Source organism: Glycine soja, chromosome 5 (assembly GCF_004193775.1).
Source record: "Glycine soja cultivar W05 chromosome 5, ASM419377v2, whole genome shotgun sequence".
In the NCBI taxonomy this organism is placed as follows: Eukaryota; Viridiplantae; Streptophyta; class Magnoliopsida; order Fabales; family Fabaceae; genus Glycine; species Glycine soja.
The window spans coordinates 27,062,851-27,134,939 of NC_041006.1; the positions used below are offsets into that span (position 1 = coordinate 27,062,851).

Consider the following 72,089-nt stretch of genomic DNA (forward strand, 5'->3'; position numbering starts at 1 on the left):
AACGTCGAATTCATTCGGCTACTAAATGTAGTTATAATAAAATTAGTTATAATACGTATTCATACTGAATGTAAGATTTTGTCAAAAAGAATATATTATGTGTGAGCAAAAACTTTTAGTTAGATTTGGATCCTACAATACAGAACTTAATTAGCAAATGTCACGAATTGCATTGCGAGAAGCAACGGGAAGAAAAACAAGACAGAAGATTGGTAGTATTTTATGTGCATGATTGAGGAGCCACATGTGTGTGTGTGTGAATAATGAAATCGATAATGATGATGAATGAGCCAAGGGGGGACCCTATCCGCGCAACAAAGTTGACGTTAAGGCAAAGGCAAAGTTTGCAAAAGAACAAATTTGCTCTAACAAGGTAGGACCCTTTCTCAGAGCTAGAACTTATCAATTCCACACCCACCCATTTTGACTTTGCCATCGGTTTTCCCACAAGAGCCATTCTAGACCATCCAAAAAAAACCCAATTCCCAACCTACCCTTTTTCCTAGAAGCCAAAGTGTCCAACAAATTTTTTGCATTAAAAACTCCCTCACCCTTTTCCTCTTTCTAACACATCACCCACCTTCATTCATTCATTCATTTGATTCACTCATTTAGCCGTCCCAACTAGCAACTCCCAACCTCTCTCTCTCTCTCTCTCTCTCTCTCTCTTAGTCAACCGTTTTATACACGACATGTCCGTCCTCTTCTGTCCAATTCTTTGACTAGGTCCCTTTCATTGCTTTTTTCTCCACTTTACTCTTTAAGAAAATTCAAAGAAAATCCCGTTGAGCTTTGAAAGTTGAAACCCATCCCCATAACAAAGTTGAGAAATGACGAGTATCCAAGATAAGCACCAAAAATAAAGTAAACCACATTGAGGAAAGCAAAAAAGAACAATAAAAACCAAAACCCACTTGCTTTTTTTTTTTTTAATTCCGAGATTCAAATCCGTTACCAAATCAACCACCACCCTTGACAATTTTTTTTCTAATGATGCAACGGATTCACAATGTTTCATTCAGCCTTGAAGAGAACGAGAAATAGGAAATAAAAGATTTAAAAAAAGAAGAAAAAGAATCCAATATTGTACAGGGAAAGGGAACAGCACCCACTAATAATATCTTTCAAGATTAATGCCCCTGACTGACTAGAGTAAAGTTGCAATTCAATTCAACACGCCATAATTGCTCCCGTTGAAAACTTGTAACGTTGATTAATAATGGTTTGCGTTTCTTCTACTACTTAATTAAAACCTTGTCACGGAAAAAAGATGATTTGGTTACGACTTTCAAGACGATTCTAGAATGAGATTAGTAGCATCAGCAGCAGAGAGAGTGTGATTGTGCTCTCCCTCGTAGGTTACCACCAGCATAGCTGGATCATCCAAAGCTCGTTCCACATGTTTTCGCGCTGGACACCCTCTCACACTACTGCACTTGTAGTAACCCCTGCAATTATCATTCCCAAAGCAAAAAAAACAATTAACACCCATGAATGACCTCTCCTCAGATTCAATAGGTACTCAAAAACAGCATAAAAGGAAACCAAATAAATTGGGTCCACTTTAAATTTTGAAATTGAATAGTCAACTATCAAGTTCATGTTAGCACCTAGCTAGCACATACTATACACATATTATAACCCCGTCAAGAAGTTTTGAATTATTGGACAATATCTTAGTCTTCAATTCTCACGGATCAAAACAAGCACATACTATATCCATTATTTACCAATAGTCCAATCCAACACAAAACAATCTTTGGAGGAAAAAAAATAACTAAAATTTAAATTAGTTATGATACAAATGATGTACCTTGGATGAGGTGATCCTTTAATTGGTTTCTGTCCATACTTTCTCCAAGAATAATCATCTGGTGGAATATCAGCCATCTTCAAGCTTATAGCCGGTACCCTCACTACCCTCTTCAACCTCATTTTCCTACTGTATCACGCGAAAAAAAAAACCCAAATTCATGAGAACAAAATTGCTAAAATAAATTACCTTTGTTTAAAAAAAGAACATGTTACAAGCAAAATTAAAATTAATTACATGTAATCTTTAGCAATTCGACATTTAAATTTTGTTGACTCTAAATTTAGTTATGGAAAAAAAAAAACGAAATTGAGATACCTCTTTTTGGAACAATGACAGCGGCTGGAGGAGCTACCGCATTTTCCAGAGCCTAAATTCTCAGAGCTGCACTTTCTCTTGAAAGAGGAAGTCGAAAGCGGAGGCTTCCCCGCGGACGACACGTGCGAGAGGCTCGTGATCTGAAAGGGCGTCGTCGTCGCCGCCGCCGCGGGCGGCGACGAGGAAGGTTGTTTGTTGTCGGCGGCGCCGTCGCCGGTGAGGGAGGAGATGAAGGAGGTAGCGGCGGAGGGGTATGAGAAATGAATGGTTTTAGAAGAGGAGGAATCGTTAAGGTTCCTTTCAGTTTTGGGAATTTGGTGAAGGGAGGGTGGTGGGATCTGGTGCAGCGGCGTAGCGTGGAACACGGGTGGTTCGGAGGGAGGTTGAGTGTGTTGGTTTTGGTTGGGGAGAGGGGCGCGTCGGAACCTGGCGTGGCCGGTACGGGTTCGGCCGAGGAGGGATATGACCTTCTTGAACTTGGAGACTGCCACGTCAGCGACGACCTTGCAGTCCATGGCGATGGCGATTTCATTAGAGCTATTGTTGTTGATTTGATGGCGGGTTTGGGTTTGGGTTTGCGAGAGGAGTCTGATGAGCTTCTCGATGCTCTCTAAGCCGGAAGCAGCTTCTTGGACGGCATTTTCCTCGGCTTTGGTTGTGAAACTATTGATGTTGTCGTTTCGGCTGCAACCCGTCGTCATGAGGTCCACGGCCATAGTTGGAGCAATTACACCATGGGAGGAAGAGAAGGAGAAAATGGAAGGGTGTAAGAGAGAAAGAGAGAGAGAGAGGAGAATTAAACAAAGAAAGAAGGTGTTGACAAAAGAAAGAATAGGGAGGAGCTATTAGCTAGTAGCTATATGGCTTGGTCAAAATGGTGCTATAGGATTCGGCTGCTTTGGTCCACTAGGTGACTGGACTGTCACGCTACCCTGTTTCCGTCAAATGTGAATAAGATCTAACAGGGTATTATGGTTACTCACTCTTATCATACGGAAAATACGCGTTTTTGTATTATTTCTGTCAACAAATTTTATTCAGGATTTTTTTTTATCACCCAGGACTCAAGGTTAGTTGTTAGTGTTTGTTAATTAAAAAATAAATAAAACTCATGATTTTTCCTTTCTTCTTCTTTTGATCCTTAAATTCTGAAAAAAAATAAACACATTTTTCAAAAGCTTTATAATTTTTTTCTCAAAAACTTGAGTTTTTTTTATACATTTAAACTTAAAATTCTATTTATGAAATTTGATTTGAGTGTAATTCTGATCAATTTAATGTTGATATATATATATAATTACATGTATATTTTACATAAAATAATTTTATTTAAGATATTAATGTAATAACTTATAAGTGATAAATTTTTCTCTGAGTATAAAGAATTATAAATAAAAGTTGAAAGGTGTTGTTGATTCATATGTTTTAAATTAAAAAAAAAAGTCTAAGACAGTTAGTTAACTAAAATGTGAGTTAATATAATTTTTTTATATATCTTCGATTCATACAGATAAAAATAAATATTATGCTATAAAAATAAAATTCACATGTTTTAGTACTTAAATTAAAACTATTATGCAATACAAATAAATATAACTAGTGTTTTAAAGTATAAAAATATTTAATATTTATCTTACAAAATAAATAAAGAGAAGAATTTGATCTTTATATATTGTTATTGTTAAAAAAAATTACATGGTTAATTAATAAAAATAATGATAAATATTATTTTCAAAATAATAATTATTAAAGTTGATAAATTCATCGTTAGTTTTATATAATAAGTTGTGATTGTTATATAAATATTTCATACTTTTATTATATACACTATTTATTCATAGAAAAATGTTATTATAGATATATAGATTATTTCATAAAAAATTTAAATATAATTTTAAAATAATTATTATAAAATTTAATGCATTTATTATATAATTGTGTAATTGTATAGGGAAAAAAAATTAGTATCACCAAAATAAATTAGTATTCAAAAGTTTATCGAGCAAGAATATGCTTGGTAAAATTATCTTATAAGCTAGCAAAAAATTTATAAGTTAAAAAGCTAAAAGTTAGTAGAAAACTTATAAACTAGTTGATTTAATTGAAAGTATTTAGTAAAACAAGTTAATAAGTTAATTAATAAATGTTAAATGACATAAAACTACATATATGTATTTTTAATAATTTATTATCTTAAAAACTAGGATAATAATTTTTAAAATTTTGTATTATAAAAAATGGTAAAATTTAATTTTTATTTTTTTATGGAAAAGTGAAATTAAATTTATAAGAGTTATATTGTTTGAAATTTTTTTTAACATTTAAATCTTTTATTAATAAATTAATTTAAAATACAAAAGTGTTTTTTCTTTATAATTTTTGTTAAATATTCATTTTTTTTTATTTATACAAAAAGAACTTGGATGTGTACCTCCCTTACTTGCATGACTTCAAACATTATACAAATCATATCTTCTAACTATGATTGATTGATTAGTAAAATTTAATATCTTTTCGTTAGAGTTTGATTGCTATACAGTGAAGTATGCGTAATTTTCAATTTTTTTAATTAACTTTGGTAACCAAATATTTTAATTATAAACCAAAATAAACAATGCAATCATTCATTAAAATAAATATTTTTATATCAAACTAACTAATAAAAAAAAGTAGAAATTCAAGTTGCAAAATAATAATAAAAAATAAATATGTCATCTAGTGTTTAATTTCTATAAGAGGGTTTTAAATTAAATAAAATGATAAAATAAAATTTTTAATAAAATAATAAAAATAAAATTAGTAACTTATATGCTAGTTTATTTTTTATAAGTTATTTAAAGTATTTTATTAAAAATAACGTTATGTAACAAATAAATTTATTTTAATAAAAGAAACTTATAAATCAGTGAAAATATCTTATAACTTTAAGGTTTAAAAAATACTTATAAATTAGTACTCCTATTACTAGTAATAAATTTCTTATATTAATAAACTATACGAGCATAATAAATATTGGGTAGACCAATATAAAAGTTATTTATTACTGTGTTGAAAGTTGATTCTAGTTAATACAGTACTATTTTTAATTTTGTTATGTGTGAATTAAGTTATTGGAGGACGTTGCCTTTTCTGTGTGGTGGGGACCACGGGGTTATAATTGATGCGAGGTGATAGTAGTATAATTGTTTGTAGGAGTAGGCGTGTGGTGAATGACGGTATTTGCATTTGCTCAAGTTGACTTGGATTGACACCATACGGATGAGGACGGAGGGAGAGAGAGTTGTTTTTGACATTAGTTCTCTCCTTTGTTACTAGGAGCCGCAAATTGAATTATCAAGAAAATTGTTTATTTTAACTATTTTAATTTTATTAAGATTTAAATACTCATTTAGTTTTTATAACTTTTAATTTTTTTTTAGTTTCTATGGTTAATAAGTGAATTTTTTTAGTTCTTGAAATTTAAATTTTAATTCTTAAGGGATTCTTATTGTTAAAATTCTTTAACTAACCAAATTAAAAAAAATTAACGGGAGATACCTTTTAAGAATTAAAATATAAACTTTAAGAACTAAGAAATTTACTTATTAACTAAAAAAACTAAAAGAGATAAGTTTTGAAAATTATAAAAACTAAATGGGTAATTAAATCGTTTTGTTAATTTATTATGAGAGTTAACATAAAATCTGGATGTCCCCTTGAACAACAAGATTATCTTATTTTCTAACTAAACTCACACCAACCATGTGTTTGGATGGGGGATTTAAAAATTTTTAGAAAATTTAAATACACAACATTTTGATTGTCTTGATTTAAATTCCTTTCATTTTGTAAATATTTTGTTTGGATAAGGCAATTTAAATTCTTATATTTTAATTTCCTTGTTTGGATAAAGTAATTTAATTTCAATAAAATTCAAATTTTCATTTTTAAATATGTATTTAAAAATTAAACTTTCAATATTGAATGACTTACCAGTTCCCGTTCCTCAACTTCCTCGAGGTATTCGTCGATTGTAACAGCCGATTCAACTTCATCGTCAAACGTGTTGTCCATTTCTACAAGCAAACTTCGACTTCTAATTTAGGAGTCTCACAATCTGTTTCTAAAATATAACGCAGAGACGGAAATTAATAAATAAAAAAATAAAGAAAACAAAATCATAAGCATGTGGTTAGGCTACATGTTCCTTTCGCGAAAACCTAGCATTGAACCCTAGGAATAAGAAACCCTAGATTCCATGAAAAAAAAGCTAAATTGAGAACGAAGGGAGGGGGGGGGGGATAAAGAGCGGAATAACCACTGTTTCACCAAGTTTTGTGAGTGAAACACGCTAGCGAAGTGAATGCTGGAATTGCTCGATCAAGTTGCTTTGAGAGAGTGGAACTTTGAGTATGTAGTAGAGCAAAGTGAGAGGGAGAGAGAGAGCTGGTGGTGTGCTGAGAAGGAGAGAGAGAGCGCGCGCTTCATACGAAGGAATTTTAATTCCTTTTCTTTTGGTGAGAATTTAAAATTCTGTGATTTTAGTAGATTAAAATGCTTTATAAAAATGATATCATTTTAATTACTTTTAAAATATCCTATTCAAACAGGTTACATTATAGGAAAACATTTTAATATCCTTGTTAAAATACTTTGTCTTCTTTAATTTCCCCATCCAAACAAATAGTAAGAGTTTTGGATGGAGGAAAGGAAAACCCTACATTTAGCTAATAAGACATGGAAAACATTTTGGTATTTTTTGAGGTTGTCATATTATCTTTTATCATTTTACAATTTGTTTCAAAAACAACATCATGGAGGTTGAGATGCCAAATCCACACGAGAACTTGCTAGAGCGTGAAAGCTTATGCTTCATGCGATTGAGGTGATCTTGGGTAGTGTTCAGTCATGGCTTTGATGAAAGTCCCATTGTCATTGCACAAGAACATACTTAAACCAAACATGTTTTGATCCTTGAAAATAGTCACGTCCAAGTTGAATTTGATGAGACCTACTGAAGGTGGGGACCATGTCTAATGGGAAGAGGAAGGTTGAGGCTGGAGCAAAGATGTTGTTACTTGCTCGGGCAAAAAGCCAATATGAGTAAGATTGAAATGCCAAGGAGACAACTGTAGCACCCTGATATATATATTATATATTATTAGTAATTATGTTTGATGTTTGATTATTTGTTGCGTTATTTTCATCCGTAATTATTTTTAAGGAAGTTAATTTAGTTAATAGAGGGGAGTGGATAGATAAGGATCTAACTTCTCAAAGAAGCCTCTTGAGAAAGCTTCTCAAAGAAGCCACGAGGAAGCTTATGGAGGAAGCCTCTTAATGAAGCTTCTAGAGAAAGCTACATGAAGCTACCTCGGTAAAAATGCTGCCCAGCCTTCGTTAACCGTTGGATCTCCTAGAAATTTGGTCTGCAATTTCAAAAGACAATTATCCATGACCTGACCGTTGGGATCTTTGAGAAGATGTCTGGAATGTGCTAGAAGCCTCTTAATGAAGCTTTTGGACGAAGCCTCTTAATGAAGCTTCTAGAGAAAACTACATGAAGCTGCCTCGGTAAAAACGCTGCCCAGCCTTCGTTAACCGTTGGATCTTCTCGAAATTTGGTTTGCAACTTCACAAGACACTTGTCCATGATCTGACCGTTGGGAGCTTTAAGAATATGTCTGGAGTGTGCTAGAAGCTTTCGTTCCCGAGAGAATCTCTTATTTAAGCATTTCAGCCTTTGCTTTCGTGTAGCTTAGGAAAAACGTCATTTCTTCTTTTTTCTTTCTTCCAAAGACATTTCTAAAGTCCCAAGAACTTTCTCCATCACCCATAGCCACCATTAGCCACCACAAACCATCGTTTTTCTCCATTGAAACCCCACATCGAGAGGAACTCTTCAATCGAAGCGGAATCTTCCAACTTGGCTTGCAGTTCCGGTAGAGAACGAAAACCCTAATCTGACCTTTCATTTTCTTTCGAGGTAACCATGGTTCTACGCTTGTTTCTTGTTAGTTTCATCTTGTCTTTGCATCTTTTCTGACTTTGGAACCGCCATTGCATGTCTTATGCTTCCTTTGAAAAACCTTAGAGAAAGAGACTTTGTAAACGTTATCTTTTCATGAAATCATGTTATTTTCGTAACCTACACTGAACCCCGGTCACATTGGCGTGGTCGGAATTTCCAAATGACCTTCCTTTGTAAAACCCGAAATGCTCTCAGCTCTTTCATATAGTGATGTGGGTGTTTGACCCAGAGCACTGTTACTAGCTTTGTTTTCTGAAATCCATACTAAGTCTCCTTCGTTTTGGCATGGTAGAGGCTTGTGTGGAATCGACGAGCAAGGACAAAAAGGAATCTTCAAGTGACGCGACGAGGAATCCGCGGGGTAGCTCACAATAGGTAAGGGGAGTTTATTATAAAATTTACCGTTTTAACACCATAGGTAGGGTCAGGGAACCTAGCTATGAGGATATCTGCCTGTCCCTGTTGCATGCTGATTTTTCTTCAAAGAAAATTACGTTTTAACTAATGGGATGCGATATATATATGTATTGTGATGAATGATATTGTTTTAGTTGTTTGAAATGTGTTGTTTGAAGACCGTGCGTGTGGAAATGATATTGTTGTGTTTGTTTGAATTGTTGTTGATGTTTCTATTGAGGATTTTAATTGATATGTGATGATAATGATAATTATGATGATATTGATTTGAGATGACGTTGTTAATAAAGACCATGTCAACATGAATTGTTATTATTGATGAATATGTGAATATGAAATGAGGTTGTTGTTGTTGTTGATAACGTCATTGAGATGAGATGATATTTATGTTGTGAATGACATGGAAATACGATTTGTTGATTGATGTTGGAAATGCATTGGCATGTGCATGTTGTGTATGTTTGTGGGGGGCACTGTGCACTGACCTTTCAGGGTCTTTGGCACTAGCTTTTGGCCACGTTCATACGTTGGATGTTGTGTATGATCGTGGGGGGCACTGTGCATTGACCTTCCAGGGTCTTTGGCACTAGCTTTTGGCCACGATCATACGTCATATGAAGTGTATGTCATGGGGGGTAGAGTGCACTGACCTTGTCGGATGGCCCAAACGTGGGTAACTAGCGTGGTTAGAGAATCTAAGCATTCCGGAGGGGATGCTTAGGCGCTTTAATTGGTCCATGGTCTTTGGCACTTACTTTTGGCCGTGATCATTGTAACGACCCGCCTCGTCGCTACGGTATCCACACTCTAATATTAGATAATTTTAATTTTTATAAAAAGAACTCCTTTAATTTTTGCTTATGAAAATAGAAGTGATTTTGTCACAACATAAATTCATCCAACAACATGCCATTACTTAAGTGAATATGCATAATTACATAGAAACAATAATTGGGTACATGTCATACACATAACGAAAATTAAATATGTTCATATATATAATTAAAATTCAAGGTTTACATCCTTAACTCAACAAAATAAAACTTAAAAACCAACTACGGGGGAGTTGATTACAAAACACAACTCTCTCCAAAAATAACGCCAACGTCATTACGTCGGCTCAGCGGCTCCTCACCAGAATCTTACTCCCTACACCCTGCCACTGTCATTCTGCTCTCACGAACAAGGTTCGTGATCATCACAGGTATCAACCACACGATACAAAATTGCAAGGGTGAGTTTATTATAAAAGAACCAATACCAATTCCAAATAACCACGATTAGCAAGGAACATATGCAAACATGATAAGCATACACAACAATCATTATTCAACACTCATATCCAACAAATATTCATCATTCACATCCAACATTTACTCATCATCCATCCATGGACCCAATCAAGACTGCACAAAATGATGCATGCACCTGACTCAACACTCAGATGCAATGTGGTACGTACCAACAACAACCAAATCTCAAGAAATAGCCTAAGCGTGTCCACACGACACTCTCACTTAGGGAATTGTGCTGAGTTTGTCGAGACCACCCGGTTGTGCACGTAACAGCCCCCCTCCCATAGGTGATCAGCCTGGGAGCCCAAAGGTGTTCCCTACCAGGTGACAGCCCCCTAGTACAAAGTACACTTGGCCACAGTTACTCTATTTCCTGTGTCGTATGAGCTATGATCACGGCCAAAAGTAAGTGCCAAAGACCATGGACCAATTAAAGCGCCTAAGCATCCCCTCAGGAATGTTTAGATTCTCTAACCACGCTAGTTACCCACGTCTGGGCCATCCGACAAGGTCAATGCACTCTACCCCCTATGACATACACTTCATACGACGTATGATCGTGGCCAAAAGCTAGTGCCAAAGACCCTGGAAGGTCAGTGCACAGTGCCCCCCACGATCATACACAACATCCAACGTATGAACGTGGCCAAAAGCTAGTACCAAAGACCCTGAAAGGTCAGTGCACAGTGCCCCCCACGAACATACACAACATGCACATGCCAATGCATTTCCAACATCAATCAACAAATCATATTTCCATGTCATTCACAACATAAATATCATCTCATCTCAATGACGTTATCAATAACAACAACAACCTCATTTCATATTCACATATTCATCAATAATAACAATTCATGTTACATGGTCTTTACTAACAACATCATCTCAAATCAATATCATCATAATTATCATTATCATCACATATCAATTAAAATCCTCAATAGCAACATCAACAACAATTCAAACAAACACAACAATATCATTTCCACACGCACGGTCTTCAAACAACCAAAACAATATCATTCATCACAATACATATATATATCGCATCCCATTAGTTAAAACGTAATTTTCTTTGAACAAAAATCAGCATGCAACAGGGACAGGCAGATATCCTCATAGCTAGGTTCCCTGACCCTAACTATGGTGTTAAAATAGTAAATTTTATAATAAACTCCCCTTACCTATCGTGTGCTACCCCGCGGATTCCTCGTCGCGTCACTTGAAGATTCCTTTTTGTCCTTGCTCGTCGATTCCACACAAGCCTCTACCATGCCAAAACGAAGGAGACTTAGTATGGATTTCAGAAAACAAAGCTAGTAACAATGCTTTGGGTCAAACACCCACATCACTACATGAAAGAGCTGAGAGCATTTCAGGTTTTACAAAGGAACGTCATTTGGAAATTCCGACCACGCCAATGTGACCGGGGTTCAGTGTAGGTTACGAAAATAACATGCATTTCATGAAAGGATAACGTTTACAAAGTCTCTTTCTCTAAGGTTTTTCAAAGGAAGCATAAGACATGCAATGGCGGTTCCAAAGTCAGAAAAGATGCAAAGACAATATGAAAATAACAAGAAACAAGCATAGAACCATCGTTACCTCGAAAGAAAACGAAAGGTCAGATTAGGGTTTTCGTTCTCTACCGGAACCGCAAGCCAAGTTGGAAGATTCCGCTTCGGTTAAAGGGTTCCTCTCGGTGTGGGTTTTCAATGGAGAAAAATGATGGTTTGTGGTGGCTAATGGTGGCTGTGGGTGATGGGGAAAGTTCTTGTAACTTTAGAAATGACTTTGGAAGAAAGAAAGAAGAAGAAATGACGTTTTTCCTAAGCTACACGAAAGCAAAGGCTGAAATGCTTAAATAAGAGATGCTCTCGGGAAGGGAAGCTTCTAGCACACTCCAGACATCTTCTCAAAGATCCCAACGGTCAGATCATGGAAAATTGTCTTGTGAAGTTGCAAACCAAATTTCGAGAAGATCCAACGGTTAACGAAGGCTGGGCATCGTTTTTACCGAGGCAGCTTCATGTAGTTTTCTCTAGAAGCTTCATTAAGAGGCTTCTAGCACACTCCATATATCTTCTCAAAGATCCCAACGGTCAGATCATGGACAAGTGTCTTGTAAAGTTGCAAACCCAATTTCGAGAAGATCCAACGGTTAACGAAGGCTGGACAGCGTTTTTACCAAGGCAGCTTCATGTAGTTTTCTCTAGAAGCTTCATTAAGAGGCTTCCTCCAGAAGCTTCCTCGTGGCTTCTTTGCGAAGCTTTCTCAAGTGGATTCTTTGAGAAGTTAGATCCTTATCTATCCACACCCTTCTATTAACTAAATTAACTTCCTTAAAAATAATTACGGATGAAAATAACGCAACAAATAATCAAACATCAAACATAATTACGAATAATATATATATATATATATATATATATATATATATATATATATCAGGGTGTTACAATCATAGCTCATACGACACAGGAAATAGAGTAACTGTGGCCAAGTGTACTTTGTACTAGGGGGCTGTCACCTGGTAGGGAACACCTTTGGGCTCCCAGGCTGATCACCTATGGGAGGGGGGCTGTTACGTGCACAACTGGGTGGTCTCTGTAGATGCAATTGGCTTTGATGTTTTGATGATGATCATGATGATGTGTTGCAATTGATGCAAATGGGCTTTTCAAGATTAAAATTCAAGACAATACTTCAAGATTACAAGGCACAACATCAAGATGATCACTAGAATATTAGGAAGGGAATTCCTAATTGAATTAGCAAAGGTTTGGCCAAGTGATTTAAAATAAAAAGTGTTTTTCAAAGGTTTTACTCTCTGGTAATCGATTACCAGAGGATGTAATCGATTACCAGTGGCCAAATACGTTTTATAACAGCTATAAAAATTTGAATTCGAAATTTTAGACTGTGTAATCGATTACACAATTTTGGTAATCGATTACCAGCAGTTAGTAAACGTTTTAATTCAAATTTTAAAAGCTGTAATCGATTACACAATTACTGTAATCGATTACCAGACAGGAATTTCAGAAAAATAATTTCAAGAGTCACAACTTTTCAAAGGCTTTACTCATGACCACCAATGGTCTATATATATGTGACTTAAACACGAAATTGCTCAGAGATTTTCAGTACAACAAAGTGTTTATCCTCTCAAAGAGCAAATTCATTTTATCCTCTTAAGAATTCCTTGGCCAATTCAATTGCAATTCATTAAGGAATTAATTGAGTGCTCAATCTGTAAAATCCATCTCTTTCTAGAGAGATTTGTTTCTCTTCTTCTTCTCATTCTCTAAGGGATTAAGAGACTGTGAGTCTCTTGTTGTAAAGGATCTCTAAACACAAAGGAAGGATTGTCCTTGTGTGTTTAGATCTTGTAAAAGGAATTTACAAGATAGTGGAACTCTCAAGCGGGTTGCTTGGGGACTGGACGTAGGCACAAGGGTGTGGCCGAACCAGTATAAAACTGAGTTTGCATTTTCTCTTCCCTTAATCTCCTTTATTTATTATTGCTTTATATTCATATTCAAGTTGCTTCGTTTGAATTAATATTTAAGAAGATTGTCATTAAGGGAATTCATAACTTGAGTAAAAAGTGAAATAGATTTTTAATTAGGGGAAACAGTTTGGAATATCTTAATTCAACCCCCCCTTCTTAAGATATCTGAGGCCACTTGTCTAACAAGTGGTATCAGAGCTTCATTCTTGTACAAAGTTTAGAAGCTTCAAGAAAAAGATGGCCTCAGCAAATTCCTTATTTCCAGAAGGGAATTCTATCAATAGACCTCCAATCTTTAATGGAGAGGGTTACCACTACTGGAAAACCCGAATGCAAATTTTTATCGAGGCAATAGATCTAAATATCTGGGAAGCCATTGAAATAGGGCCTTATATACCCACCACAGTAGAAAGAGTTTCAATAGATGGTAGTTCATCAAGTGAAAGCATAACCATAGAAAAACCTAGAGATAGATGGTCTGAAGAGGATAGAAAACGAGTACAATACAACCTAAAAGCCAAAAACATAATAACATCTGCCCTAGGAATGGATGAATATTTCAGAGTTTCAAATTGCAAGAGTGCTAAGGAAATGTGGGACACTCTTCGATTAACACATGAAGGAACTACAGATGTTAAAAGATCTAGGATAAATGCACTAACTCATGAGTATGAATTATTTAGAATGAATACAAATGAAAATATTCAGAGTATGCAAAAGAGATTTACACATATAGTAAATCATCTAGCAGCCTTAGGCAAAGAATTTCAAAATGAAGATCTTATAAACAAGGTGCTAAGATGTTTAAGTAGAGAATGGCAACCCAAAGTAACGGCTATTTCTGAATCAAGAGATTTGTCTAACATGTCTCTTGCCACTTTATTTGGTAAGTTGCAGGAACACGAGATGGAACTATTGAGATTGCACCAAAATGAAGAAAATGACAAGAAAAAGAAAGGAATTGCTCTTAAAGCATCATCCTCAATTCAAGAAGAAAGTGATCAGGATAATGATGCAGATGATGATGATGATCTAAGTTTCTTTGTAAAAAGGTTCAACAAATTTCTTAAAGTAAGAGGAAATCAGAGGCGACCAAATTTTAAATCAAAGAGAAGGACAGAAAATTCATCCTCTACTCTAAAATGCTTTGAATGCAATCAACCTGGACATCTGAGGGTTGATTGTCCCATCTTCAAGAAAAAGATGGAAAAATCTGAAAAGAAAAATCATAGTGAGAAGAAACTAAAGAAAGCATACATCACATGGGATGAAAATGATTTGGAATCCTCTGATGATTCTGAAAATGAAGAGATAAATCTTTGCCTTATGGCAAAAAGTTATGAAAGTGATGAAGAGGTAACATCTTCAAACAACTTATCTATTTCTTTTGATGAATTGCAAGATGCATTTGCTGATTTGCATAAAGAATCAATTAAACTTGCAAAATTAGTTTCATCATCAAAGAAAACAATTTCAAATTTAGAAAATGAAATTTCAAAATTAAACAAAGAATTAGATCTTCTTAGAAATGAGGTTTCAATCTCTAAAACAAATGAAAAAGTTAATATCTCCACTATTAATGACAAGAAAATAACAGATTCTTGTAGCTGTTGTGATAAATATGTAAAAGAAATTAAAGAGTTAAAAAATTCACTTGCAAAATTTTCATATAGTAGAAATAATTTAGATGTTATATTAAGTAAACAAAGATATGTGTCAAATAAAAATGGACTAGGGTATAAATCTGAAAAACTACAAAAGGTTCATAAAAACTTTTCCACTTCCACACAAAAATGCAATTCTAATTCTATCACTTGTTTTTACTGTGGAAGAAGAGGACATGGCATATCAACTTGCTACTTCAAGAAAAATTACAGTAATATTAAAATGATATGGGTCCCAAAAGGATCCTCAGTTTATACTAACATGCAAGGACCCAATAAAATTTGGGTACCTAAGTCAAAAACTTGATTATGCAGGTATCTTTGAGAAAGAAGTGGTACATAGATAGCGGATGTTCAAAACATATGACTGGAGATGCATCAAATTTTACACACATATCTCCAAAGAAAAGCGGGCATGTAACATATGGTGACAACAACAAAGGTAGAATTCTTGGAGTGGGTAAAATAGGTACAAATTCTTCAAACTCCATTGAAAATGTTCTACTTGTTGAAGGCCTTAAGCATAGCCTGCTTAGCGTTAGTCAACTATGTGACAAAGGCTATCTAGTATCATTTGATTCTCAGAAATGTCTTATAGAACATAAGCATGACATTAATATAAAGCATGTAGGACATAGAGTCAATAATGTTTACATGATAGACTTAAGCATAAAACAAGAAAACAATCATTGCTTTCTTAGTAAAGATGATGATCCATGGTTATGGCATAAAAGAATTGCTCACATAAACATGGATCACTTAAATAAATTAATTTCAAAAGATTTAGTAGTTGGTTTGCCTAAATTGAAATTTGAAAAAGATAAATTATGCGATGCATGTCAAAAGGGCAAACAAACAAGAGTCTCATTCAAATCTAAAAATGTTGTTTCAACCACTCAACCATTACAGTTATTGCATATGGATCTATTTGGTCCATCTAGAACCATGAGTTTTGGAGGAAATTACTATGCTTTAGTTATAGTTGATGATTTCTCTAGATATACTTGGACATTATTTATTACACATAAAAGTGATTCATTCCATGCATTTAGGAAACTTGCTAAAGTCATACAAAACAAGAAAAATCTCAAGATTGCATCCATTAGAAGTGATCATGGGGGTGAATTTGAAAATAAAGATTTTGAATTATTTTGTGATGAACATGGTATTGAACATAATTTTTCTGCACCAAGAACTCCTCAACAAAATGGAGTTGTTGAGAGGAAAAATAGGTCATTGGAAGAAATTGCAAGAACTTTATTAAATGATACTTCTCTTCCAAAGTATTTTTGGGCTGAAGCTGTCAATACTGCATGTTACATCATGAATAGAGCCTTGATAAGACCTATTTTAAAGAAAACCCCATATGAGTTATTTAACGGTAGAAAACCTAATATTTCTCATCTACATGTTTTTGGGTGCAAGTGCTTTGTACTTAATAATGGTAAAGATAATCTAGGAAAATTCGATGCAAAATCTGATGAAGGCATTTTTCTTGGATATTCTTTACAAAGCAAAGCATATAGAATATATAATAAGAGAACTATGAATATAGAGGAATCCATTCATGTTACCTTTGATGAATCTAATGCTATATTGTCAACAAAGAATATGCTAGATGACATTGCAGATTCTTTAGAACATATGAACATTCATGAACAAGATTCCAAAGGAAATGACAAAGGAAACAATGAAGATCCTCCAGAAGAAGGCAAATCCAATGATGTACTCCCAAGAGAATGGAAAACTTCAAGAGATCATCCCCTCGATAACATTATTGGTGATATCTCAAAAGGGGTAACAACTAGACATTCTCTTAAAGATTTATGCAATAATATGGCTTTTGTATCTATGATTGAACCTAAAAATATAAAAGAAGCCATAGTAGATGATAATTGGATCATTGCCATGCAAGAAGAACTAAACCAATTTGAAAGAAACAATGTATGGAAATTAGTAGAAAAACCTGAAAATTATCCTGTCATTGGAACAAAATGGGTTTTTAGAAATAAATTAGATGAACATGGTATAATTATTAGAAATAAAGCCAGGTTAGTAGCAAAAGGGTATAATCAAGAAGAGGGGATAGACTATGAAGAAACATATGCTCCTGTTGCAAGATTAGAAGCCATTAGAATGCTTTTGGCATATGCATCCATAATGAACTTTAAACTTTATCAAATGGATGTTAAGAGTGCCTTTCTAAATGGCTTAATTCAAGAAGAGGTATATGTTGAACAACCCCCTGGTTTTGAAATTTCTGATAAACCAAACCATGTTTATAAATTACAAAAGGCTCTTTATGGTTTGAAACAAGCCCCTAGGGCATGGTATGAACGATTAAGTAATTTTCTTCTTGAAAAAGAATTCTCCAGAGGTAAAGTGGATACCACATTATTCATAAAGAGAAGGCATAATGATATTTTGTTGGTTCAAATATATGTTGATGATATAATTTTTGGATCCACTAATGATTCATTGTGCAAGGAGTTTTCCCTTGATATGCAAAGTGAATTTGAAATGTCAATGATGGGAGAACTAAAGTACTTTCTGGGATTACAAATCAAGCAAACTCAAGAAGGTATATTCATCAATCAATCCAAATACTGCAAGGAATTGATCAAAAGATTTGGGATGGATAGTGCAAAACACATGTCTACACCGATGAGCACTAATTGTTACTTAGATAAAGATGAATCTGGTCAGTCTATAGACATAAAACAATATCGAGGTATGATCGGATCTCTTCTTTATTTATCTGCTAGTAGACCTGATATTATGTTTAGTGTATGCATGTGTGCTAGGTTTCAATCCAACCCCAAACAATCACATCTAAGTGCAGTAAAGAGAATCATGAGATATCTATTAGGAACAATCAATTTAGGATTATGGTATCCTAAGAATTCAACATGTAACTTAATAGGATATTCTGATTCTGATTTTGCCGGATCTAAAACTGATAGAAAAAGTACAAGTGGAACTTGTCAATTTATTGGATCGGCTCTTGTCTCATGGCATAGTAAGAAACAAAACAGTGTTGCTTTATCTACTGCTGAAGCGGAGTATATCTCTGCCGGTAGTTGTTGTGCACAAATTTTATGGATGAAGCAACAATTATCTGACTATGGCATCATTCTTGATCGCGTACCTATTAAGTGTGATAATACTAGTGCCATAAATCTATCCAAAAACCCAGTTCAACATTCAAGAACTAAACATATAGAGATTAGACACCACTTTCTTAGAGATCATGTCTTAAAGGGAGATTGTGTTTTAGAATTTGTTGATACTAAGAATCAACTTGCTGATATTTTCACTAAACCTCTCCCCAAGGAAGTGTTTTTCTCTATTAGAAGAGAATTAGGTCTCTTAGATGTAAGAGATTTAGAAAAATAGGAATTGATTGGTTGATTGATTGGTTGATTGATTGATTGATTTACTTTTTACCTTTTGATTGTAGATTATTTTGTTTGATCTTGTTTGAATTCTTGTTTTTTTTATGATAGAATTTATGATTTCTTGTGTATATAGTAATTGAATGATTGAATTTAGTGTATTAGTAGTGAAAATTAGTCATATAGGATGTATTTGAGCCTAAATATAGATATTCTCTTAGAAACTAGCCTAGGATAGGCTCTGGTAATCGATTACCATCCAGTGTAATCGATTACACATGAACAGGCAGCCTGTAATCGATTACAACATCCTGTAATCGATTACCAGAAGGCTTATTGAGCCTGTAATCGATTACCAATACCTGTAATCGATTACAATGCGTCATCTTCTATAAATACTCACGAAATCAGAGCTGATGCGCAGCCAAAGCTTCCTCCACGCTTTCCTCCATACCTAGAACTTCAAACCTTCGATTCTCACTCGATTCTTCACCAAATCACGTCCCGTAAAGCCCAATCTTCCTCTTTTTCACTCCTCTTTCACTTCCACCGATCAAAATCCAGAAAAACTTCATCAAATGGCAGAGCCATCAAAGAAGAGAAAGGGATCATCCTCCACCGCTACCGCTGCTGCCCATCGCCGTCACGGCCCATCCAGAGCACCCACAGCACCTATTCCTCCTTCTTTGTCATCTCCAAGATCATCAACATTGTTTTCATCCGATGATCAACGTCTACGGTACCTTTCTCAGTTTTCTTCTAGAATAATCTTAGACCCTAAGTACCTAGACGTAGAGTTCTTTAATGATGAAACGTTTGATTGCTATCAAGTGTTTCAAAATTCTGGTCTTGTTGATTTCATGTCATTTAAATTGCCATATTATCCTGAACTTGTAAAAGTCTTCTACTGCAATTTAAAAATTCAGGATGGTATTATTATGTCTGAGGTGCATGGTACTTCTATGGTCATTGATCAGTCACTTTTCTTTTCTTTGACTCATTTACCCAGTCAAGGTGCACCTTTTGAGGGCACCATTGTTGATGACTGGAAATTCGATTATTCGAGTCATGATGCTTGTCGCATGGTCTGCAATGATCAAGCTGACATAACCGGTAGATTGTTGGCCGGGTCATTAACTTTTGATAATCGCATCATGCATTATATCATTGTTAGAATTTTGCTTCCTCGGTCTTCAAATTTAGCACAAGCCTCTGAGGAGGATTTGATTCTTATGTGGGCTTTTCTAACCGGTCGTCAGATCGACTGGGCCCATTTGGTTCGGTACCGAATGCATAAGGCATTACGGGCCAATGCACCTCTTCCTTATCCACATTTGATTACTCTGTTTTTGCGTCATTTTCAAATTCCGCTTGATGATGAACCCTTTGTTCAAGTCAAGCGTTCCTTTGCAATTGGTGCTGGAGCAGTGACCTCCTTTGGGTATCGTAAAGATCGGAATGGACAATGGCTGAAGAAGGATGCACTCCCTCCTCAAGATGAACGTACTCCTTCACCTCCTCCTCAACGTGAAGATTCCGCACTCATGAATGAAGTCCTCTCCGAATTACGGGGTCTTCGTTCGTATGTTGGTGACCGCTTTGACTCGTTAGATTCACGCTTTGCCGGTATGGACATTCGTCTTACACAGCTTGAAGAGGATGTCGGATACATTCGTCAGAGTTTCGATCTTCCACCACCTCCTCCGTCTTCTTAGCTTTTAGATTCTGATTATTTATCTTTTATAAGCCGTGTATTTTGGCTTTTAGTTTCTTAGAATTTACATTATTATGCTAAGTACTTTGCTTATTTATCTTGTGTTTTTAAAATTTCAGTCTTGGATATTTTGTGGTTGTTGACATTTTATGTTATTTGAATTCTGGTTTGATTATTTCTTGATTATGAGTTTGACTTATTGTATTTAATACTCTGATACTTATATCTTGCTACTCCATTGTTATAACTATGTTGATTTCCGAGTTCTTTGGCTTTTTGATGTTGCCAAAGGGGGAGAAAAAGGTTGTAGCAAAAGCTTAAGAAAAAGCTTAACAAACTTAGAAATCAAGTGATCATGTATTCCGAAATATAGGGGGAGAAAACGAATGCACATTTTATCTATATACAATTGTTTGTTGCTTGCTTGAATCTTGATTTCAGGTATTGTATTGTCATCATAAAAAAGGGGGAGATTGTAGATGCAATTGGCTTTGATGTTTTGATGATGATCATGATGATGTGTTGCAATTGATGCAAATGGGCTTTTCAAGATTAAAATTCAAGACAATACTTCAAGATTACAAGGCACAACATCAAGATGATCACTAGAATATTAGGAAGGGAATTCCTAATTGAATTAGCAAAGGTTTGGCCAAGTGATTTAAAATAAAAAGTGTTTTTCAAAGGTTTTACTCTCTGGTAATCGATTACCAGAGGATGTAATCGATTACCAGTGGCCAAATACGTTTTATAACAGCTATAAAAATTTGAATTCGAAATTTTAGACTGTGTAATCGATTACACAATTTTGGTAATCGATTACCAGCAGTTAGTAAACGTTTTAATTCAAATTTTAAAAGCTGTAATCGATTACACAATTACTGTAATCGATTACCAGACAGGAATTTCAGAAAAATAATTTCAAGAGTCACAACTTTTCAAAGGCTTTACTCATGACCACCAATGGTCTATATATATGTGACTTAAACACGAAATTGCTCAGAGATTTTCAGTACAACAAAGTGTTTATCCTCTCAAAGAGCAAATTCATTTTATCCTCTTAAGAATTCCTTGGCCAATTCAATTGCAATTCATTAAGGAATTAATTGAGTGCTCAATCTGTAAAATCCATCTCTTTCTAGAGAGATTTGTTTCTCTTCTTCTTCTCATTCTCTAAGGGATTAAGAGACTGTGAGTCTCTTGTTGTAAAGGATCTCTAAACACAAAGGAAGGATTGTCCTTGTGTGTTTAGATCTTGTAAAAGGAATTTACAAGATAGTGGAACTCTCAAGCGGGTTGCTTGGGGACTGGACGTAGGCACAAGGGTGTGGCCGAACCAGTATAAAACTGAGTTTGCATTTTCTCTTCCCTTAATCTCCTTTATTTATTATTGCTTTATATTCATATTCAAGTTGCTTCGTTTGAATTAATATTTAAGAAGATTGTCATTAAGGGAATTCATAACTTGAGTAAAAAGTGAAATAGATTTTTAATTAGGGGAAACAGTTTGGAATATCTTAATTCAACCCCCCCTTCTTAAGATATCTGAGGCCACTTGTCTAACAGTCTCGACAAACTCAGCACAGTTCCCTAAGTGAGAGTGTCGTGTGGACACGCTTTGGCTATTTCTTGAGATTTGGTTGTTGTTGGTACGTACCACATTGCATCTGAGTCTTGAGTCAGGTGCATGCATCATTTTGTGCAGTCTTGATTGGGTCCATGGATGGATGATGAATATTTGTTGGATATGAGTGTTGAATAATGATTGTTGTGTATGCTCATCATGTTTGCCTATGTTCTTTGCTAATTGTGGTTATTTGGAATTGGTATTGGTTCTTTTATAATAAACTCACCCTTGCAATTTTGTATCGTGTGGTTGATACCTGTGATGATCACGAACCTTGTTCGTGGGAGCAGAATGACAGTGGCAGGATGTAGGGAGTAAGATTCTGGTGAGGAGCCGCCGAGCCGACGTGATGACGTTGGCGTTATTTTGGGAGAGAGTTGTGTTTTGTAATCAACTCCTCCGTAGTTGGTTTTTAAGTTTTATTTTGTTGAGTTAAAGATGTAAAATTGGAATTTTAATTATATATATGAACATATTTAATTTTCGTTATGTGTATGACATGTACCGAATTATTGTTTATATGTAATTATGCATATTCACTTAAGTAATGGTGTGTTGTTGGATGAATTTATGTTGTGACAAAATCACTTCTATTTTCATAATAAAAAATTAAGGGAGTTCTTTTTATAAAAATTGAAATTATCGAATATTAGAGTGTGGATACCGTAGCGACGAGGCGGGTCGTTACATTTAGTGGTATCAGAGCAGGTCGAACCTTTCGGCCAGTGAGTTGTGAGTCTGCTATGTTTTTCTGTGCATTCTCTGGTTGTTTTGTTGAATGCTTGGTGTTGGTTGTTTGCTGATGTTTGATGTTCGTTGTTTGCTATTAGCACTTACTCACTAGTTATGTTTTAATGAGCTATAGTGATTTGATTTTTGTAGTCATATTGAATTTGTCTTTTTGATGTCTGCTATACCATGAATTTCAATGCCGGGTCATGGATTATCAGACTGGCCACCTGTATAATTTATGAAGGGCAATGGAATGATATGGCAAGCGATCAGAAAATGAAAATGATGGAAAGTGGGTGTTAATGTCTTGAGTCATCATCTCTCAAGAGTAACTGAGTAGGAATTTTTGATGGTTGTGATTGTTGTGTGGTTCTTTGTTTCTGTGTAGGAAAACTTATGCTTTCTGTGCTTTCTTTAAATAAAGATCTAGTGGTTCTATGTTAACTTCTTATGTGTGTTTTAATTGTTCTGTGGAAATTTCTGGTAGAACATTCTTAATTGATTTAATTTGTTTGTCTTTGAGTCAGATTGATGTTATTCTTGGTATGGACTGGTTATCTTCCAACCATGTCTTGTTGAACTGTTTTGATAAAAGTGTGGTGTTTGATGATTCTGGAGTGAGTAAGGATATGATGTTTATCTCTGCCAACCAAGTTGTGACATCTTTAAAGGAAGATGCTCAAGTATACATGATCTTGTCTAGCCTAGAAGTAGAGACAAAGGTTTCTATGTGTGACCTCCCTATTGTTAGAGAGTTTCCTAAAGTGTTTTCTGAGGATATATCCAGTCTGCCACCTGAGAGAGAGATAGAGTTTTCCATAGACTTAGTGCCTGGTACTGGACCCATATCCATAGCTCCTTATAGGACGTCTCCTATAGAGTTAGCTGAGCTTAAGAAACAGTTAGAGGAGTTGTTGGATAAGCAGTTTGTTAGGCCTAGTGTATCTCTGTGGGGAGCCCTAGTGTTGCTAGTGAAGAAGAAAGATGGAACCATGAGGTTGTGTGTGGATTACCGCCAGTTGAATAAGGTAACAATTAAGAATAAGTACCCTTTGCCTAGAATAGATGACCTTATGGACCAACTGGTAGGAGCTTGTGTGTTTAGTAAGATAGACCTTAGGTCAGGTTATCATCAGATCCGAGTGAAGTCTGAGGATATACCAAAGACTGCTTTTAGGACCCGTTACGGTCACTATGAGTATCTAGTCATGCCCTTTGGTGTGAATAATGCTCCATGAGTGTTTATGGACTACATGAATAAAGTTTTTCACCCTTACCTTGATAGTTTTGTGGTAGTATTTATAGATGATATTTTGGTATACTCCAAGACTAGAGAGGAACATGAAGAACATTTGAGGATTGTGTTGCATACCCTTAAGGACCAACAACTCTATGCTAAGTTGTCCAAGTGTGAGTTCTGGTTAGAGAAAGTTACTTTCCTAGGGCATGTGATATCTCAAGGGGGTATAGCTGTGGATCCCTCTAAGATAGAAGTTGTTCTTAAGTGGGAAAGTCCTAAGTCTATTTTTGAGATTAAGAGTTTTCTAGGCTTAGCAGGATACTACCGGAGATTCATAGAAGGTTTTTCCCAAGTTGGCTCTACCTTTAACTAAACGGACTCGTAAAGGTCAAGCTTTTGTGTGGGATACCCAATGTGAGCATAGTTTCCATACCCTTAAGGAAAGATTGACGACCGCTCCAGTGCTAGTTTTGCCTAACCTGGGGGAACCCTTTGAGGTGTATTGTGATGCATCAAAGATGGGTTTAGGCGGAGTGTTGATGAAAAATGGCCAAGTGGTGGCCTATGCTTCTAGACAACTTAAGACTCATGAGAGGAATTATCCCACCCATGATCTAGAGTTGGCTGCTGTAGTTTTTGCCTTTAAGATTTGGAGACATTATCTGTTTGGCTCTAAGTTCGAGGTGTTTAGTGATCATAAGAGCCTTAAATACTTGTTTAGTCAGAAGGAGCTGAACATGAGAGAAAGGAGATGGTTAGAGTTTCTTAAGGATTATGATTTTGAGCTTAGTTACCATCCCGGTAAAGCCAATGTAGTGGCTGATGCCTTGAGTAGGAAATCTCTACATATGTCTTCCTTGATGGTTAGAGAGATGGATCTCCTGGAACAATTTAGAGATCTTAGTTTTGCATATGAGGTTACTCCTAATAGTGTAAGATTAGGAACTTTGAGGATCACTAGTGAGTTACTAGGTGATATCAGGGAAGGTCAGAAGATCGACCCTTTTCTAAGGACTCAGTTAGAGGCTATAGAGTCAGGAAGTGACAGTAGTTTCAATGTTGGATCAGATGGAGTTTTGAGACTCCAATATAGGATTTGGTTCCCAATGTGCCTGAACTTAGGAAGATGATCTTAGAGGAAGGACATAGGAGTAATTTGAGCATCCATCCTGGTGCTACCAAGATGTATCATGATTTAAAGACGATGTTTTGGTGGCCCAACATGAAGAGAGAGGTTAGTGAGTTTGTGTATGCATGCCTAGTCTGTCAGAAGGCTAAGATAGAACATCAGAGACCTTCAGGGAAGTTACAACCCTTAGAGATACCCCAGTGGAAGTGGGACAGTATTTCCATGGATTTTGTGGTAGGATTACCTAGAACCCCTAGAGGTTTAGTTTCTATATGGGTTATTGTTGACAGATTGACTAAGTCTGCTCACTTCATTCCCATTAATATAAGATTTTCCTTGGAAAAGTTGACTACCTTGTATATAAGTGAGGTTGTCAGGTTACATGGTGTGCCATCTAGCATAGTATTTGATAGAGATCCTAGATTTACCTCTAGGTTTTGGGAGAGCTTGAACAGAGCGTTGGGAACCAAGCTTAGACTGAGTTCATCCTACCATCCTCAGACTGATGGCCAAACTGAACAGACCATTCAGTCGTTGGAGGACCTTTTAAGAGCATGTGTCTTAGAGCAGAAGGGAAGCTGGGAGAGTTTTCTTCCATTGATAGAGTTCACTTATAACAACAGTTTTCATTCTACCATTGGCATGGCTCCCTATGAAGCTTTGTATGGTAGAAGGTGTAGAACATCCCTATGTTGGTTAGAGCCCGGAGAAGGCCTCACCTTAGGACCAGAAGTGGTACAACAAACCACTGAGAAAATTAAGTTAATTCAGGAAAGGATGAGAACTGCTCAGAGTAGGCAGAAAAGTTATCATGATAAGAGGAGGAAAGATCTGGAATTCGAGGTTGGTGATCATGTATTCTTGAGAGTCACTCCATGGATTGGGGTTGGTCGAGCATTGAAATCCTGAAAACTCACACCTCGCTTTATTGGTCCTTTCCAAATTCTTAAGAAAGTTGGCCCTGTGGCATACCAAATTGCACTACCCCCATCTCTTTCTAATATTCACAATGTCTTTCATGTGTCTCAACTCCGTAAGTATATCCGTGATCCATCCCATGTGATTGAATTGGATGATGTACAAGCCAAGGAGAATTTGACATATGAAACATTGCCTTTGAGGATCGAGGATAGGTGAACAAAACACCTAAGAGGGAAAGAGATTCCGTTGGTCAAGGTGATCTGGGGAGGTGCATCAGGAGAAGATGCCACGTGGGAATTAGAAAGTCAGATGCGAGAAGCTCACCCATACTTGTTTGAGTAAGGTAAATTTCGAGGACGAAATTTCTAAAAGGGTGGGAGAGTTGTAACACCCTGATATATATATATATATATATATATATATATATATATATATCTATATATTATTAGTAATTATGTTTGATGTTTGATTATTTGTTGCGTTATTTTCATCCGTAATTATTTTTAAGGAAGTTAATTTAGTTAATAGAGGGGCATGGATAGATAAGGATCTAACTTCTCAAAGAAGCCTCTTGAGAAAGCTTCTCAAAGAAGCCACGAGGAAGCTTATGGAGGAAGCCTCTTAATGAAGCTTCTAGAGAAAGCTACATGAAGCTACCTCGGTAAAAACGCTTCCCAGCCGTTAACCTTGGATCTTCTCGAAATTTGGTCTGCAACTTTAAAAGACACTTATCCATGATCTGACCGTTGGGATCTTGGAGAAGATGTCTAGAGTGTGCTAGAAGCCTCTTAATGAAGCTTTTGGAGGAAGCCTCTTAATGAATCTTCTAGAGAAAACTACATGAAGCTGCCTCGGTAAAAACGCTGCCCAGCCTTCGTTAACCGTTGGATCTTCTCGAACTTTGGTTTGAAACTTCACAAGACAATTTTCCATGATCTGACCGTTGGGATCTTTGAGAATATGTCTGGAGTGTGCTAAAAGCTTCCGTTCCCGAGAGCATCTCTTATTTAAGCATTTCAGCCTTTGCTTTCGTGTAGCTTAGGAAAAACGTCATTTCTTCTTTTTTCTTTCTTCCAAAGACATTTCTAAAGTCCCAAGCACTTTCTCCATCACCCATAGGCACCATTAGCCACCACAAACCATCGTTGTTCTCCATTGAAACCCCACATCGAGAGGAACTCTTCAACCGAAGCGGAATCTTCCAACTTGGCTTGCGGTTCCGGTAGAGAACGAAAACCCTAATCTGACCTTTCGTTTTCTTTCGAGGTAACCATGGTTCTACGCTTGTTTCTTGTTAGTTTCATCTTATCTTTGCATCTTTTCTGACTTTGGAACCGCCATTGCATGTCTTATGCTTCCTTTGAAAAACCTTAGAGAAAGAGACTTTGTAAACGTTATCCTTTCATGAAATCATGTTATTTTCGTAACCTACACTGAACCCCGGTCACATTGGCGTGGTCGGAATTTCCAAATGACGTTCCTTTGTAAAACCCGAAATGCTCTCAGCTCTTTCATATAGTGATGTGGGTGTTTGACCCAGAGCACTGTTACTAGCTTTGTTTTCTGAAATCCATACTAAGTCTCCTTCGTTTTGGCATGGTAGAGGCTTGTGTGGAATCGACGAGCAAGGACAAAAAGGAATCTTCAAGTGACGCGACGAGGAATCCGCGGGGTAGCTCACAATAGGTAAGGGGAGTTTATTATAAAATTTACCGTTTTAACACCATAGTTAGGGTCAGGGAACCTAGCTATGAGGATATCTGCCTGTCCCTGTTGCATGCTGATTTTTCTTCAAAGAAAATTACGTTTTAACTAATGGGATGCGATATATATATGTATTGTGATGAATGATATTGTTTTAGTTGTTTGAAATGTGTTGTTTGAAGACCGTGCGTGTGGAAATGATATTGTTGTGTTTGTTTGAATTGTTGTTGATGTTGCTATTGAGGATTTTAATTGATATGTGATGATAATGATAATTATGATGATATTGATTTGAGATGACGTTGTTAATAAAGACCATGCCAACATGAATTGTTATTATTGATGAATATGTGAATATGAAATGAGGTTGTTGTTGTTGTTGATAACGTCATTGAGATGAGATGATATTTATGTTGTGAATGACATGGAAATATGATTTGTTGATTGATGTTGGAAATGCATTGTGTTAGTGCTTAGCTTTACTGAGTTTTAAAAGATTGGCTAAAATTTTGTTAAAACATAAGCACTTAGACAATGAAGGAAAGCTGGAGTTGCTGCACATGATGTCTAACATTATGTCAAGAAATCAGATCGGGCTGCACAATGCACAAGGCAAGATAAAATGTCAAATGAAGAATTGAAGCTGCAGGATCCACGATGTCGGATACAATGTCCAGGACATCCTGCCCGAAAATACTGGACACATAAATCTGTTATACCTTTAACAGATTAATGTGCAGTCAGCAACAGATTAGGCGATCTATCTTTAGGAACGAATTAAAAGATAATTAAAGTTCGAATTACAAACTTGAATAGTTCGTTCAGGGATTAAAGATTAAAGATAAAAACTAAAAGATCAAACTGTATCTTTTAGATCTTTAAGTGCAGATTTTTCAGGAGAATGATAGATCTTATCCAGCGCAAGTTGTTGCAGCCCAGATACGTACACTGCTATATAAACATGAAGGCTGCACGGGTTTTGCACCAAGTCCGAGATTGAAGAGTTATTTTGTGAGTTTTGGGACTTGAGTGTTTTGTGAGCCACCTTGATGTTACCCTAACATCAAGTGTTGGACCTGAGTGTGTAGAGTTGATCTCTATTGTTCAGAGAGCAATCTCTGGTGTGTCTTTGATTTGTTTGTAAACACGGGTGAGTGATTGAGAGGGAGTGAGAGGGGTTCTCATATCTAAGAGTGGCTCTTAGGTAGAAGTTGCATGGGTAGTGATTAGGTGAGAAGGTTGTATACAGTGGCTGTTAGATCTTCGAACTAATACTATTCTAGTGGATTTCCTCCCTGGCTTGGTAGCCCCCAGATGTAGGTGACGTTGCACCGAACTGGGTTAACAATTCTCTTGTGTTATTTACTTGTTTAATCTGTTCATACTGTCATATATAATCTGCATGTTCTGAAGCGGGATGTCGTGACATCCTGTACGACATCTGTCCTCAGTATCAGAATTTCAATTGGTATCAGAGCGGGCACTCTAAATCACTGAGTGAGATCTAGGGAGATAAATTCTGATGAACATGGAGAAAGAAGGAGGACCAGTGAACAGACCACCAATTCTGGATGGAACCAACTATGAATACTGGAAAGCAAGGATGGTGGCCTTCCTCAAATCACTGGATAGCAGAACCTGGAAAGCTGTCATCAAAGGCTGGGAACATCCCAAGATGCTGGACACAGAAGGAAAGCCCACTGATGAATTGAAGCCAGAAGAAGACTGGACAAAAGAAGAAGACGAATTGGCACTTGGAAACTCCAAAGCCTTGAATGCCCTATTCAATGGAGTTGACAAGAATATCTTCAGATTGATCAACACATGCACAGTTGCCAAGGATGCATGGGAGATTCTGAAAATCACTCATGAAGGAACCTCCAAAGTGAAGATGTCCAGATTGCAACTATTGGCTACAAAATTCGAAAATCTGAAGATGAAGGAGGAAGAATGCATTCATGACTTCCACATGAACATTCTTGAAATTGCCAATGCTTGCACTGCCTTGGGAGAAAGGATGACAGATGAAAAGCTGGTGAGAAAGATCCTCAGATCTTTGCCTAAGAGATTTGACATGAAAGTCACTGCAATAGAGGAGGCCCAAGACATTTGCAACATGAGAGTAGATGAACTCATTGGTTCCCTTCAAACCTTTGAGCTGGGACTCTCGGATAGGACTGAAAAGAAGAGCAAGAGCCTGGCGTTCGTGTCCAATGATGAAGGAGAAGAAGATGAGTATGACCTGGATACTGATGAAGGTCTGACTAACGCAGTTGTGCTCCTTGGAAAACAGTTCAACAAAGTGCTGAAAAGAATGGACAGGAGGCAGAAACCACATGTCCGGAACATCCCTTTCGACATCAGGAAAGGTAGTGAACACCAGAAGATGTCAGATGAAAAGCCCAGCAAAGGAATTCAATGCCATGGGTGTGAAGGCTACGGACACATCAAAGCTGAATGTCCCACCCATCTCAAGAAGCAGAGGAAAGGACTTTCTGTATGTTGGTCTGATGATACAGAGAGTGAACAAGAAAGTGATTCTGACAGAGATGTGAATGCACTCACTGGGATATTTGAATCTGATGAAGATTCAAGTGATATTGATGTTGAAATCACTTTTGATGAGCTTGCTATATCCTATAGAGAACTATGCATCAAAAGTGAGAAGATTCTTCAGCAAGAAGCACAACTGAAGAAGATCATTGCAAATCTGGAGGCTGAGAAGGAGGCACATGAAGAGGAAATCTCTGAGCTTAAAGGAGAAATTGGTTTTCTGAACTCTAAACTGGAAAACATGACAAAATCAATAAAGATGCTGAATAAAGGCTCAGATATGCTTGAGGAGGTGCTACAGCTTGGAAAGAATGTTGGAAACCAGAGAGGACTTGGATTTAATCATAAATCTGCTGGTAGATCAACATGACAGAATTTGTTCCTGCCAAAAACAGCACTGGAGCCTCGATGTCACAACATCGGTCTCGACATCATGGAACGCAGCAGAAAAAGAGCAACAGAAAGAAGTGGAGGTGTCACTACTGTGGCAAGTATGGTCACATAAAGCCTTTTTGTTATCATCTACATGGCCATCCACGTCATGGAACTCAAAATAGCAGCAGCGGAAGAAAGATGGTGTGGGTTCCAAAACACAAGATTGTTAGTCTTGTTGTTCATACTTCACTTAGAGCATCAGCTAAGGAAGATTGGTACCTAGATAGCGGCTGTTCCAGACACATGACAGGAGTTAAAGAATTCCTGGTGAACATTGAACCTTGCTCCACTAGCTATGTGACATTTGGAGATGGCTCTAAAGGAAAGATCACTGGAATGGGAAAGCTAGTCCATGATGGACTTCCTAGTTTGAACAAAGTACTGCTGGTGAAGGGACTGACAGCAAACTTGATCAGCATCAGTCAGTTGTGTGATGAAGGATTCAATGTAAACTTCACAAAGTCAGAATGCTTGGTGACAAATGAGAAGAATGAAGTTCTAATGAAGGGCAGCAGATCAAAGGACAACTGCTACCTATGGACACCTCAAGAAACCAGTTACTCCTCCACATGTCCATCCTCCAAAGAAGATGAAGTCAAAATATGGCATCAAAGATTTGGACATCTGCACTTAAGAGGCATGAAGAATATCATTGACAAAGGTGCTGTTAGAGACATTCCCAATCTGAAAATAGAAGAAGGCAGAATCTGTGGTGAATGTCAGATTGGAAAGCAAGTCAAGATGTCCCACCAGAAGCTTCAACATCAGACCACTTCCAGGGTGCTGGAACTACTTCACATGGACTTGATGGGGCCTATGCAAGTTGAAAGCCTTGGAGGAAAGAGGTATGCCTATGTTGTTGTGGATGATTTCTCCAGATTTACCTGGGTCAACTTTATCAGAGAGAAATCAGACACCTTTGAAGTATTCAAAGAGTTGAGTCTGAGACTTCAAAGAGAAAAAGACTGTGTCATCAAGAGAATTAGGAGTGACCATGGCAGAGAGTTTGAAAACAGCAAGTTTACTGAATTCTGCACATCTGAAGGCATCACTCATGAGTTCTCTGCAGCCATCACACCACAACAAAATGACATAGTTGAAAGGAAAAACAGGACTTTGCAAGAAGCTGCTAGGGTCATGCTTCATGCCAAAGAACTTCCCTATAATTTCTGGGCTGAAGCCATGAACACAACATGCTATATCCACAACAGAGTCACACTTAGAAGAGGGACTCCAACCACACTGTATGAAATCTGGAAAGGGAGGAAGCCAACTGTCAAGCACTTCCACATCTTTGGAAGTCCATGTTACATTTTGGCAGATAGAGAGCAAAGGAGAAAGATGGATCCCAAGAGTGATGCAGGAATATTCTTGGGATACTCTACAAACAGCAGAGCATATAGAGTATTCAATTCCAGAACCAGAACTGTGATGGAATCCATCAATGTGGTTGTTGATGATCTAACTCCAGCAAGAAAGAAGGATGTCGAAGACGATGTCAGAACATCGGGAGACAATGTAGCAGATACAGCTAAAAGTGCAGAAAATGCAGAAAATGCAGAAAACTCTGATTCTGCTACAGATGAACCAAACATCAATCAACCTGACAAGAGTCCTTCCATTAGAATCCAGAAGATGCACCCCAAGGAGCTGATTATAGGAGATCCAAACAGAGGAGTCACTACAAGATCAAGGGAGTCTGAGATTGTCTCCAATTCATGTTTTGTCTCCAAAACTGAGCCAAAGAATATGAAAGAGGCACTGACTGATGAGTTCTGGATCAATGCTATGCAAGAAGAATTGGAGCAATTCAAAAGGAATGAAGTCTGGGAGCTAGTTCCTAGACCCAAGGGAACTAATGTGATTGGCACCAAGTGGATCTTCAAGAACAAAACCAATGAAGAAGGTGTTATAACCAGAAACAAGGCCAGACTTGTTGCTCAAGGCTACACTCAGATTGAAGGTGTAGACTTTGATGAAACTTTCACCCCTGTTGCTAGACTTGAGTCCATCAGACTATTACTTGGTGTAGCTTGCATCCTCAAATTCAAGCTGTATCAGATGGATGTGAAGAGCGCGTTTCTGAATGGATACCTGAATGAAGAAGTCTATGTGGAGCAGCCAAAGGGATTTGCAGATCCAACTCATCCAGATCATGTATACAAGCTCAAGAAGGCTCTCTATGGATTGAAGCAAGCTCCAAGAGCTTGGTATGAAAGGCTAACAAAGTTCCTTACTCAGCAAGGGTATAGGAAGGGAGGAATTGACAAGACTCTCTTTGTTAAACAAGATGCTGAAAACTTGATGATAGCACAGATATATGTTGATGACATTGTGTTTGGAGGGATGTCGAATGAGATGCTTCGACATTTTGTCCAACAGATGCAATCTGAATTTGAGATGAGTCTTGTTGGAGAGCTGACTTATTTTCTGGGACTCCAAGTGAAGCAGATGGAAGACTCCATATTCCTCTCACAAAGCAAGTATGCAAAGAACATTGTCAAGAAGTTTGGGATGGAAAATGCCAGCCATAAAAGAACACCTGCACCTATTCACTTGAAGCTGTCAAAGGATGAAGCTGGCACCAGTGTTGATCAAAGTCTGTACAGAAGCATGATTGGGAGCTTACTATATTTAATAGCAAGCAGACCTGACATCACCTTTGCAGTAGGTGTTTGTGCAAGATATCGAGCCAATCCTAAGATAAGTCACTTGAATCAAGTAAAGAGAATTCTGAAATATGTAAATGGCACCAGTGACTATGGGATTATGTACTGTCATTGTTCAGATTCAATGCTGGTTGGATATTGTGATGCTGATTGGGCTGGAAGTGCAGATGACAGAAAAAGCACTTCTGGTGGATGTTTCTATTTGGGAAACAATCTTATTTCATGGTTCAGCAAGAAGCAGAACTGTGTGTCCCTATCTACTGCAGAAGCAGAGTATATTGCAGCAGGAAGCAGCTGTTCACAACTAGTTTGGATGAAGCAGATGCTGAAGGAGTACAATGTCGAACAAGATGTCATGACATTGTACTGTGACAACATGAGTGCTATTAATATTTCTAAAAATCCTGTTCAACACAGCAAACCAAGCACATTGACATTAGACATCACTATATTAGAGATCTTGTTGATGATAAAGTTATCACACTGGAGCATGTTGCCACTGAGGAACAAGTAGCAGATATTTTCACAAAGGCATTGGATGCAAATCAGTTTGAAAAACTGAGGGGCAAGCTGGGCATTTGTCTGCTAGAGGAATTATAGCAGCTACTTCTATCTGAACGTGCTCAAACGTCTCACTCAACATTAATAGCACGTTCACTACTGAGCCAAAACAAATTCAAACTCCGTCCCCCTACCTTCCTCATTCAAACTTACATTTTCGTGGCAATCTCGTTTTCATTCCCCAACACTTCTCAGATATTCACGAAACCACTCCAAAAGCTCTGCTTCTCCATGGCTACCTCACCAAAAGAAACCTCATCCCCTGTTTCACCCTCTGTACCATCATCTCCATCATCCTCCAAAACTCCATCAAACCAGGAACAACCCGAATTCAATATCCAACCCATACAAATGATTCCTGGTCCAGGCCCTGTTCCTGAGAAACTGATCCCTAAAAGACAACAGGGAGTGAAGATTTCTGAAAACCCTAGCTTTGCAACAAGCCCTAGGGAAGTAGACACTGAGATGGATAAGAAGATCCGCAGTCTTGTGAATAGCATTTTGAAAAATGCTTCTGTCCCTGATGCTGATAAAGATGTCCCAACATCTTCCACCCCAAATGCTGAAGTCCTCTCTTCATCCAGTAAAGAGAAATCAACAGAGGAAGAGGATCAAGCCACAGAGGAGACCCCTGCACCAAGGGCACCAGAACCTGCTCCAGGTGACCTCATTGATCTAGAAGAGGTAGAATCTGATGAGGAACCCATTGTCAAAAAGTTGGCACTTGGCATTGCAGAAAGATTACAAAGCAGAAAGGGAAAAACCCCCATTACTAGGTCTGGACGAATCAAAACTATTGCACAGAAGAAGAGCACACCAATCACTCCTACCACATCCAGATGGAGCAAAGTTGCAATCCCTTCCAAGAAGAGGAAAGAAATTTCCTCATCTGATTCTGATGATGATGTCGAACTAGATGTTCCCGACATCAAGAGAGCCAAGAAATCAGGGAAAAAGGTGCCTGGAAATGTCCCTGATGCCCCATTGGACAACATTTCATTCCACTCCATTGGCAATGTTGAAAGGTGGAAATTTGTATATCAACGCAGACTTGCTGTAGAAAGAGAACTGGGAAGAGATGCCTTGGATTGCAAGGAGATCATGGACCTCATCAAGGCTGCTGGACTGCTGAAAACAGTCACCAAGTTGGGAGATTGTTATGAAAGCCTAGTCAGGGAATTCATTGTCAACATTCCCTCTGACATAACAAACAGAAAGAGTGATGAGTATCAGAAAGTGTTTGTCAGAGGAAAATGTATTAGATTCTCCCCTGCTGTAATCAACAAATACCTGGGCAGACCAACTGAAGGAGTGGTGGATATTGCTGTTTCTGAGCATCAAATTGCCAAGGAAATCACTGACAAGCAAGTCCAGCATTGGCCAAAGAAAGGGAAGCTTTCTGCAGGGAAGCTAAGTGTGAAGTATGCAATCCTGCATAGGATTGGCACTGCCAACTGGGTACCCACCAATCATACTTCCACTGTTGCCACAGGTTTGGGTAAATTTCTGTATGCTGTTGGAACCGAGTCCAAATTTAATTTTGGAAACTATATTTTTGATCAAACTATTAAGCATTCAGAATCTTTTGCTGTCAAATTACCCATTGCATTCCCAACTGTATTGTGTGGCATTATGTTGAGTCAACATCCCAATATCTTAAACAACATTGACTCTGTGAAGAAGAGAGAATCTCCTCTATCCCTGCATTACAAACTGTTTGAGGGGACACATGTCCCAGACATTGTCTCGACATCAGGGAAAGCTGCTGCTTCAGGTGCTGTGTCCAAGGATGATTTGATTGCTGAACTCAAGGACACATGCAAGGTGCTGGAGGCAACCATCAAAGCCAACACAGAGAAGAAAATGGAGCTGGAACACCTGATCAAAAGACTCTCAGACAATGGCATTGATGATGGAGAAGCAGCTGAGGAAGAAGAAGATGCAGCAGAGGATACAGAATCAGATGATGATGATTCTGATGCCACCCCATGACCATCAGACCTTTATTTTTTTACTGTTACTAGCTATTGGGGCATGTCCCTTTGAACAATGGATTGCTATTGGTCTGTAATATTTGCACCTTAATTTCATGCATTCTACTTTTGCCAAATTCTGTCTAAAAAGGGGGAGTAGTAGGATAGGATATTATGCATGTAGATTATGCACGTAGGATATTATGCATGATTTATGATTTTGAGGGGGAGTAGTATTTATATTGCTGATGCTGATGATGATTGATGTAAGCTACTGAAACTAGTAGCTGATAGAAGTTGCTGCAGTAAGAGCATGGAGACAGGGGGAGCAGAAAGCTGATGTCACGAGAGATGTCTTGACATCCTGGAAAAGACTTGTAGATTTGCAACTTGCAGAATTTTGCTGTCACCACTACAGAGACTGCTGTGCTTGATTACTCTGATAATGAAAGTTGCTGATCCCACTTGCATGACTGCTCGTACCTGCTCAGGAAGTGTCTAAGTATGTTTTAGACAAAATTTGCCAAAGGGGGAGATTGTTAGTGCTTAGCTTTACTGAGTTTTAAAAGATTGGCTAAAATTTTGTTAAAACATAAGCACTTAGACAATGAAGGAAAGCTGGAGTTGCTGCACATGATGTCTAACATTATGTCAAGAAATCAGATCGGGCTGCACAATGCACAAGGCAAGATAAAATGTCAAATGAAGAATTGAAGCTGCAGGATCCACGATGTCGGATACAATGTCCAGGACATCCTGCCCGAAAATACTGGACACATAAATCTGTTATACCTTTAACAGATTAATGTGCAGTCAGCAACAGATTAGGCGATCTATCTTTAGGAACGAATTAAAAGATAATTAAAGTTCGAATTACAAACTTGAATAGTTCGTTCAGGGATTAAAGATTAAAGATAAAAACTAAAAGATCAAACTTTATCTTTTAGATCTTTAAGTGCAGATTTTTCAGGAGAATGATAGATCTTATCCAGCGCAAGTTGTTGCAGCCCAGATACGTACACTGCTATATAAACATGAAGGCTGCACGGGTTTTGCACCAAGTCCGAGATTGAAGAGTTATTTTGTGAGTTTTGGGACTTGAGTGTTTTGTGAGCCACCTTGATGTTACCCTAACATCAAGTGTTGGACCTGAGTGTGTAGAGTTGATCTCTATTGTTCAGAGAGCAATCTCTGGTGTGTCTTTGATTTGTTTGTAAACACGGGTGAGTGATTGAGAGGGAGTGAGAGGGGTTCTCATATCTAAGAGTGGCTCTTAGGTAGAAGTTGCATGGGTAGTGATTAGGTGAGAAGGTTGTATACAGTGGCTGTTAGATCTTCGAACTAATACTATTCTAGTGGATTTCCTCCCTGGCTTGGTAGCCCCCAGATGTAGGTGACATTGCACCGAACTGGGTTAACAATTCTCTTGTGTTATTTACTTGTTTAATCTGTTCATACTGTCATATATAATCTGCATGTTCTGAAGCGGGATGTCGTGACATCCTGTACGACATCTGTCCTCAGTATCAGAATTTCACATTGGCATGTGCATGTTGTGTATGTTCGTGGGGGGCACTGTGCACTGACCTTTCAGGGTCTTTGGCACTAGCTTTTGGCCACGTTCATACGTTGGATGTTGTGTATGATCATGGGGGGCACTGTGCACTGACCTTCCAGGGTCTTTGGCACTAGCTTTTGGCCACGATCATACGTCGTATGAAGTGTATGTCATAGGGGGTAGAGTGCATTGACCTTGTCGGATGGCCCAGACGTGGGTAACTAGCGTGGTTAGAGAATCTAAGCATTCCTGAGGGGATGCTTAGGCGCTTTAATTGGTCCATGGTCTTTGGCACTTACTTTTGGCCGTGATCATAGCTCATACGACACAGGAAATAAAGTAACTGTGGCCAAGTGTACTTTGTACTAGGGGGCTGTCACCTGGTAGGGAACACCTTTGGGCTCCCAGGCTGATCTCCTATGAGAGGGGGGCTATTACGTGTACAACTGGGTGGTCTCGACAAACTCAGCACAGTTCCCTAAGTAAGAGTGTCGTGTGGACACGCTTAGGCTATTTCCTGAGATTTGGTTGTTGTTGGTACGTACCACATTGCATCTGAGTGTTGAGTCAGGTGCATGCATTATTCTGTGCAGTCTTGATTGGGTCCATGGATGGATGATGAATATTTGTTGGATATAAGTGTTGAATAATGATTTTTGTGTATGCTCATCATGTTTTCCTATTTTCTTTGCTAATTGTGGTTATTTGGAATTGGTATTGGTTCTTTTATAATAAACTCACCCTTGCAATTTTGTATCGTGTGGTTGATACTTGTGATGATCACGAACCTTGTTTGTGGGAGCAGAATGACAGTGGCAGGGTGTAGGGAGTAAGATTCTGGTGAGGAGCCGCCGAGCCGACGTGATGACGTTGGCGTTATTTTGGGAGAGAGTTGTGTTTTGTAATCAACTCCTCCGTAGTTGGTTTTTAAATTTTATTTTGTTGAGTTAAAGATGTAAAATTGGAATTTTAATTATATATATGATCATATTTAATTTTCGTTATGTGTATGACATGTACCAAATTATTGTTTCTATGTAATTATGCATATTCACTTAAGTAATGGCGTGTTGTTGGATGAATTTATGTTGTGACAAAATCACTTCTATTTTCATAATAAAAAATTAAGGGAGTTCTTTTTATAAAAATTGAAATTATCGAATATTAGAGTGTGGATACCGTAGCGACGAGGCGGATCGTTAGAACAACAATGGAGGGAGACGGGTCAACGTTTTCCCAAATCTTTTGATTACGAATCTTCCAAATGCACCAAAGGATAGCCAATTGATTAGTCTCATGAGGCTGGAGTTGTTCAAGAAGGTTGAAGATGAGATCATTGAAGCTTTCGGTAGTTTCAAATCTATCTTGGATGACATCCCAAAGCTTTGCTAGTATCCATATTTGTTTGGCTTTCTCACATGTGCTAAAAGAGGCCATTCATTTTCATAAATGTATAAACAAAAAAAAACATTGAGGGTTACAATTTACTCTTTTTGAAAGGAGTCTTTTTCTAGTTGGCGGGCAACCTCTTAGGGATTTCCACATGAAATGTTTTAGTTTGTGAGGAATGTTCAAATTCCAAATTGAAGAGCAGTTCCCATTTGCTTTCAAATGCTCTGTGTCCAACATGGCTTCTATGATGTAGTGGTAAGCGACTTTGACGGTATATGAACCATTTTGAGAAAATTTCCAGATCAACCTATCATCAGAGGGATAATGAAAGGGATAGAACTAATAGCATGAATATCAGAAGGATTGAAAGTTGTTTCAATAAAGTCAGCTCGCCACTCATGATTTTGGTGATCAATGAAATCCCCAACAGTTAGAGACCCAAAGTCGTGGGGAGTAGGAGTTGTAATAGGAATTTTGTGATGATGAGTTTAACCAAGGTTGAGACCAAAGATTGATAGAAAAATCCATTACCAATACTCTATTTCATACCTTCCTTTACTATTACCCGTGAAGTGTAGATATTACACTGAACATAACTTGGATTGTGGTCTAAGTTGACCTCTGAAAATTCCCTTAGGAAAATATTTAGCTTTGAGCACATATGAAACCATAGTATCTTTGTTGGTCATTAATATCCATCCTTACTTCTCTAGCATAGCAAGATTTAAAGCATGAAGGTTTCTAAAACCCATACCTCCAAATTCCTTTTTCATTGTAAGTTTGTACCAATGAAGCCAATTGATACCCTTCCCAGGTTGAGTACCCGATCCCCATAAAAAAGAAATCATCATTTTTTGAAGCTTATCTTTAAGAGTGGATATGAGAAGAAAAACACTCATGTAGTAGAAGGGAATAGATTGAGCAACATATTTTTTTATCAAGAGTTGTTTACTAGCTTTTGAGAAGTTCTAGGAAGTCCAATGGTTCCAAAGTTTTTCCTCAATGTAGCCAAAGGCCTCCTTTTTCCTTCTACTAATGGTCTCATATACTCCCAATATAGATGAAATGAAGTGTCTAGAGCTGCAGTGAGCATTGGGGGCTGCAAAATACCCTTGACTTCCAAATCATTCAAAATCTAGATGGGGAGGGGGAAGGGGGGAGGGGGTTGAATAGATTCTTTTAAAATATTTACTAAATCATTCTTAACACTGATTAATAACACCCCTTTAAATCAATCAAAGTTTCTTCAAAAGATCTTTAGAAAAAAAACTTTTATGATGACCCTTTGAAATTAATTCCAATACCAAGATGATTACAAAACTCATAGTTATAGAAAATAAGAGAATCACACAAGAATTTATACTAGTTCAATCCAATCCAAACCTACATCCAATTTTGTTTTAAGTCATCTTTGAACATCCACTATATAGAGAACTCTAGTACAAATACTATGCACACATAATAGAAAAAAATCTTTCTCTTGAACCCTACAAGAAAAGATCCAAAATTGAAACCCTATCAATTCTCCAACATCCCTGGTAACTTTAACCAAGAACAATACTTTAAATGATTAAAAGATAAGGATCAAATACACCTGAAATGTGTAAATCTTTAATCTTCAATATTTCTTCACAAGTTGATTAATTCATGATTGCAAAATGAGTAACTCTTTGATCAACTTCAATCTTCATATTTTTTGCAGTGCTATTCTTTTTGAAGACTTTCTTGAAATGTTTTTCTCTAAAGCTGAACAAATCAAGAGTCTGTTAAAAAGAAAACACATAGGGGTATTTATAAGTTTTGACAATTAAAACATATCTAATCAATTATAAAATGAGTAATCAATTAATTCATCAAAATCCCCTTTGTTTTGCAATTTCAGAAACTGGTTAATCGATTATCAGAAAGGGTAATCGATTAATTCGTTTCAATCTGAGAATTTCAGTTTCTTCTGTGCCGACTAGATAATCAGTTATCATGTGTTGTAATCGATTATAGATTCACACAGAGAGCTTATCTTTGTTTCTAGGAGCTGGATAGTTGATAAGCGCCAAATTTAAGTTATTTTTGGGATTAAATTGTTAGCACTTATCTTTTGATTGTAATAGTTTTCTTATAAACTATCCTTAAATCTAGTTGTTATATATATATATATATATATATATATATATATATATATATATATATTGTACATTTACTAATTTTTTTGTTTAAATATGAAAGATTAATCCATGATTTTGAAAGGTTTTGAGGGTTGTTTGTTAAATCCAAAAACAAAGCCAAAAGGAAGAGCAAAATGACATTTTCACAAAGATTTATGACCCTAAATTCACCCAAGCTAGCAACCAGCTCGTCTGGGCTAAAGATCTTACTTTAGCCCTAAGCAAGCAACTCACTTGGGCGAGCTACAACTAGCCTAGGCGAGTGGATGCCTTCAAGAGTAAGCAACAAATTTTCCTGGGTGAGCTACAGCTCGCTTGGACGAATTTGTCTGCTCTCCTAGGCTGTTTTCTATAAATAGTCATGTATTGTTGAAAGTAGAAGAGATCTAGCAGCATTCAGTAGAGAGAAAAATGCAGAGAGAGAGGAAGAAGAAGGAGAAAAGGAAAAGTGGAGTCGAGGCTCTACAGAGTTGTGGCCGTGAATCATATCCTTCATCATTTCTCTTGTTAGTCTTATGCTCTGCGCAACGATCAGTTAGTTTTTCTTAAGGATTGGATGTAATCTTTGTATCCTTATGTATCCCTTTTGATATTATATATGTATGAGTCTTTTCTACTCATTATTGGTGATTTCATTTTACTCGTAATGCTTGATTCTATTTGATCACTAGTGTCATGAAATTGGATTTTAAGTGAGACTGAAAAGTAATCTTAGAATTTGAATTGAATGATTTTACTCTTTACGTTACATTGTTAGGAATAGAGCATAACATTTTGATTGCAAAAAACACGAGAATATAATTGTAATGTTGGGGTATTTACTTAATATGGGGGGGATCGATATTTGGTAAATATTCTTAGACCTCGAGTGCGAGGGATCGACTTGGGGTAACTTAATGTGTGCATCAGTAATCTTAGAAAATAATTCATATGTGTTAATCTTATTAGGATACAAAAGGTATGAACAATGAAATCCAATCCTATGTTTTCTTGAATTAATTAAATTCGTTATTATTGTTTTCATAAATTTTTTATATTTTCAACGCACTAAATTTTGTTATTTTTGTTATTCCCATAATTCCGTTATTTTCATAAATCTGTTATTTTCACTATTCTTTCATTTTAAGTTATCTTTAGTTAGTTGAACCAAAACCAATGACATTTGACTAAATTTGTACATAACTATTGAACTGATAACCTTTATCCAAATGAATTAAGTAACTCTTTTATAAATGTGTAACCAACAATGACAATTGGTACGCTTGCCAAAAGTCCAACATTAATCAATTATCATATGGGGTAATCTATTACCTAAGTTGTAGAACCTTCCTTCTTCTAAAACTGGTTTGGGCATTCGATTACCAAATGAGACAATCGATTAATTCGATGCTGCTAGCCAAATTTCAAGTAGAAGTGAGTTCTTAAGAAACTTAGAGAAAAAGAAATCTTCATCTACTTCATAATTGATCAAACATTAAGCATGAAAAATGATTAAAACTATATCACAAACATGCCTAGTCTAAAACATTCAATACAAATGCCTCATCTATTAAAATATGTTAGGCATTGCAAGATTATCAAACCAAAACTAAACTAAGTGCTTCAAGCTTTGTTCTAACAAGATTTGTTGAATTAATCAAGTACAACCTTTTTGGTAATCAATTACATTGCTTCTCATATTAGAAAGAGTCTCTTAAACTCTTTGTAACCAATTAAGAGATGTTGGTAATCAATTACAAGATTTTGGTAATATGTTACAATACTTCTAACTTTCTTAGATGGCTTTGTAAGATCAAATTAATCGATTACCAGGTATTGGTAATCGATTATATTGATCTTAGATGAAACCCAAGTATGTTTTTAGTGGTTTAACAAATTACAAAATGGTCGTAATCGATTATATCCATTGTATAATAAATTCTTTATAAATAGCTCTCTTGTCAATGAGTCTCTAAGCTTCCAAAATGTTTTCAAATTTCGTGACTCATTAAGAGGAAGCTATCATGAGGGTTTTCCAAGAGTGATGGTGATGGTCAACATAGCAAGAATTAATTGCAGATAGAAGCAATGAACACATAAAAAAAACTTTAAAATAGATAATGAAGAGTTTTACATCAAAGCTCAGCAGAAATCCCCAACAAGAGACTTAACCTTCCATTGCAAGTTATCACCTTTAAACAACAAAATGAGGTTTTTGAAGTAAAATTAAGATTACACAGTGGTGTGGATGTCTCCTCCACCTCTAGAAACCTAAAAATCACTCCTAAACCTAGAATCCTCTTGAAAGCTGAGATTTTTGGTTCTCATTTGCTCTATTTTCTCTTCTGATATGTCTCTCACTGCTGCTTACTCTCTGCCCTTCCTATTTTTCGCTAACTTTAGTCTTTTAAGGGCTTTTTGATCTTGAAGGCTCGCTTAGGGCCATTTTCCCGCTAAGCGCGAGTTAGTGAATTTTCGCTTAGCGAGCTGGGAGCGTTGAGCCCGAAAAGAGACAAATGACTTGTTGAGTGAGCTGGGCGCGTGCATGAATGGCAAATTCTCTTCCAGATTCCTCCAACTCGCTAAGTGAGCTGAGTGCCTCACTTAGTAGATGTTACTCGCTAAACACATATGCCTCACTTAGCAAGACACTAGCTGCTTCAACCTTCTTCTTCTTCTTCATCCCTTAGCCTAAAACTAAAGTTGAACCACATTAATTCACAATATTGGGAATATCTACTGAGTAAAATTAAACTAAACATAAGAAATATGTACAATCCTACAAAAAGAACCATAAATTGGGGAAAAGACATAAATATTATAAAACTTTTCAATACAAAAGTTAGTCGTAAATGATGACTAACACATGCCATGGCTCAAAAAATTCGGAGAGCGGGATATTACTGGCTCACTATGGAGAGCGATTGTTGCATCCATGTGAGAAAATGCCATAAGTGCCAGGCCTTCGCTGATAATGTCAATGCCCTTCCCATACCTTTGAACGTCTTGGCAACACCTTGGCCATTCTCTATGTAGGGCATAGGCGTGATTGGGGCCATTGAGCCTAAAGCTTCAAACGGACATCACTTCATCTTAGTTGCCATTGACTACTTCACCAAATGGGTTGAAGTAGCTTCATATGCTAATGCGACTAGGAGTGTCGTGATTAGTTTCATCAAAAGGGAGATAATTTGCCGATATGGGTTGCTAAGGAAAATTATCACCTTCAATGCCACCAATCTGAACAACAAGATGATGAAGGAGATGTGTGAGGATTTCAAAATCTAACACCATAATTCCATGCCTTACTGGCCTAAGATGAATGAGGCAGTTGAGGCCGCTAATAAAAATATCAAGAAGATATAGTTCAGAAGATGACCGTGTCATACAAGGATTGGCACGAGATGCTTCCCTTTGCGCTGCATGGTGTTAGTCGGTGAACACGACTAACTTTTGTGTATAAAACTTGTGTAAATTGTATCAAACTCTTCCAATTTATGGTTATTTTGTTGTGTTATAAGTATTTTCTGTTAAGTATAGGTAATAAATACTTAGTACTTCCATTTTGTGTGTTTAATAATCATTTTCTCTCAATTTCAGGTTAATTAGGCAAGCTTTGAAAAGTGTTTTTTTTGCACCTTCTCGCTAAGCCAATCTGCTGGCTTAGCGAGCGTCCGCTAAGCGCAACACTCATGGGCTAAGCGCGAGGAAGATTCTGGAAGAAGATGAGCTGTACAGATTTGCTAAGCGCATCGCTTCAATCCATCCGCTAAGCGAGAAAGGCACGCGCTAAGCCAAAATTCACTAATGTGCGCTAAGCGGTCCATAATGGTGCTAAGAGGTCCATAATTGCGCTAAGCGCATGAGCACGAACAAGGCCACCTATTTAAGCCAGAAATCAGATTTTGTGAAGAGAGTTTGGGCTGGGATTCAGAGCTTTGCATGTCTAGAGATTCTAGAGAGAGAAAGGTCAAAGTTCTAGAGAGTTTTGAGAGATTTTGTTGTATGAAGATCTGTAGAGACTAGAGCTTGAAGCAGGAGCCAGTTTGAGAGCTTGAGATGAATTTGTGAGTGATTGTGAGATCCTAGAGGTGAAGGAGACATCCTCACCACTTGTATTTTTGCAATCTTTCATCTTGTTCTTCTCTTTGTTGTAAAGAAGGCTTCCTGGTTATGGAAAGCTAAATCCTCTGTTGGATCTTACCTGTAGGTACCTGATGTAAATATATTTCTATCTATTTAATGATGTTTTGTGTTCTCTCTGTGCTATCTGCTTTTCACTCTAGTATGCTTTTACCTTGATCACGTTGATGCATGCTTTGTTAGGGTCATTCAACAGTGGAAATTGGTCTGATTCTAAAGTCCTTGATAGTACAGGGCTAAGTTGTCGTACTATCACGAGGAATCAGGGTGCGATAATTTAGTTGTGTATGTGTGTCTTAATGCGGTCCTGGTTGAGTTTAGTCCAACAAGAGGAATTTGCGGATGATGCTTGATCAGGATTAGGCTAAACTATCATGAGGAATCGAGGATTAGTATCTCAGGAGACACCATAGGAACACATGAGCATTATTAGATAGAGAATATCTTTTTAGCATCAGGCACCTATTAAGAAGGCCAATGCGTTTTTTACTTGTTTTTACACATCATTTCTCTTGCGTGATTTTCCTTTTTGCACAGATAGTTTACACACCTGTTCATATTCACACTTATCTTTACACACCAGACACCTATTTGCTGAAATAGCTTACCAAAAAACACAAGTTCCCCGAGAGTTCGATACTCGGTTCTTACCATTTTATACTACTTGTGTAATCTAGTGCACTTGCCGGAAGGAGAGCATCACCAATAATGAGTATTCTGCATGTATAGACTATCCTACAGGTGATCTAGTTATTCCTAAATAAGGCAACTCTTTCACTGCTATATCATGAAGATTATTATCTCAATTCCATTAATGAATTGTGATTTAGCCGAAGGAAAACATCACAAGGGTAGTTGTTATTTTTATTCTATAAATAACTTTGACCGGAAACAGGAATTGGTCATGTACGATTACCATGAGAAAGATAGAGCCCCTGATCTTGAAAGTAATTTGGTAGACTTCATGACATACCAAGCTAGCTCTAAAGGTTACTGTTATTCTGTGCAACAGCAGGGAACTCAATTTGAAAGGAACCAGTCTTCTGTAGGTTATCAATGGGAGTCATACCAACAATCTGATTATCACAATGAAGCAGAAAGAGGATCCAATCTGGATAAATTGTTGATGCAATTCAAGGAAACAACTAAATCAACTCAACAAGCACTCCAAAGTGTAGAAATCCAGGTTGGTGTGCTGGCAGAAGAAGTAACTCAATTTATGACCAGACGAGAAAAATACTTTGTAAAGGTTGAAGCTCAAGAGGAAAACCCTGTAAAAGAGCATGAGTCAAGAGAAAAAGATGAGGAACAAGCACAACAACAATGGGAGAAGTACTCAATAGTAGAAAACAATCAAGAAAGTATTCTCCAAATCAATAACCTTCCTCATCAACGGATTGACAAGAAAAGAAGGCAAGGAGAGCATGAGGAAACCTTAAGTGCCATTCTTTCTTTAATCACTACCACCTTTCTTGAAATAATTTGGATTGTACTTCCATTCTACATGAAGTTCATGGAATTTCTAGCTAAAAGGAGAAACTGCAAGAAAAATGTGTTCTATGTCATGTAGATGCCACCTTGAAGGTATTAAGCTATGCGTCAAGCTAATGACATTAAAGAAGTGCTTCCTGGGAGGCAACCCAGTTTTAATTTCTGTTATCTCTGTTTTTCATGCAATATATCATGTGGAACTTGCTTTATAATTTATGCATTGGAGTATATCAGCTTATCCTTGAATGTTAAACATAAGGGTTTCAATTTCTTGGAAAAAGGACTGAAAAATAACTTAGAAAATATTTTTTGAAAAACAGTCCTTTCGCTAATCGCGTATTTGTTCATGCGCTAAGCCACGAGTCTCAAGCGCTTAGCGCCCAACCCTTGCATCTGAGGCTGATTTGGTCCACTAAGCTGGCCAAGGTTGAGCTATGCCAACTTTAATTCGATCTGAATTCGGCTAAGCTGCAGCCTGATTGCTAAGCCCATCATACACTTTGGCTAAGCTCGAGTCGTTGCCGCCAAGCTGAATTCCCTGCGGCAATGTGAGCGCTAAGCGAGTCCTTATCAGCTAAGCGCATGCTTCTCTGTACTTAAGATGCATCATTTTAGCTAAGCTGGCCAGAGCCTGGCTTAGCGAGAGTTGCAACTTTTCGGATCTGCAAACCTCGCTAAGTGGTCTTATCCTTGCGCTAAGCCAAGCTTGTGTGCAAAAAAAAACTTATTTTGAATTTGAAATGTCGGCTAAGCGCGCGGGCCTGCTAAGTGAGCCTCGTTGAGAAACCAAACGTCTCACTGGCTCGCTTAGCGCAGCGGTCCTCTAAGCGAAAGTATCAAAAAACTGCTTAAGTGAGTGTAACAACAGTTACACTCACACTTGCCAGATTTCGGAAACTTCGTCTTTGCATTCTCTCTCTCCAAAAATTTGCACATTTTGCATCTGTGCTTTCTTTTTGCATTATCAACTTCGAAGCAAAAACCATACACCATCCAAGTAAGTTCCTTGATTCCTTTTCTCTGTTTTCTTGTCCAAACTTCAAGATAGAAGACTTCACTTGTAGTTTTAGATTTTTAGGGTTTTAATGTTTTGTTAGAATTAGTTTAAGATTAGGACTATGTACGCTTGTATACTATATTGAGTATGATGCACACATTTCATGTCTGATATGCCTTTTAGAGGCTTGAAAAGTGCAAGAAAACGAACTATGTTTTCTAGAAAATGCGATGAACTCGCTAAGCCAGCATGCTGTGCTAAGCAAGTTCATCAGTACTTATTGTATAGAGGCATTCTCTGAAGAACTAGCTAAGCGCGCTTACTGCGCTAAGCGAGTTCATCCTTTGAGGATGAATACTCATCCTTTTGCTGAACTACCTGTGGCTAAGCGAGGTTGAATCGCTAAGCCCAGGTAACTTAGACAATTTTTTGTTGATAGCCGCGCGCTAAGCCGAGCTTTTCTGGGCCAAGCGCGATTTGTTGCGGAATCCGCTGAGCTAAGCGAGCTTCGCTCGCTAAGATCCCAATACTTAGTGAAATTTTTGAAGAGTTGGTGCCGCTAAGTGCAACCTTTAATGAGCTTAGTGCATATCCTTGCAGCAGATGTTCAGCTTAGCAGGCACTATCCAGCTAAGCCAATTCTGCAGAAGCTGAATTTCTGCAACTTCCGCTAAGTGGCTCAACATGTCGCTAAGTGGTAGTGTTTTTTTTTGCAAAGGCCAACTAAGCGGGCCATGACTCGCTAAGCGGCCAATGTCTTTTTTAGTTTCATTTTTCAGTTTTGATTTTTAATAAATTGAGTCCTGATCAACTGTTTGATTCCTTTGTCTGCAGATGGCTTCCAGAAAGAGAAAAAGTATTGGTACAAGGCCCACAACTCAATATGATACAAGGAGATTCCACTCCTTTGAGGCCTGGACCCGATACACAGATAATGTTCTAGGAAGACATATACTGCCTGAGAGGAAGGTAGAAATATACCATATTGAGTTGGACGAGTTTAAGGCTGAATTAGAGAGGCATAACTTCCATAAACGCCTCAGCAATTTAGTTGACAGCAGCATAGATCTAGCTTTGGTGAAGGAGTTTTATGCCAACCTTTATAGCTCTGAAGGGCCTTCACCAAAGCAAGTTAGGGTCAGAGGCCACTTGGTGAATATTGATGCAAACAGCCTCAACACCTTTCTGGAGACACCCATGGTACTAGCTGAGGGTGAAACCTTACCCGCATATTCCAGATACTGCAGGTTGCCCACTGATATTAGAGAAATTGAGGCTGCCTTATGTATCCCAGGTCGGAGGTTTGTTTTGAATGCTGAAGGCCACCCTGGGAAGATTCTCAGGAAAGATTTAACAACTCTTGCTTAGGTGTGGAGTGTTCTCTCATGCTCCAACCTGGCTTCTACTTCCCGCACCTTGGACCTGACAGTAGATCGAGCTAGGCTGATCTTTGGCCTAGTCTCTCAAATGGACATGAATGTGGGAGCTCTCATCTCTGGTCAGATTACATCTATGGCCCAGTCTAACTCTTCTTGACTTGGGTTCCCTGCTCTTATCACCGCTTTATGTAAGTCCAAAGGGGTTGCTTCTGACAGCTTGGTCTTCAAACACCTGAGCCCAGTCATTAACTTGGCCTATATCAGGAAAAACTGTTGGAACCCTGATGATTTGACAGTTACTATCAGAGAGGCCAGGAGAGTGAGGACAAGGCTAGTTGAGGCCCCTTCCACATCTACAGCTCCTCCTCCAGCATGTACCCTAGCAGCTCCTTCTGCCCCAGCTTATGCAGATTTTCAGCGTCTTGAAGCCGTGCTTCAAAACATCCATCAGGGGCAGATTATCTTATTACAAAGTTTACAGATGGTGGCACCTCCAAACTCTATTCCTTCAGTAGAGCAGTTTAATGAGTGGGTAGCCTGGCCCGGAACTCAGTCTTCTCTTCACAGGGAAGGTGAAGGTCCCCAACCCAGGTACCACAACAGATGGAGGATGAGTCATCCGAGACTACCACTCCAGAGCCCTTGGTCAAAAGGAAGAAGGCAGATCAAACACAAGAAGCTGCAACCACTTCTGAGAAATCTCTTGAGGCCACTTTCGAGCCTTCAGAACCAGTGACAAATATAGCTTCACTTCAGCAGGCAGCAGACCCTTCCACTCCTGAGGATCAGACTACACCTGTCTTGTCTCCGAAAACCTCTCCTACAACTACCGTTGTGCTTCACTTAACAGATGAGGAGGATGTTCAGACACAGGATACTCAGGACCGATCACAGGATTTTTGAATTCCTGATGATATTTTTTGTGCCTTTTAGATTATTATTATGATGGTCATGGTTTTAGTACATTAATTCCTTTTTGTTAGTTTTATTTATGGATAGTTGGTTTGCTTATTCTGAAGCATTTTGAACAGTTTGACTTGATTTTGATGATATGGCAATGAAGCACTTTTGTCTTTGATGTGCCATCATTTTCTTCTATTTTCTAAACCCTTTTTGCACCATTTTAATTACTGATTGGTCTTAATTGTCAATTAATTAGGCAGTTTTATTATATGGGCTCATTTAGCTAATTTGATGTTTTTAATCTAATTTCAGGAATTAATAAAACATTGGGCTTAATCCGGATTTTGGATGTGGATTTGAAGAGGGCAATTAAAGCAGCGCTTACCTTAGTTAATTTCTAATTAGGAAATTTCGCAATTTTATTTTATGTGGTTCAGTGTTTATTTCGTTTTGGGCCAGAGTATTGTAATATGGCCCAATGACTTTGAGTGACTCTTTTTAAATAGCAGCCTTGGGATTCGTGCAAGGCCATTTTGTTATGCCATTCATTATTCAGAGCTTTGTTTATGGTTTTACGTTTTTCTGCTTGGATGCTACTGTTCACGTAATTCAATTTTCCGTTTCCTGCTTCCAATTACAATTTCGTTCTTGTTTCTTCTTCTACTTTCATTTACGTTTCTGTTTTCATTTTCATTTCTGTCTCATTTACGTTTCTGTTTATTTACATTTCTGCTTCATGTTTCATTTACGTTTTCTGTTTGAATCTATGGAAGGCTAAATATTCTGGTGTTGTTTCCTTCTGAGGATGAAGCCCAAATCTCTTTGATGTTTCGTTTATAATGTGGTTCCCTGGCAGTTTTCCCATCACCAGTTAACCCAAATTCGTGAACATTAATCAGTGCACTCTTCGTGTTCGATTAATTGCCTATGAGCCTAACTTGCGTTCATGCTTAATGGACGAAGGGCTAACTGGTGTATGTGGTGCCTAATCACGTATTGACAACCCTAAGTTGATTTTCGCTTAGTAAATTGAAATAGGGTTGGATTAAGTGGTTAACTGTTAGGGACGAATTCTCCATAACCCAGGATAAGAGAATGGCTTCTTAATCAAAGGAAACAACCCATTTTTAATATTATTAGTTTCGTATTCCAGTTTACTTGTTCTGCTCCTTAAATCACAAAACAAACGACCCCCCCAATCGTTACTGTTACTGCAAGTATATTATGAACATTTGGTTTATCATTGCTCGTTGGGAAACGACCTAGGATCACTTCCTAGTTACTGCAGTTTCATGTTTATTTGATTCGGGTACGGCCTCGATCAGTCTTTTTGTAAAAAATGGGTGTATGCTTTTATTTTAGATTGAATGCATGATTAGGATGAAATTTGTGTTTCTTTTCATGAGTTTGAGCAAGTGTGTATGTTAGACAAAGAAAGAACAAGAATGTGAACTTGCATTTAGAATTGTTAGTCAGTAGACAAATTGATTGTGAAAGAAAAGCTTGAACCAAAACCGGTGAGAGTGTGACCTTACTCCGTGAGTGAACGACTAGCTATGAGTAATAATCTTTGCATGAATCTCTGAATTTTAGAATGATATGTGTAAAATGAGAACATGATGAAGGCCATAATTTATGTATACACAAACCTTTTGACCAAACAACTTACCTTGCAAGATAACTGTATCCTTTGCTCCTTTTATAAGCTGAATGATTTTGTCATAAATTGAACCCTGAAATTAAATGATTATCTCTTGATACCTTGCTTAGATTCTAGGAGAGCATATGGTTCAAGGAAAAATTTACCTCAAATTTAGGGGAGTAAAGTCAGTTAGAATGCAAAGAAAAAGATAAAGCATCGGCACACACAACAAATAAGTTGTATCTTAAAAAAACAAGAAGAGAAAAGAATAGAAAAAAAATTGTGCTGTTACAATAAGGTCAAACGAAATTAAGAGGAAAAGATAGTGAGAAAGCTACTTGTATGACACAAGATCATTTGGATAAGTCTAGGATTTATGCTCTCTTAGAATCTAAACCTTTGAATTCGAGAAAAACCAATGAATTTTTGTGGCCAAGCCTCACTACAAGCCTGAGAAAGTCCTTCTGGTTCTATTTATACATTTCTGACTTTATGGCATGAGATGTAATTCAAAGATTGAACCTCTTGCTAGTTGTTATTAATGAATAGCTTAAACACTTGTGCTTGAGTGAAACAGTAGCCTTGAGACTTTGGCTTAAGCTACTTTCCTTAATATCTGTCTTATGATTAACTTGATCTAATAGTACAACTTACATTTTATTCTTCTCTTTTAATAGCTGCATATTTTGTGAAAGACAAGTGATGGGTACATAATGCTTCATTCTCTTATCATGCAATCAGTAACTTCTGTTACATACACCTTTGTACATAGTCACTGCATGTTATTGTCACTTGAGGACAAGTGAGCTGTTTTTGCCGGAAGCAAACACATGGTTATTGAACTTCGGTGTGCACGTTTACTAGGGAAACCCCATTCTATTTGGTGTATGAAATGGAAGCTGTACTTTCATTTGAGGTTCCTTCTTTGAGAATCCTAGCTGAGTAGGGGTGGGAAGAATTGGAATGGGCCCAAGCTCGCTTTGATAAGTTGAATCTTATCAAGGGTAAGAGATTGGCCGCCATGAGTCATGGGCGACTGTGTCAAAGTAGAGTGTAGAATGCTTTTGATAAGATGGTGAGCCCACACAAGTTTAGCAAGGGAGATCTTGTCCTAAAGAAAGTATCGCAGGCTCAAATGGACCACAGGGGGAAATGGGCCCCAAACTATGAAGGACCTTTTGTTGTGAAGTAGGCCTTTTCAGGAGGAGCATTGTTGCTTTCAAACATGGATGACAAAGAACTACCTTCGCCTGTGAACTCTGATATTGTCAAGTGGTATTACGCATAACACCTAAGGCAGCTAGAAGGCTCAACATCTGACTATTCCTCAAGGACTCATTGGAATCTCCAAGTCTTGAAATTTTTGTAAACCATAAAATCGCAACATTAATAAATGTGGGTTAATGATTTGCGTCTCAACCTCCTGTGTTGTGTCTTTTACTTTTTATTGTCCTTAAGAACATACACTCTCGACCTGGCTCACAAAATCTGGAGCCATTTGGCTTAATCAACGGGGTGTCGTAAGCGTTTAAATAAAATTGAACATGATAACACCTGTTTAATTATCACATTCAACATCCGATCATAATCATGCAGGCATTTGCATCTTGTTATCCAGGATCCTAGAAATCGGAAGATGGATGAAGAGTTGAGTGATGGTCAACACCACACCAATTTGAGATAAGCACTAGGGGCAGGCGAAGGGTAATGCAAACATCTTGTAATATTCTTTCACACTTGTTGCATGATACCATTTTCTTTGTCCAAGCTTAGGGGCTGGTACGAATAGGTGCTAGGCCCATGATCGATTGATCATCACCCCGTGTTAGTCGCTTTATACGACTAACTTTTGTATAGAAATCATTTTCCAAAGCTTGTATAGTTTCCCAATCTATGGTTATTTTGTAGTGATTTTTGTAAATAAATCTTGTTTTATGGTTAACGATGTCTCTAGAACATTTCCATTGAATTTAATGATGAAATCTATGCATTTTCAGGTGAAAAAGAGGCTAAGTTTTGAATTGCAAAAATTAGTAGTTTGGCTAAGCTCAGCAGTTGGGCTAAGCACATATCCATCGCTAAGCGCAGCTTCAGCGCACTTAGCACAAATGAGAATTTAGCATAGCATCAGCATCAAAGCCACGCGCTAAGTGCAAAATCAGTGCACTAAGCGCAGTAGGTGCCTTCAGCCAAGCTAAGCTCGAGAATGGTGCTAAGCCCAATTTCACTTACTTGTGCTTAGCGCAAGGGTGGCGCTAAGCGTAGCGTCGCGATTTCAGAGCCTATTTAAAGCTTGTTTTGTGCAGAATTAGGGTACACAATGCCCAGGGCACAAATTCTATAGCAAAGAGGAACAACTTGTGCATTGAAGCCTAGGTTTTGTCATTTGAGAGAGATTATTGAGTAAAGAGTGAGTGTGAGATGCTGAAAAGATGAGTTGGAATCCCCCTTCTTGTGTAAGAAACTATCATTCTCTTCTTTTAATCTCATTTATTGTTAGGGTTTCTTTGTAACGGCTGGCTAAACACCCTAGTTGGGGATTTCTAATGAACAACTGATGTAAATACCTAATATCTAATTGATTATGTTTTCTGTGTTCAATGCTTCATTCAATGCTTGATGTTTGTATGCTTTTGGTCTGATCACCCACTTGTGTGCATAGTTAGGTGACTTTAGCATTGGGAAATGTACTGTTGCCTTAGAACTTGATTGAAGCAGGATCAAAACTTAATCTTACATGAGGGATCCGCGGGTTAAGTTTTGGTTGTAATTATGTTGTTACAATAATGCTATTTAGTTTAGGCCTAGTCTTACATGAGGGATTTGCGGACGAAGCTTAGGCTAAATTAGGCTAAACTTTTGTATGCTACTTGAGTTGAGTCTAGTCTTACATGAGAGATCTACGGACGAAACTCAGTTTAAGTTAGTCTAAACCTAAGAGGGTTGTCTAAATTGGGCCTAGTCTTACATGAGTGATCTGCGGACGAAGCTTGGATATTCAACCTGATGAGGGATCGAGGGTTTAGTAATTTGGGCTACAACATAGAACACAGGAGCATGATTGATTAGAGAAACATATTTCTATGCATCAGCTTGTTTGTTAGAAAGACCCAACATATCTACCTACTGCTGTCATTTTATTTACCTTGCATTTTATAGTTTTTATCAAACAAGTTTAGTTTAAATTATTTTTGAAATTATCACTTATACATGTTCTCTAAAAAATGCTTCAATTTTGAACTTAATTTAGGCTAACATTAGTTCCCTATGTTTGATACTCGGATTCATCCGTTTTAATTTTAAATACTTGACGATCTAGTGCACTTTCCAGTAAACCCCCATTGAAATTTCCTTGAGACATTAATGCACAAAAGGTAACTGCAATGGGGGGTGAGCAAAGTATTTATGATTTGTTAGTCGCTTTATACGACTAACTTTTGTATAGAAATCATTTTCCAAAGCTTGTATAGTTTCCCAATTTATGGTTATTTTGTAGTGATTTTTGTAAATAAATCTTGTTTTATGGTTAACGCTGTCTCTAGAACATTTCCATTGAATTTAATGATGAAATCTGTGCATTTTTAGGTGAAAAAGAGGCTAAGTTTTGAATTGCAAAAAGTAGTAGTTGGGCTAAGCTCAGCAGTTGGGCTAAGCGCATATCCATCGCTAAGTGCAACTTTAGCATGCTTAGCGCAAAGGAGAATCTGGCAGAGCATCAGCATCAAAGCCGTGCGCTAAGCACGAGATCAGTGTGCTTAGCGCAGCAGGTGCCTTCAGCCAGGGTAAGCTCGAGACTTGCGCTAAGCCCAATTTCACTTACTCGCGCTAAGCGCGAGGGTGGCGCTAAGCACAATGCCACGAATTCAGAGTCTATTTAAAGCATGTTTTGTGCAGAATTAGGGTACACAATGCCCAGGGCACAGAATTCTATAGCAGCCATAGTGCCTATTTTGGGAAAAGAGCCCTGGAAGCAGCAAAGAGGAGCAACTTGTGCATTGAAGCCTAGGTTTTGTCAATAGAGAGAGATTATTGAGTAAAGAGTGAGTGTGAGATGCTGAGAAAAGGAGGAGGAATCCCTCTTCTTGTGTAAGAAACTATCATTCTCTGCCTTTAATCTCATTTAATTTTAGGGTTTCTTTGTAATGGCTGGCTAAACACCCTAGTTGGGGATTTCTAATTAACAGCTAATGTAAATACCTAATATCTAATTGATTATGTTTTCTGTGTTCAATGCTTCATTCAATGCTTGATGTTTGTATGCTTTTGGTCTGATCACCCACTTGTGTGCACAGTTAGGTGACTTTAGCATTGGGAAATGTACTGTTGTCTTAGAACTTGATTGAAGCAGGATCGAAACTTAATCTTACATGAGGGATCTGCGGGTTAAGTTTTGGTTGTAATTATGTTGTTACAATAATGCTGTTTAGTTTAGGCCTAGTCTTACATGAGGGATCTGCAGATGGAGCTTAGGCTAAATTAGGCTAAACTTTTGTATGCTACTTGAGTTGAGTCTAGTCTTACATGAGGGATCTACGGACAAAACTTAGTTTAAGTTAGTCTTAACCTAAGAGGGTTGTCTAAATCGGGCCTAGTCTTACATGAGTGATCTGCGGACGAAGCTTGGATATTCGGCCTGACGAGGGATCAAAGGTTTAGTAATTTAGGCTACAACATACAACACAAGAGCACGGTTGATTAGAGAAATATATTTCTATGCATCAGATTGTTTGTTAGAAAGACCCAACATATCTATCTATCTACTGCTGCCATTTTATTTACCTTGCATTTTATAGTTTTTAGCATAAAAGTTTAGTTTAAATTCTATATGAAATTATCACTTATAGATGTTATCTTAACAATGCTTCAATTTTGAACTTAATTTAGGCTAACATTAGTTCCCTATGTTCGATACTCGAATTCATCCATTTTAATTTTAAATACTTGACAATCCGGTGCACTTTCCGATAAACCCCCATTGAATTTTCCTTGAGACATAAATGCACAAAAAGTAACTGCAATGGGGAGCGATCAAAGTATTTATGGTGTCGTTGCTAGGGAACTAAACTGTTAGTAGAGTTTAATTCAATTTACAGCATTGCTTTAATTTTACTTTTTCAATTTTTTTGATTCTTTTGACTAACATAGTAGTTTAGTACATTCATTGTTCTTTTGAACTGGATAACCACTGTACTGTTCTTGTATGCAAAGAAGATTTTCTGCTGGTGATTTGATTCCCATTGATTTGGAGATTAACGCCACTTGTAGAAGGCGTAATCAAGAGAGAATTAGAAATTTTTTGCAGGACTTAGAGGCAGCAGCAATTCCAGAGGAAGAACCTCAATCTTCTGAGGCATCTTCTAGTTTTCCAATTGCAGAACATTCTCATTTAGATCCTATTGAAGACTACATCATGGCTGAAGAGCCACGAAGAGTTACTCTGGAAGATTATTCAAGTTCTAATGTGCCAGAGTTTTTCACCAGCATTGCACAACCAAAAGTTCAAGCACAAACCATTACTTATCCACCATCATTGATTCAGTCAGTTGATTCAGAATAATTTGTTTCATGGATTACCAAATGAAGACCCATATGCACACTTAGCCACTTACATAGAAATATGCAATACTATTAGGTTGGCTGGAGTGCCTGAAGATGCAATTCGACTGAGCTTGTTTTCATTTTCTTTGTTGGGAGAAGCCAAGAGGTGGCTTCATTCATTCAAAGGTAATAGTCTTAAGACATGGGATGAGGTTGTAGAGAAATTTCTGAAGAAATATTTCCCTGAGTCTAAGACTGTAGAAGGCAAAGCTGCCATCTCTTTTTTTCACCAATTTCCCAATGAATCTTTGAGTGAGGCCTTGGAAAGATTCAGTGGTTTATTGAGAAAGACTACCACTCATGGATTCTCAGAACCGATACAGCTCAATATCTTTATAGATGGGTAAAGACCGTAGTCCAAACAACTTTTAGACGCTTCTGTAGGTGGGAAAATCAAATTGAAGACCCTTGAAGAAGCCACGGATCTCATCGAAAATATGGCTCCAACTGACATTGCTATTTTGAGAGATAGAGCTCACATTCCTACCGAAAAGAGTTTATTGGAGTTAACCTCCCATGATGCATTGTTGGCACAAAACAAATTGCTGTCTAAGCAACTGGAAACCTTGACTGAAACACTAAGTAAGTTGCCAACTCAAATTCATTCTGCACATACTTCACGTGCTTCTGTTTTGCAGGTTACAGGATGTACCATCTGTGGGGGAGCTCATGAATCTGGATGTTGTATTCCTATTGAAGAACACCCCACTCGTGAAGTCAATTACATGGGAAATCAGCCCATAAACAATTTTAATGCAGGAGGATTTTCTGGATTCCAACATGGCCAGCAATATAATCAACAACAGGCACAATGGGGGAACCACCCTGGAAATCAGTTCAACAGAGACCAAGGTGGACCATCCACAAGGCCACAACAACAAGGGCCTAGTCTCTATGATCGCACAACGAAGCTGGAAGAGACTCTAGCTCAGTTTATGCAGGTTTCTATGTCCAATTGGAAGAGCATAGAGTCCACCATAAAGAATCTTGAGGTCCAAGTGGGACAGCTTGCAAAGCAATTGGCGGATAGATCATCAAGCAATTTTACAACTAATACAGAGAAAAATCCCAAGGAGGAATGTAAAGTTGTGATGACTAGAAGTAGAATGGCAATCCAAGGAGATAATGGTGAAGCTGGAAAGAAGATGGAGGAACATAAACAACAGCTGGCACCTAAGCCAGCACTTGAACCTGTTTCTAATTTTGTACAACTTGAAGAGATTAATGAGGAGATGGAAGATGACAAGGAAGAAGAGACACCAATAAAAGAAAAAGAAAAAGAAAGAATAAAAGAAGAAGAAATAGAAAAAGAAAAAAAGTTGAAAAATGAAAAACAAAATGAGAAAGTTGTTGATGATAAGATGAGGAAAGGCAAGAGTGAGGCAAACATTGACAAGAAGAAGGATACTACTCCAAATGAAGGCAAGGAAGTACCTTATCCTTTGGTACCTTCCCAGAAAGAGAAAGAAAGACATTTGGCCACATTTCTTGATATCTTCAAGAAATTGGAAATTACTTTACCCTTTGGAGAAGCACTTCAACAGATGCCACTCTATCCAAATTTTTAAAAGATATGCTGACAAAGAAGAACCGGTACATCCATAGTGACAAAATTGTGGTGGAAGACAATTGTAGTGCTGTGATTCAACGCATTCTTCCACCTAAGCACAAAGATCCTGGAGTTGTCACGATACCGTGTTCCATTGGCGAGGTTGCTGTAGGAAAAGCTCTCATAGACTTGGGAGCTAGTATCAACTTGATGCCTCTCTCCATGTGCCGGCGACTTGGAGAGATAGAGATAATACCTACACGCATGACCCTCCAGTTAGCTGATCACTCCATCGCAAGACCATATGGAGTGATTGAAGATGTTTTGGTGAAGGTGAAACACCTTATATTCCCAGCTGATTTTGTTGTGATAGACATAGAAGAGGATGCTGATATTCCTCTCATTCTTGGTCGCCCATTCATGTCTACTACAAGCTGTGTAGTAGATATGGGGAAGAAGATGTTGCAAATGGGCATAGAAGATCAGAAAATTAGCTTTGATCTATTTCATGAAGATAAAGAGCCACCTGACTGAAATGTCTGTTTTAAAGTTCATGTGATGGAGGAAAGAAGACCTGAGAAGAAGGTCCTTGAAGTGGGAACACTATTGGATCCTAGATAACAGGATGATGTGTGAAGCTAATGATGTTAAAGAAGTGCTTAATGGGAAGCAACCCAACTTTTCTTTCCCTTTTCTATCTTCATTTTTATTTCTTGCATGTAGTTAGGACATCTTGCTTGTGATTGTGATTGATTTTAGCTTGTTTAGTAATGAACAAAAAAGGGTTGTTAAAATTATGTGTGAAGAGATAAGCATAAAATGACTTAGAAAATATTCAGATTGCATATCCGCTAAGCGCCATCTCTTCACTCACTAAGCCGAGCTTGCTTGTGCTAAGTGCAAAGACCCCTGATTGATTTGCTAAATGGTTTAGCTAAGCGCACATCGCTGTGCTAAGCTCAACATCTTCACTGTAAGTTGCACCTTAAGTAGTGGGCTTAGCGTGGATGATGCGCTAAGCGCCATTTCCTCTCTGTGAAAATTTATATTGGATGCACTAAGCGCGCCATCCTGCGCTAAGCCCCAGATTCATTCTGTAAGTTAAGCTTTCAAGCTGGGGTTAGCGGGAAAGGATGCGCTACGCGCCAACATCATTATGCTTTGAAGTCATTGGAAGTGTGCTTAGCGTAGGTAGTGGCGCTAAGCCTAAATCACTCACTGTAAGTTGAAGCATGATGCACACTAAGCCTCGCATCTTAGGCTAAGTGCATGTTGCAGAAAGATTTTTGGTGTTGTAGAAAGTGCTAAGCGTTGCTGCTGCGTGAAGCCCCAAATGCTTAATGGAGGTTACAACTTCAAGTTGGGCTTAGCGTGAGGCTAGGCTAAGCGCTAGTGTTTTAAACTCAAACGTCACGTTGGCATGCTATGCGTGCCATACGAATTTCGATTTTTAAAAAGTAGAGGTAGAGGCACTTGGGTTGCTACCTTGGCACCCAAACCTCTGCACTCTCTCATTCCTGAGCATTCTCTTATTTCTGTTGTGTGCTTACTGCTCCTCTACATCCTTCTTGCTTCCTTGCATAGACAATCCAAGTAAGTTAGCATTTCTACTTTTACTTTCATGTTTCACACATTAGGATAGAGGATTTATGTTTTCTTAGTTAGTATTGTTGTTAGGTTAAGTTACTTAGTTTTAGGGTTAGGTATTTTAGGACCTTAAGTAGTTTAGAAGCCCATTAGGGGCAATGTGGTTAAAAAGGGGTGAAAACCCCTGTATATCTTTCTGGGATTCACGACGAATGCGCTAAGCGCAGCTGCTGTGCTTAGCCTGTTCATCGCAAATGTTAAATTTTTCAGATTTCTAATGATCGAGCTAAGTGGACCATGTCGCGCTAAGCATGTTCATCTTGGCTATTGAACCAAAATGATGTAGACGCTAAGCATGTCTGTGCGCTAAGCGCCAATGGTATACGGAGATACCCAGTGTAGTTCAGGTGCTAAGCCCAGCTTGCTGAGCTAAGCGCCACTTAGGTTCTGTTTCTTTAACCTTTGTAATAAGGCTAAGCGCGCCTGTGCGCTAAGCCTCAGTGTCTGATTGGACCACCCATATCATTCAGGCACCTGATTGGATAGCCCCATTTGAGCTAATGTGCGATGCATCCAATTACACATTAGGGGCTGTCCTTGCTCAAAAGATTGATAAGCTGCCTCGGGTGATCTACTACGCTTCCAGAACTTTGGATGCTGCTCAAGCAAATTACACTACCAGAGAGAAGGAACTATTAGCGATAGTTTTTGCTCTTGAGAAATTTCGTTCATATTTACTTGGTACTCGTGTTATTGTTTATATTGACCATGCAGCTCTGAAGTACCTATTGAAGAAGGCTGAATCAAAGCCTAGATTGATCAGGTAGATGCTTTGGCTCCAAAAGTTTGATTTGGAGATCTGTGATCGGAGCGGTGCACAGAACCTCATGACTGAGCATCTGAGTAGGATTAAGCGTGTGTCTGAGGACTCACCCATTCAGGATGATTTTCTGGATGACCATTTGTACATTCTGTATAGTATTTCTGATTCCTTCCCCACTCCCTGGTTTGCTAAATTGTGAATTATTTGGTTGCTTATGTTTTTCCTCCCTTAGCATCTAAAGCTCAAAATGATAAAATTAAGAGCGATGCTAAGCATTATATTTGGGATGACCCCTATTTGTGGAAGTTGTGCAGTAACCAGGTTATTAGGAGATGCATTCTAGACCATGAGATTGACTCAGTCCTACAATTCTATCATTCTTCCGCACCAGGTGGCCATCTTGGCATATAGAGGATAGCTTGCAAGGTGCTTGACTGCGGTTTCTATTGGCCCACCATCTTCAAGGATGTGTGGAGAATTTGTAGCACTTGTGAGCCTTATCAGAGAGCAGGCGACTCACTTTCATGGAGACAGCAAATGCCTCAACAACCCATGCTATTCTGTGAGGTGTTTGATGTCTGGGGTATAGATTTTATGGGGCCTTTCCTTGTCTCTTTTGGTTTTGTTTATATTCTCCTTGCTATTGATTATGTTTCAAAATAGGTGGAAGCCAAACCCACCAGAACTAACGATGCTAAGGTTGTTGTGGATTTTGTTAGATCTAATATGTTTTGCAGGTTTGGAGTCTCTAGAGCCATCGTTAGTGATCAAGGCACCCATTTTTCTAACAGATCCATGTATGCCTTGCTCCAAAAGTATGGGGTCATGCACATAATTTCCACACCTTATCACCCCCAAACTAATGGGCAGGCTGAGATTTCAAACAGGGAGATAAAAAGGATCTTAGAGAAGATTGTGCAGCCGAACATAAAAGATTGGAGCACCAGGCTGGATGATGCTCTTTGGGCGCATAGGACTGCCTACAAAGAACCCATAGGAATGTCTCCTTATCGGGTTGTCTTTGGCAAGGCATGCCATCTTCCTGTAGAGATAGAGCACAAAGTTTACTGGGCTGTAAAGACCTGCAACTTCTCTATTGATCAGGCTGGAGAGGAAAGGAAGTTGCAACTAAATGAGCTAGATGAGATCCGTTTAGAAGCCTATGAGAATTCCAAATTCTATAAGTAAAAGACCAAGAAGTTCCATGACAGCTTGATAGCTAAGAAGGACTTCGTGGTTGGACAAAAAGTTTTATTGTATAACTTTAGGCTCGGACTCATGAGTGGTAAGTTGAGGTCAAAGTGGATTGGTCCTTTTGTGGTGACTAATGTTTTTCTTTATGGTACAGTTGATATCAAAAGTGAATCCACAGATAAGAGCTTCAAGGTCAACGGACACCGGCTGAAACCATTCCTCATAAATCCCTCCTTAGTGGATGTAGTGGTGGAGGAGACCTCCTTACTTCACCCTACTTCTCTTCCGCCATGACTTAGGGAGTTTTTTTTTTCTGTCTCCTTCTTTACTTTTATTACACTTGTCCAATTTTATTGATTGCTCTTGATCTTGTGATTGTGCTACATTGAGGACAATGTGTTGTTTAAGTGTTGGGGGGGGGGGGGAGATTGTTCTTTAATTTTGTTGATTTTGTTGGGTATTCTAGATTAATTTTTTTAGGTTTTCAAGTTTAATTTTTCTAGTTTTGAAAGTTCGAGTTGAAGGTGATAGATTTATCCTTGGTGAGAATTTGAGCCATCATCATCTATTTTATTCAGTGTGTTTTGCCCCACTGATTGCTTGCACAATAGCCTTGGCTTGACTCTTGTTGATACTTCTTGCTTCACATGCATGTTGGGAGATGATTTAGGCATTTTGTTCTTATAAGCCTCTAGCCAAATGAGCCTACCTTGAATTAATTCCTTTGATAGCCCCTTTGAGCCTATGCCCCCCTTTCTTTGTTTTGAAGCTCATTACAAGCCTTAAGTGAAAAACCATGATCTCACCCTACCCTTAAGGAATTTTGGAGCTTTGGAATTGTTTTGGGAATGAGTGGGGGGGGGGGGGTATGTTTCATTGGATGATATGTTTTTGTTAGCCATGCTTGATGATGTATTTTGGCCATGCTTGATGACGTATTTTGGCCATGCTTGATGTATATACATATATTGCCTAATTGTTGCTTTATTTTCAAATGCTTTCAATTGCTACTGTTCACATTCAAAAAAAAAAAAACAAAAAAAATAAATAGAAAAAGAATGAAGTTGAATACATGAGGTCTTGGTTTGAAGACTTGGATTGGTTTAAGGACTTGGTTGACTTTGTTTTGGGTTTACTTTTTATGCTTAATTTTTAATTTTGGTTTTGGGGTTTACTACTTTTTCTTAGTTCTCACTTATTCCCCATTGTTCCTCTATTCCTTTGGGTTTTAGTTACTTATCCCATACTTTCCTCTACCTTGTCCTTGGCCCCATTACAACCTTAAAAGACCTTTTGATCCTCATATGCATGTGTTTGTGGTGTGGTTGTCAATTTTATAGTCTTGCCAAGTCTATGTGGTGTTTGTTTTCATGGGTGCTCTGAGAGTAAACAATAGCCTAGACACTTGAGAGATAGAGTGCATATCTTATGAGGCTTTATCACTTTTCATTCTTGAGCTGATTGACTATCTTGCCATGTTTGAGATGCTTGGATGATTTTCATGACTGTCTTGATTCTTTAACTCTCTACGTGTTGGATGGTCCCCATTCCTTTCATTCCTTGAGATTCATTGAGAAATATATAATTGTTTTTGTGTTTGTTTGTTTCTCTTTAATGTCTCTGGATTTGTTCCTTGCTTTGCTTTTTGATTTTGCCTAGGAGTGCAAAAGGCTAAGTGTGGGGGGGAATTTGATGTGTTATTATTTTCTCCTATTTCTTAACCCTTTTTGTCACCATTTTAATTACTCATCAGCCTTAATTGTCAAATTAATTATGCAGTTTTATCATTTGGGCCTACTTGACTAATTTTGTGTTTTTAATTTAATTTCAGGAGAATTATAAGCAATTGGGCTTGAATCCGGAATTGGGCTTGGACTTGAAGAGAGCATACAATTTTATTTTATCAAATCTTATCTTATCCAGATTTTATTTCATCTAGATTTTATTTCATCCAATCTAATCTTATCTTATCAAGATTTTATTTCATCTAGATTTTATTTCATCCAATCTTATCTTATCTTGTCTAGATTTTATTTTATTTATGGGCTTGGACTTAAAACAGATTTGTAAGCTTTGGGGCTGAGGACCTATATAACAACACCAGGGTTTTAGTTTAGAGAGTTTTTGGAGAGGAGAATAATTCTAGGGTTTTAGAATTCCAGTTTTTACTGTTCATGTGCACTATTCACATAGAATAAAATTCGTTTTCTGCAATTTCGTTTCTGTTTCAATCTACAATTTCGTTTTCTGCTGATTAATGGAAGGCTAAGTCTCCAGCGTTGTTTTCTCTTGAGGATCAAGCACAACTCTCTTTGAGGTTTTGTTATTACTATTGAATTCTGATCAGTTTTTTCTTTTCACCAATTACTCTGTATTTGTTGCTATTAATCCATGCATGCTTAGTGCTTGATTAATTGTCTCTGCGCTTAATTTATGTTCATGCTTAATGATCAGTTTCGTTCATGATTAATTGGTGTATATGTTGCTTAATCACATAATGATAGCCTTATGTTAATTTTCACTTAGTAATTTAATTTAGGGTTGGATTAAGTGGTTGAACTGATTAAGGATAAATTCTCGTAACCTAGGATACGAGACTTGCTTGTGAATCAAGAGGGAACAACATGTTTTAATTTTGTTATTTTCTAATTAAAATTTGCTTGCTGTTTAATTTACAAAAACAAACACCCCCCAATTCATTACTGTTTTATCACTACCTGTTATGAACGTTTGGTTGACCATTGCTTGTTGGGAGACGACCTATGATCACTTCCTAGATACTGCATTTTTAATGTTTATTTGATTCGGGTACGACCTCGATCATCAGGCATGGAGCGTTCTTTCTTTTTCTAACTTGATTCCTACCTCCCATACTTCTGATGTCACTCTTGACAGGGCCAGACTCATCTATGGCATTATTATGAAGATGGATATGAATGTGGGGTACCTCATCTCCCACCAGGTCTCCCTCATTGCTCAACATGACACATCCAGACTTGGATTCCCGGCCTTGATTACAGCTTTATGTAAGGCCAGGGGAGTTCAGTTTGACTCTAGATCCTTAGAGAGCCTGAGTCCTGCCATTAATTTGGCTTACATTAAGAAGAACTGTTGCAATCTCGATGATCCAACAGTAACTTTCAGAGGACCTAGGAAGGGCAGAGGGAAGAGATCTGAGGCCCATTCCACAGTACCATCAGAGGCACCAACACCTTCTTTTACACTTCCTCCCTCTTCATCCACTTAGATTCCAGGGATTCCTCTAGCACCTTCACAGATGCCACTTCCAGCTCTAGTATCTACAGGTCCAGCAAATTTTATTTTCACTCCTTAGATGCTTCTCTCCATGCTCCAGAGCATTCATAGGGGGCAGTCCATCATCATGCAAAGCCTTCAGGGCTTGAGCTTGCCCTCCATTATGAGCATGGAGGAGTTTAATGCACAGGTGGCGTGGCTAGGAGACTAGCCTTCTTCCTCTGGATGGGGTGGGGCCTCTACAGCCCAGGAGCTTGTAACCGAGGAGCCTCCAGCAGCAGCAACAAAGGATGAGGATGAGCTCACTCCTCCTAAGCCTTTTGATTTTGATGTAGGAACACATACGGCTCAGGAGGAGAAGGCTACTCCAGAGCAGATTCTAGAGCCATCTCCATCCCCTGTGCATGCACTTGATGATGCCACACCAGTGGTGGAGCCTGAGCAGACTATTCATGATTCTTTAGCAGCTCCAGCACTGGATCTTAATGAAGACCAGCCACAGGAGGAGCAGGACGTTTAAATTTTTTGCATTATGAACACTTTAGTTTAATTCAGTTATTTTATGATTTATGTCATTTGAATTTCAGCTTTTATGTTTCTGTTCTTTAAATTTCAGTATTTTAATTTCAGTAGCATAGTTGTTTGCCTGCTTGTACAAAAAGCTTGATTGAATAGTGTATGCAGTGGCTTGTTTGGTATGGAATGAGTGTTTGGAAATGATTTGATTGAGCAAATGTATGAATTGAATGGATTGGGATGATTGGATGATTATTTTGATCAAGTTTGCCGTCATTAGAAGAGAATGAGCATATGATTGGAATTATGTCTGAAAATGTTAGTTGGTTGTCAGATTGATTGTGAAGGAATGCATTAACTGTATCCCGTTGAGAGTGTGATCTTTAAAATTTTGAGAGAAATGACTATCATTTAGTGCTGATTTTTGCGTGAATCTCTGAAGTATGGATTGGATGCATGAACTTAAGGATGATGAAGGCCATGTTTGATTATGAATATCTACTTAGCCAAAAAGATAACCTTGTGATTGAATGAATTATCCCTTGCACCCAGTTTGAGTTGAATGGATTGATTGATTGATTGAACCTCGAGCCTATTCAGTTGTATCTTCTGCTACCTTATTTTAGTTGTAGGAGAGCATCATCCACAGGAGATGGTTCAAGGCAAATTTGTACCAAATTTGGGGGAGTTATTATCAAGGTAAATTTGTTCCAAATTTAGGGGAGGCACCGAGTAAGGATTGAAATGGTCAAAGAAAATAGTATATGCACACTATTTTTGTGTTAAAAAAAAACTGTAAGTATAAATAAAGTTAATAAGTGTGTATGCTATAATTTCAGGTATGGAAGCTAAGTTCCTAAGAAAAAAGGGCAAGTATGGGGAAGGTATGAAAAAAAAATGAAGGTTATTCTATGGATGAATGCTCTCCTAGAACCTAAGCTTTTGAATCCTAGAAAAACCATGAATTGTTGGCAGCCTAACCCCATTACAAGCCTAGAAAGTCCTTCATATTCATTTTTGTGTGTTCATTATTGTATGATAGGAGATGAAATGCTAAGGTTGGGACTTGTGTTGGTTTTTTATGATGGAATAAGCCTAAACACTTGAGTTTGAGTGAAACAATGACTATGAGGTTTTGGTTGATGATCCTTCCTTGATTTCTGTCATGCTTACTAGCTTATTTCAGCTATGACTCTAATACTTGTGCTCTTATCTTTGAAAGAACTGCATGCTTGTGAGAAGTAATTGATTTAAGCATTCCATGATATTCAGTTCATATGGTTGATGTCCTTGATGAATCAAACACCATTTTCTTTTGATTAGCCACTGTCTTTGTCACTTGAGGACAAGTGAACTGTTCTTTCTTTGTTTGACGACAAGCAAAACTATAAATTTGGGGGAGTTTGTTAGTCACTTTATACGACTAACTTTTGTATAGAAATCATTTTCCAAAGCTAGTATAGTTCCCCAATTTATGGTTATTTTGTAGTGATTTTTGTAAATAAATCTTGTTTTATGGTTAACGCTGTCTCTAAAACATTTCCATAGAATTTAATGATGAAATCTACGCATTTTCAGGTGAAAAGAGGCTAAGTTTTGAATTGCAAAAAGTAGTAGTTGGGCTAAGCTCAGCAGTTGGGCTAAGCACATATCCATCGCTAAGCGCAACTTCAACGTGCTTAGCGCAAAGGAGAATCTGGTAGAGCATCAGCATCAAAGCCGCATGCTAAGCACGAGATCAGTGTGCTAAGTGCAGTAGGTGCCTTCAGCCAGGCTTAGCTCGAGACTGGCGCTAAGCGCAATGTCGTGATGTCAAAGCCTATTTAAAGCCTGTTTTGTGAAGAATTAGGGTACACAACGCCCATGGCACAAAATTCTACAGCAGCCACAGTGCCTATTTCGGGAAAAGAGCCCTAGAAGCAGCAAAGAGGAGCAGCTTGTGCATTGAAGCCTAGGTTTTGTCATTTAAGAGAGATTATTGAGTAGAGTGTTAGTGTGAGATGCTGAGAAGAGGAGGAGGAATCCCCCTTCTTGTGTAAGAAACTATCATTCTCTACTTTTAATCTCATTTATTGTTAGGGTTTCTTTGTAATGGCTGGCTAAACACCCTAGTCGGAGATTTCTAATGAACAACTAATGTAAATACCTAATATCTAATTTAATATGTTTTCTGTGTTCAATGCTTCCTTCAATGCTTAATGTTTGTATGCTTTTGGTCTAATCACCCATTTGTGTGCACAGTTAGGTGACTTTAGCATTGGGAAATGTACTGTTGCCTTAGAACTTGATTGAAGCAGGATCGAAACTTAATCTTACATGAGGGATTTGCGGGTTAAGTTTTGGTTTTAATTAGGCTGTTACAATAATGTTGTTTAGTTTAGACCTAGTCTTACATGAGGGATCTGCGGACAAAGCTTAGGCTAAATTAGGCTAAACTTCTGTAAGCTACTTGAGCTGAGTCTAGTCTTACATGAGGGATCTGCGGACGAAACTCAGTTTAAGTTAGTCTAAACCTAAGCGGGTTGTCTAAATTGGGTGTAGTCTTAAATGAGGGATCTGCGGATGAAGCTTGGATATTCAGCCTGACGAGGGATCGAGGGTTTAGTAATATAGGCTACAACATAGAACACAAGAGCACAATTGATTAGAGAAATGTATTTCTATGCATCAGATTGTTTGTTAGAAAGACCCAACATATCTACCTACTGTTGTCATTTTATTTACCTTGCATTTTATAGTTTTTAGCATAAAAGTTTAGTTTAAATTCTATATGAAATTATCACTTATACATGTTATCTCAACAATGCTTCAATTCTGAACTTAATTCAGGCTAACATTAGTTCCCTATGTTCGATACTCAGATTCATCCGTTTTAATTTTAAATACTTGACGATTCGGTTGAGACATAAATGCACAAAAAGTAACTGCAATGGGGAGCGATCACCCCGCGTCTGGCTAAAGACATTAAAGAAGCACTCATAGAAGGCAGCCTAGTATCTCTAACTTTGCTCTTTAATTTCCTGTTTCATACTTGTTCATTTTCTTGAATTATACCCTGAATTTGCCTAAGTTTGTATGCAATTATAGGATTTTTAGAGAGAAAATATAACAATAAATAACACAACTTTGCAAAGGATTTTTTGAAAAAAAAAATAAATTATTAGCTCGCCTGGGCGAGTGTGTCTGATGAGAATTTTAAAAAAGGGAGGGGTGAAGCTATTTTCACCCCATCTTCTTCCCCAGAAACCTCCAACAAGCTTACGGGAGCCACCCTTGGCTGCAACCCCAAGCCTCCATTGTGCCCTTTTGCTTTCATTTTTTGCATTTCCTTTCATCTTGCACAAGAAATGGCTCCAAAGAAGCTTCTCTCTAAGCATGCAAGGAAGGATGCCGCGAGAGAAGGATCCAGTGCGGCCCCACAAGCGGATATACAATTTGACAGATGCTGGTTTCGAAGCAAGGAGCACCAACGCCACCGCTTTGAAGCGATCAAGAGTTGGTCTTTCCTTAAGGAGAGACAGGTCTAGTTGAGAGAGGGAGAATACCCTGAGTTCCAGGAGGCAATGGGCTCAACTCGTAGGGCCCATGGCTAAATATGATCCAGAAATAGTCATGGAATTCTATGTCAATGCATGGCCCATGGAGGAGGGAGTCAAGGATAAGCGCTCCTAGGTGTGGGTGTAGAAGCAAGCTTCATGATGAATCAAGATTGATTCAAAGAAGTTTTGATGATAACAAAGGTGATGACAAAAAGTTCAAAGATCAAGAAAAACTTCATGATAACAAAGATGATGATCTCAAGAATGAAAGAATGAGTTCAAGATGTTCAAGATTGAATCAAGAACACTTCAAGGTTCAAGAGGAAATTTGATTTCAAGAATCAAGAATCAAGATTCAAGGTTCAAGCTTCCAAGAATCAAGATCAAGATTCAAGACTCAAGATTCAAGAATCAAGATAAGTATGAAAAAGTTTTTTCAAAAACTAAGTAGCACATGGATTTTTCTCAAAACTTGTTTACCAAAGAGTTTTTACTCTCTGGTAATCGATTACCAGATTGATGTAATCGATTACTATTAGCAAAATGTTTTTGAAAAAGATTTCAACTGAATTTACAACGTTCCAATTGATTTCAAAATGTTGTGATCGATTACAATGTTTTGGTAATTGATTACCAGTGTGCTTGAACGTTGAAATTCAAATTCAAATGTGAAGAGTCACATTCTTTCACAAAAAAGCTTTGTGTAATCGATTACACTGATTTGGTAATCGATTACCAGTGATAGTTTCTGAACAAATCAAAAAGATGTAACTCTTCAAATAGTTTTTGACTTTTTCAAATTGGTTTTAAGGTTTTCTAAAAGTCATAACTCTTCTAATGGTTCTCTTGACCAGAAATGAAGAGTCTATAAAAGCAAGGCTTTTTTTTGCATTTCAAAAAATCTTGAACAACCTTTACAATACAATCCTTTACAATCTTTGAATCTCTTTGAACTTCTTCTTCTTCTTCTTTATGCCAAAAGCTTTCCAAAAGTTTTCTGGTTTTCTAAACCTTGAAAACTTGTGCTATTCATTCTTTTCATTCTCTTCTCCCTTTGCCAAAAAGAATTCGCCAAGGACTAACCGCCTGAATTCTTTTATGTCTCCCTTCTCCCTTGTCAAAGAATTCAAAACGACACAGTCTGAGAATTCTTTTGATTCTTCCCTTTCCCATATACAAAAGATTTCAAAGGACTAACCGCCTGAGAATTCTTTTGTATCCCCATTCACAAAGATTCAAAGGTTTAACCGCCTGAGAACTTTGTCTTAACACATTGGAGGGTACATCCTTTGTGGTACAAGTAGAGGGTGCATCTACTTGGGTTTGACTGAGAACAAGAGAGGGTACATCTCTTGTGGATCAGTTCTAGTGGAGGGTACATCCACTAGGTTGTTCAAAGAGAACAAAGGAGGATACATCCCTTGTGGATCTTTGCTTGTAAAAGGATTTTTACAAGTTTGGAAAAGAAATCTCAAGGACCGCAGGTCCCTTGGGGACTGGATGTAGGCGCGGGTTGTTGCCGAACCAGTATAAAAACTCTTGTGTGTTTGTCTCCTTCTTCCCTACTCTTTTAATATCCTCTGTGCATTTTAATTTCCGCTTTTACTTTTGGTTAAGTTTCTCTTCTACTCCTTATTCGCTTAACAACATAGTAAAAGCCTTAGAAGTGTAAATTTTTTAATTAGTAAAGGTTTAGAATTAATTAATTCAACCCCCCCTTCTTAATTATTCTGAGGCCACTCGATCCAACAAGTGGTATCAGAGCAGGTATCTTGTAGAAAGTTTAACCACTTCAAGATTAATGGCCTATTTAGATTCTTTGTCTTTCAAAAGTATCTTCAGGAATAGGTTATTCCAAGGTCATGATGAAGACCAAGTCAACTTGTGTCTCATGACAAAATCTCATGAGAACAACAAGGAAGATTCTGTAAGGAAGAAGTGGTACATAGATAGTGGATGTTCCAAGCACATGACGAGAGATGTATCCAAATTCACAACCATATCCCCCAAGAAAAGTGGACACGTTACATATGGCGACAACAATAAAGGCAAAATTATTGGAGTCGGTAAAATAGGTATGAGTTCTTCTACTCCTATTGAAACTAAAACTAACGTGCTTTTAAAACATGGGGATGTTGTGTATGGTTTCTTTTCGTTCACGCACCTTTTGTTCCTTTACTAAGTGTAATCTTGGGCAACAACTTTTCCTAGATTACAAACTTTTTCTAAAAAGAAAATAAAACTAACGTGCTTTGAAAAAGAAATGATCGCCAATTTTCTTTGGAAAATTCACGGATCAAAACACAAAAAAGTTTTTTTTTTTGAAAAAAAGAAATGTGCACCTAGAGGATGAAAACAATGAAAGACTTTCCCGAATGCCAAAAATGGACTCGGATGTTTGTATGACTTGATAAAAAGAGCATCGTTGAAACAATTGGTTTCGCCTGAATATGGAAACAAACCCTAGGCCCTAGTGTTTGTATGGCCACAAAGCCTTATATTTGAGTGTCCGCATGGATGTTTGCTATGATTAATTTTGCATGAATTTCTAATTATCATGATATGCGTTTTGTGGAAATGATCTGGGCATTCCCTTCTTTCTGAGTCATTGGCCAAACAGATGTCCCATTATCCATTTTATTCTGCGAATTGCAGGCCTTTTGAGCCAAACCTCGATTTTTTGCCATAGCCTTGA

At 37.7% G+C, this 72,089-nt stretch overlaps 2 protein-coding genes across 2 annotated transcripts; one reads left to right on the top strand and one right to left on the bottom strand.

Moving 5' to 3' along the window:
* Window positions 1-897: 897 nt before the first annotated feature.
* LOC114412422 (probable WRKY transcription factor 15) lies at window positions 898-3,068 on the bottom strand. The gene is made up of 3 exons (XM_028376318.1): window positions 2,132-3,068; window positions 1,814-1,942; window positions 898-1,448 (listed from the first exon to the last, which is right to left on the bottom strand). Exons 1-3 carry the CDS (start codon window positions 2,845-2,847, stop codon window positions 1,289-1,291), a joined length of 1,005 nt encoding a protein of 334 aa, XP_028232119.1. The 5' UTR covers window positions 2,848-3,068; the 3' UTR covers window positions 898-1,288.
* A 10,590-nt stretch (window positions 3,069-13,658) lies between these two features.
* On the top strand, window positions 13,659-22,920 carry LOC114411235 (the record flags this gene model as incomplete). Its single annotated transcript, XM_028374979.1, has 5 exons — window positions 13,659-14,219; window positions 15,374-16,618; window positions 16,772-16,828; window positions 17,150-18,409; window positions 22,891-22,920. Coding segments are annotated over 5 exons (3,153 nt in total), but the record flags the coding sequence as incomplete, so codon positions are not given.
* Window positions 22,921-72,089: the final 49,169 nt, after the last annotated feature.

What these genes read in the sequence shown, in the direction of transcription:
- LOC114412422 (XM_028376318.1), bottom strand. Translation starts at nt 2,847, where the DNA reads ATGGCCGTGGACCTCATGACGACGGGTTGCAGCCGAAACGACAACATC. An exon ending in TGTCATTGTTCCAAAAAGAG is followed by an intron (nt 1,943 to 2,131) that starts GTATCTCAATTT and finishes CGCGTGATACAG; the next exon opens with TAGGAAAATGAGGTTGAAGA. An exon ending in AAAGGATCACCTCATCCAAG is followed by an intron (nt 1,449 to 1,813) that starts GTACATCATTTG and finishes TGATAATTGCAG; the next exon opens with GGGTTACTACAAGTGCAGTA.